This window comes from Telopea speciosissima, chromosome 11 (assembly GCF_018873765.1).
Source record: "Telopea speciosissima isolate NSW1024214 ecotype Mountain lineage chromosome 11, Tspe_v1, whole genome shotgun sequence".
NCBI lineage: Eukaryota > Viridiplantae > Streptophyta > Magnoliopsida > Proteales > Proteaceae > Telopea > Telopea speciosissima.
This window is the reverse complement of record NC_057926.1, coordinates 45297618-45369706: the sequence shown is the minus strand read 5'-3', so window position 1 is coordinate 45369706 and position 72089 is coordinate 45297618. Positions and strand designations below refer to the sequence as shown.

Genomic DNA, 72089 nt, shown 5'->3' with positions numbered 1-72089 from the left:
GGATTCCACGAAAGCAAGACAAGCTAGGAGAAGCTATGCAGAGAGGAGACGGAAAGAGACGGAACCGGGATGGATTTATTAAATAATTAAATAAATGAAACATACAAAGGAAACGAAGGAGAAAAGGTCAAAGACGTGATCGCAATAGATTCTCCTAAGTTTGCTCAGTCAACTTCCCTGGAGAACTCATATCCCCAAAACGTCTCTTTAACTTCTTCGCTTTTTATAGGGTGGGATATTCGAATTGACAAAAATACCCTTGTTGAGAAATTTAAATTTTAAAATGGTTTAAATGTGTTTTTTTTTTTTGGTAAATGTTTAAATGTATGTCAGTGGTCTTACTTAAACACCACCCCCCCAAAAAAAATGGTCTTATTGGTCTATGAATTGGGGGGAGGTTTGTGTAAATAATGGATATTGTGGTGAAGCAAAATGTATAACTCACTTGGAATGGATATGGGTTGACTCGGTTTGGATGGTTTTTTTTTTTGTTTTTTGGGTAAAAGACTCGGTTTGGATGGTTGTGATTTGTGAATCCGTTTAATTCTTTTTTTTTTTTTTGGTAACAGACTTCGTCTAATTCATAGTAAAATTGTTGCGAATCTTTCCTACATGGTCCAAACTTTTTAAGCCATATAGTTATCATATGATATGATAGACGGTATTACGATTTATCGAATTTGCTTGATCGCATGGCCCCTGTGCCAGCATGAGGGCCAATGAAAGTGCATGTTCATGCATTTAACATGGGGGGTGGAGCGATCATTTCACCACCCCTTGTGTCTGATCATTTTTCCTTAAATAAAATATCCTTCCTTATATTTGCATGCATCCTGTAAATATCCATGCATATGTACCAATAGTCTAGACATTACTGTACACTCTACACGTACTTTCCCTGAGGTAAAATCTAATTATAGATCTACCCGTAAGTTTTGGATATTTATATATACCTTCTTTATTTTCCAAAATAATTAATAAGTAAACCTACTATGTTAACTTGGGACTGAAAACGTTATTTGTTGACAAAATTGCCCTTCCTGCTAAAATAAACTTCTTTTTTCCAATATTTCTATTCTTGAAGAACCCTAACGGCAGAGAACCATCCATGGCTGCACTGTCTCTCCCATCTCCGGTATGCCTCATTCTACCTTCACTACGATTGAGCTCCTCTCCAGGGAGCCTAGCAGGCCCAGGGAGCATCCAGTTGTTGGGCTCTGCCGCACACATCCCTAGGTGTGCACCGAGATGTGTGCGGCACAGCTCAGCCCAGGGAGTGCCTAGACAACCCTTGGATGCACCCTGGGCACTCCCTGGGCACTGAGCTCCCTGGAGAAGAGCCGGATCCCCTTCACTACCTCTTCTTCTTCTTCTTCTAAAACTTAATTGAGATGATAAACAATAGGAAAGAAAGAGGGAGAAGAGATAACTAATGATAATAGGATAGGGTTTGCCTTACCTCATTTCTCAGCAAGGAAACATAAAACCAATTACATTCAAAGTCTACCTCCATTCCTTCAACCCATGTACAACACTACTAAAACTATCTCATTTAACTCCACAAAAAATAGATATCTTGCATGTTAGCTCCTCCCTTTTTCAATTTCTACTTCATCTACTCGGCAGATGATGGCAAAGGAAGGTTTTTCGGACGGCATAAGAAGAAGAGGAGCTTCAAATATGCTGGATTTGAAGTGTGGAACCAATTAATGGAATCTGAAATCGAAGACTATTACCAATTAATGTCTCCTCTCTCTGCCCCGCCCTAAATATCTTCTTCTCTGTTTCCGACTCACCCCCCTCTCTCCCTATCCTCTTCGACTCTCCGGCAAAGCAAAGCCAAAAACAAAAAAAAAAAACTGTAATGGGGTAACCTCTCTCCCCTGTTTTCCAGCAATTCAAGCAATTAAATTCTTTATAATTTGAACTAGTCCCACCAGGGTTTGCTTATCTCTCCCCCTGTCCCACTTTTGCCCTTCCCCTCTGTTGTGAATGTAACCATGAATTGGGATTGGGATTTATTACAAACCAGAATAAAAAGAAAGTAAAATAATATTAAACAAGAGAAGGGCTTTTCCAAAATTAAGTTGAAGTGGCGGCTGGACGAATCAAGATAACCGTGAGTCTTCTAATCAGCAGGCTCGAGCGAGAACCTCAATGGCCGAAGCAAGTAGACTTCGTCCATCTAGCTTGAGTTCAGAATCTTTTCATTCTCATCAAAGGCATCAAAAAGACTCAAGAGCAGTAGCTCAATCGAGTCAATAATATCAAATCGGAGAAGAAAGGGGTTGACGGCAGGATTGAGATAATGGGAGATGGAGGTGAGTCTCGGTGATAATAGGATGAGGGTTTTTCAATTGCAAGTTGGATGAAAGGGTACATTGGTCATAAATTGATTAAAACACTCTTATTGTTTGCAATTAACCAGACAACTAAAGGAGTGGGTTTACTTATTAATTATTTGAAAAACAGAGGAGGTATGCATAAATATCCAAATCTCTCGAGTGAATCTGTAATTAAGCCTTATCTTAGGAGAGATATGTATAAAATTTTCAAATGTTAAAATAGATGGCTCAGATTTGTGTTGTAGTTCTTGTTATGTGGATAACTATGTGAAAGATTTTTATGTTGTTATTTTCTACGATTGAACTGAAGTTGTCCTAGAACTTGCTAAAGTTGAATTTTCAACTAACTTTTGAACCTCCATGCATTGGTGTGGGGATATTATTTTGCGTCCTCTCATATTCTTATCATGTGGGTCTCCCTCCCATTGACACTCTCTCTCTTTTGTGGTCATGTGGTTTTTTATGAATGAAGTAATTTTCTGTCGCTGTTCGCAACAAAGAACTCTTTTTCAATTATTTATTAATATATATTTCTCAAGGGAGAAAGAATGCTACCTGGTTGCATATGACACAAGCCTTAGCTAGTGCCTAGATATAAGCTGCACGAAATGACCACTGACATGAAAAAAACGAAAATTCCTACAGACCTCAACGGTCATTTGGCACGATCCTATGCCTGGGCATAGGAGCCGCGGCCCACACACGGCCAAATAACGTTCTCTTTCCCATCTCTTAATGAGTATTCATTATTAAAAAGGGGGGGAGGGGGTAAGTGTAGCTTGTGGTTCACAAATTTCACGGTTAGGAACATGTAGTAGTTGGCTAATGATGCCACCTGATGACCTGCTTGACGTATTTCTTAAAGCATTCCTTGGACCATTACGAGTTGTACTAAGTCATTTAACATTGGATAGTAGATTTAGACCAGTTCCATGAATTAAACAGTTGATGAATCATTAATAGCATGTTCTCATGGAAGAATGGTTGAATCTTTGAATCATTACCACTTCTTCGTGGAAGAATGGTTTTCATCATAATGACTTTTGTTTCTACCCAAAAAAAAATCATAATGGCTTTAGTTTGTTTAAATAAGGTAATAATGAAGTTCCAGTTAGGTTTCCATTCACTCACACTTTCAACTTTTACAATTAATTACCATTTTGACAATCAAAGACACCAAAATAAGATATTAGCATAAGAAATTTCATTTTAAAAAAATAGCAAAGTGAATTTTTCATAATACTCCACCGAATTTTTCTTTAGTTTTACATAAGGTTAAAGTTTTCTTTCACCTATAGAGAACGGTTCACCCACTATTCTAGGATTTTAGTAGGTTACAAAATATCTTTCTAATATCCATTCTCGCCCTCTCCACCCCTCAGTGAATGAGATCCCATTCACCGTGGGTGGCGGGAAACTTGATCATTTATATAATATTGTTTGATGGGTAACCAATTTATCTCTTTGTTGGTCGTAATCTTGTCTAATGTTTAATACTTCTCAAAGTCGACTTCCCAGGGTTCTCTCTCTCTCTCTCCCTCTCTCCCTCTCCTGACACTAGAGATCTGAATAAATTCTTTAGCGGTTCTCATTGGTTTGATGGTAATGACCATACAGACCGGATGTATGAACATTAGTCATTACCATACATCCAATGAGAACCACTAAAGACCTCGAGATTGAACAATTGACAAGATAAGATTGTTTTGGACTCCTTGTGCTATAAAATATACATTAATAATTAAAAAAATTATAAACAAAATCAATTCTTTATTTTTTTATAAATTCATTTTTATTTTTTAAGGGGGTTGGCAGTTGGAACAGTCAATTTTATTTGAAGAACATTTATTGTTAGATGAAAACAAACAAGAAGCTTAAGCTTCTTACATGATGAATAACAAAGTTGAGATGGAGCCAAAAAACCTAAAAAACAAAAAATCAAAATGTGGCATAGTTTGCGGGTTTCCCACCTATTAAATGACCTAATGATTATGCCATCTTATATGGGGTTATTTTTTCTTTTTTTCTTTTTTTAATTCAAATAAAATGAAGGATATTTTCAAAGTTTTGTTTCTAACATAGGTAAATGTAATGTTAACAACTTAATTATCTATCATGTAGCAAGTTAAATGAGATTGTAAAACATTTACAAATATGGATGGATAGACTCCCTAGGTCCCATGTTTAAATGTCTTTTTTTGTTGTCGTAGGACCCATGTTTAAATGTCAAGTTTTAGTTCAAACGTAGTTGAGCAAGTGACATGAAACCATAAAATTTTAACAAAAAATAAAAAGTTCAAGAAAAACAAATACACAACTGAAATACAAAATGAAGAGTATATATAATTAAAGCGAATAAACTCACGATTCAACTCCATGTTCGATTGCATAGTGTATGTTACCACTTCCTTGTATCTATATCTCTTTCCTTTGGGTGCTGATATGTTTTTTCATAAGAGAGAGAAAATAGATAGACACAAGAAAATGCTAACGTATACTATGCAACCTGACAATGTTTTTTCCTCAAAATTAAATTTCAGTTTAAAATATTGCATGACTCCAATATTCCAAATCTGTTGGCATATTTACATTGTTCACATTGCCATATTAATTTTCCATATTAAACAATTGGCTAAAATGTCAAATAGATTCATTCCCTAATGGTTCTCTAAAAAAGAGAAGATAGGAAAACCTCCTGCTAAGTACAGAGTGATCAAATAAAATAGAGAAAAATCCCCACAAGGTGTGCGAACATCACAAACGTAAAGCACCATTCGCAAAAGGGGACAGAGGTTGTGGTTTTAATGAGTATCAATTATTGAATATTGACTAGTTTCATCCATATTTAAAAAACTGGACTGAAGACCGAAGTTTACAAATTTTTTTAAAAAAACTGGACTGGTTAGGTAGTCCAATTGGTCAAAAGACTCAAAATCGAAAAGACCAAAACAAGACCTTTTTGCCGTTTTGATCCGATCCCACTCATAACGAATTAATTCCAGAACCCGGATCAAAGTGCACGTTTTTCTAGAAAACTCTAGTGTTTTTATTTCGTTTCCTAGATATTATTAATTCTTAGATAGTTTTCTGTCTGACAGCATGGCCTCTGTGTTAATGCGAGATTTTTTTTTATTTAATGGATCAATTGTAATATAGCCAGCAATAATAGGGTGGGATTTTTTGCATTCACAAATCACAAGGTACGACGGTCATTCCAATTCCTTGTCTGGATCTTTATCACTTTCAGTAGTATCTTGTTCAGACCAGTCCCCCAGTTCCTTTAAAACGTGTCAGGATGCTTCCAGTTGTTGGATGCACACTACAGAGGATCCGGTCCTTTAAAAACTATAGTTTTATCCATCTCTATCCAACAAGAAAAGAGAGAAAGGACTTGGCAAGTTTAGACTTCTTCCGTCAATTTGGGCCAGAATTTCAAGAGTGTGTTTGGTAGAAATACATTAATAATTCAATCAAAGAAGAAGAGGTTTGTATAATTTGGTTTGGTCTTAGACGTTGGGAGACTTATGGGGTATGGACTGAGGACCTGGTTGGATAGAATCCACACGGCAGCTGACTTGGCATATTTCCCCATCTTTAGCGGAAGTGATAGCGACGAAGAATGCGTCGTATGTTTGGATTTTGGAAATGTTTGTAATTAAGAAAATTTTCCTACCTTTATTTATAATAATTAATTACGATAATATGAGAGGGCTTTTTGGTAAATTAATAACCCTATATAATTGCAGCCGACTCGGGCACTCAGTCTTCGTGTTCTTCCCTGATTTAACTCAATATCAAGCAAGGCTCAGGAATCGGGAGTCGGGAATTCGGGATAGTTATGTAGTCGTTTTATCGTTGGGGACTTTAAGGGCCACGCGGAAATCCTATATCATCACGAATTCACGATATGACGGTAGGTGGTTAACGGAATAACGGTCAACTTTCTGTTCCTTGTACACTACGTATTTTGACTTTTGATAAGAAAATATGGCGACAGTTTCTCAAGTCGGCATACTAGTATTTCGAAGTCAAAACCATGGTTTAAGTTCAGGGAATCGAAGACAGTACGACCCGATACCTATCTAGATTGGTATCAGTTGGGATCGGAGAATTTTCTCCTTGTTTCTCTAAAAGTTTTTTTTTTTTTTTTTTTATAATATGTTTTAACCATTGATTCGTACTGTTACATCGATACGAGATCAGCCTTTGCTGATACCATTGGGCAATCCGAACTTGATACTTCAAACCATGATCAAAAGACATAATTCCATTATGTGGAAGGATCAAAATAGTAAATTTGATCATTGGATATTAATAAATCATGTATCAAATCTTAAACCTAAATTCAACAATTTATCTTTATGTAATGCCATACCCTCCCATGCATATCCATGCTCTCCCTTGTCAAATAATATATTTCTTAATGATATAATTTGTCATATGGTCAATTTTGTTTGAATTGATATTTGTCATGAGTTGAGGAAATTGAGGTGTATCCCTCTACAAAATTTCAATCTAATTAATCCAATTTATCATATTGTGAAAGTGCACATCTAACCATGGTTTTAAAAATTGAAAAAGCGTTGGACTTCAAAGTATAAGAAAATGTTCTCTGGAGGCAGGCCACGCCCCAACACAATTGTGGGGGGGGGGGGGAGTTGGGTGGGATGACAGCCTGGTCCCTATAAAAAAGAGGAAATTTCACCCACAAGATGCCAGCACATGCACTCTAATTGGCTGTTGTACACGTATGGCCTCAGTGCTCCCCCATAGAAAACGCCCTCCCACAATATATTGGTTACTTTTTTTTATTTTTTTATTTTTTTCTGTAAAGCAAAATATTGTTTACTTTGATAGTTTGATCACTCGTGGGTTGGGAAGTTTGTGCAGATATAGAGATTGCTTACTCTTACCCAAAAAAAAAATAATTACGAAACATAGTAACAAATTAATGTTTTTAAGTTCTAGTTCGACTGCATGGACGGATGGATGTTAGCCGAATTCTATTTTATTATCATGTTCATAATAAATTAGAGAAGGTTTCTATACAAAAATAGATAAACAAATAAATTAATTAATTAAGGAAAAAAGATTTCTACTAAGTGGTGTTTCTTACGCCCTCTCACAGGCACTATGACATTGATGGCATCGCTAGTGCGATCGCAACAGAAGCGTAAATAGGATCACAGTATCGACGGAGAAGTCATTCAAAATAGAACGAAGCAGGGATCGATTATTACCTAAGCCTCACAAGTGCAAGACCTTCAACCGATGATAGCCCTTTCTCAATTGTTTCACGCACCACGCAAGCTTTGCGTTCCCACCACGGTCAAGCTTACTCCTCCACAGTTCCAAGAATACAATAGCTTGGACCACCTCTAGGATCAAACACCAAGAGAACAAGAGAGGGAGAAGATGATTTTTCTAGGAGGGAGAGAGAGCTCTGCGATTTTTGCTTTGGGTTTCCTTGTCTTGTGTGATTTTGTGATCTCATGAATATTTATATTTCTCTCACAAAATCCCTTTATTGCAAACTCACATGGGATAGATATATTGAGTTACTATAAGTGACTCAATTATCTCCCAAGCAATCTTTCTCTAAAATAGGAAAGACATGGATTGCTAGGAAAATCCAATCTTGAGTGAATATGAATATTCTCTCTATTGGGTTTCCTTTTCTAACAATCTCCTCCATCCTACTGTAAGATCCAATCTTACAAGAGGATCATGAAAAGGACATCATGATCAATCGTCACCGCGTAGATGAATGGAACTGAAAGAAAAGGGGTAGGATCGCAATGGGATACCACTTAGCTTCTAAGAAAAAGCCATCGAAGATGCTAAGCAGATGTAATAACCTACGCCCAAGGTAAGTAGTTAAAACACCATTAGTCCCCCACAAAATAATGTTGCATGGTTTAATATAAGGCATGTGTACAGGACTGTCAATCCTCAATGAACCGATACACCGATCGAGAGATTCAATTACCTTGATTGGACCAACATAAAATATTTCAAACAAAATGTTCAAAAAAATAGATAATGTTTTATATATATAACTAAAAACATTTCAAAAACATTTTGAAGATGCTACCGGATCTGGATTTGGGTCCAATCCTATATAGAATACTCTCCTCAACATATTCCCAACGTATGGGCTGTAGGTTCCGTGTTGGGCATCTCTTTCGAATACAGTCAGACACTGAGAATCCAACGCACCGATATATAGTCAGAGATAGACATCAACCGTTGGTACACCAAAACTCTCAACATATGAATGCATCGATAAGGACACCTCAGGTCAAGGGACCAATCGTGAACTACTTAAGAGAATCTCATTTTCTTTATACTGACAGTACACCACATGTGAAATTCTCAATGATCCAGTCCAATGCACACACCAAACGTGCACTCACATTTGTGTCTTGAAAAATAACCTCCCTAAGCACACACAATGTGACCACCATGCCGGATGGGATGTCCTGTTCCATCCCCAGTGGTGAATAGTTTTAGGTATGAATACCTAAGGACAATAATTGAGCTCAACAACTGATCATGCTAATCAAAACAAGAATTTATTATTCAAATAGAAGGAGTTTTGTACATCAGTGCCAGTCACCCATGGCCTTCACCCCCATATTCCCAACTTGTTTCTCAAAAATACTAGGAGGCAACGCCTTGGTCATGGGGTCAGATAGGTTATCTGCAGTGTCAACCTTAGCTATGGCTATATCGCCACGTAGAATAATCTCACGGATCAAGTGATATTTTCGCTCCACATGCTTGTTCCTCTGATGAGCTTTTGGTTCCTTCGCTTGTGCTATAGCTCCCCTGTTGTCACATAACAGTTGTATGGATCGCTCCACTAGCTCAGGCACCACCCCTAGGTCTGTCAAGAATTTCTTGAGCCAGACACCTTCCTTGGCTGCTTCACTAGCTGCCAAGTACTCAGCTTCTGTTGTGGAGTCGGCTGTTGACTTTTGTTTGGCACTCCTCCAAATTACTGCACCCCCACCAATCATAAAAACCATCCCAGAGGTAGACTTTCTGTCATCCTTGTCAGTTTGGAAATTCGAATCCGTATATCCAACCACTGACAACTGATCACAACCATAAACAAGGAAGTAATCTTTGGTCCTCCTTAAGTACTTGAGGATCCCTTTGACAGCTGTCCAATGTTCCTGTCCTGGATTGGATTGATATCGACTCACAATCCCTACGGCATGACAAATATCTGGCTTGGTACACAACATGGCATACATCAGACTTCCTATTGCCGAAGCATAAGGAACTCTCTTCATAGTCTCAATTTCCTCAAGAGTTTGAGGACTTTGTGACTTGGATAAATCGAATCCATGTCTGAGGGGCACAGTACCTCTCTTCGAATCCTGTATGTTGAACCTCTCAAACACTTTGTCAATGTAGGTGGATTGTGATAATCCCAACATCGTCTTCTTGCGATTTGTCACAAGCTTAATTCCTAGGATGTAGCTGGCTTCACCCAGATCCTTCATTGAGAATGTTTTGGACAACCACATCTTTACAGATGAAAGTAACTCCACATCATTCCCAATGAGCAATATATCATCCACATATAGGATTAGGAAACAGACGGCACTCCCACAGACTTTCTTAGACACACATGGCTCATCGATGTTTTGTTTAAACTCAAAATCCTTGATAGTTTGATCAAAACGGATGTTCTATGATCTGGAAGCTTGTTTTAGTCCATAAATAGACCTCAACAACCTGCATACCTTGTTTTCCTCTCGTAGAGAGACAAAACCCTCTGGCTGATTCATGTATATGACCTCATCAAGATAACCGTTAAGGAAAGCAGTCTGCACATTCATCTACCAGATCTCATAGTCATGGTATGCAGCAATCGACAATAGAATCCAAATGGATTTAATCATCGCTACAGGTGAGAAGGTTTCATCATAGTCAACACCCTCTTTCTGGGTGTATCTCTTCGCTACTAGCCTTGCCTTGAAACGTTCCACCTTTCCATCCACACCTCTCTTCCTCTTGTAGATCCATTTATACCCTATGGGTTTTACCCTAACTGGCAGATCTTCAAGAGTCCAGACATGGTTAGAATCCATGGAATCTATTTCACTGCGCATTGCTTCCTGCCATTTCACTGAGTCAACGTCCTTAAGAGCCTCAGCGTAAGTATAAGGATCTGTGTCTGAACAGTCAGACACCATGTGGAATTCTTCCACCTTTTGATCCTCCTTCGTGAGAAGGTTCAAACGAGTTGGTGGCCTGATGGACCTCCCACTCCTCTTAGGCTCTTGAGGCTGTTGCTCAACTGTGGGTACGTCAACTGGAACCTCTGTCGATGCTGAAGGTACTTGGTCATCAGTTATTTCTTTAATGACCACTGGATCTGATCTCAGTGAGATCGTGTCATCCTCAAGAAAAGTCGCATGCTTACTAACTATGACTTTCTGATTAACAGGGTCATAGAAATAGTAGCCTATTGTAGTCTGAGGGTATCCCAAGAAATAGCATCTATCTGTTCGGGATTCCAACTTATCCCTCTGTTGTTTCTTTACATGCGCTATGCAACCCCACACCTTGAGATGTTGAAGACTTGGCTTACGCCGATACCACAACTCAAAAGGTGTTCTGGTCGCAGACTTTGTTGGTACCCTGCTCAGTATATAGATGGCAGTTTCCAGTGCGAAACCCCAAAAACTCAATGGTAGTTCCGAATAACTCAACATGGACCGAACCATATCTAACAAGGTTCGATTCCTCCTTTCTGAAACTCCATTCTGTTGAGGTATTCCCGGGGCTGTCAACTGGGTTATGATCCCAGCTTCTTTCAGATAGTCCCTGAACTCATCTGATAAGTACTCTCCTCCTCGATCAGATCGAAGACACTTGATGCAATTTCCTAATTATTTTTCAACCTCCGCTCGGAATTCCTTGAATTTATCAAAGGTTTCCGACTTGCGATGCATCAAGTAAATATATCCATAACAAGAGTAGTCATCAGCGAAGGTCACGAAGTATTCGCAACCATTCCTCGCTTGAACATTGATGGGTCCACATACATCTGAGTGTATCAATTCTAACACTGCTTCGGCTCTTCTTCCCTTGTTAGAGAAGGGTTTCTTGGTCATTTTTCCATGTAGACACGACTCACAGGTTGGGTAAGGTTCTACCTTCAATGATTCCAAAGGCCCATCCTTCACCAACCTGTTTACCCTTTCTACTCCAATGTGACCTAACCTCAAGTGCCAAAGGCATATAGAATTATCTTGGGCTGATTTTTTTTTAAAAAAATTATTGAAAATCTCATTCACCTCTGGTACCGATTTTAAGAGATATAACCCATTATCCAGTAGGCCAGAAGCAATAAAAAAATTATTCAATCTAATAGTTAATTTATTACCAAAGAGGAAAGTATAACCATTCATAACAGGCTTACTAACAGAAACAATATTCCTCCTAAAATGTGGAACATAAAAACAATATCTCAAAACTAAAGTACTACAATAAAAAACTAAAGTAAAATCTCCAATGGCCTCAACAGCGGCCTCAGCACCCGTACCCGTTCGCAATCGAACTTCATCTTTACTCAGTCTTCTTGTCAGCTTGAACCCCTGCAACAAGTTACAAATATGGGCGATAGACCCCGAGTCCACCAACCATGTTTTTGTAGGTTCCTCTGACAAATTAGACTCATAAAGGACCAAGGTTTCAGAAATACCTTCTTCCTGTTTCTCCTACTTCTTTTTCTGAGCAGCACGACATTCCTTCTTCCAATGTCCGTCCTTCTTACAATAGAAACAAGTCCTCATACTCTTGTTCTTCTGAATTCCCTTATCGCCAACATTAGGGTTTTTGCCCTTGTTAGCCTTCTTCTTGCCCTTGGGCTTTGAGGAAGAAGACTTGTCCTCTGTAGTCAAGACCTCCACTTTCTGCTTCTTGGATGCAGCTTCCACCTCTTGCAACATGTTGCCCAACTTAGGGAGTTCCACGGAAAGTTTATTCATATTGTAATTGACAATAAACGATCCGTCGATGTCTTGAGGCAATGAGTGGAAGATGACATCCGTCTTATAATTCAGCTTGAATGAAGTCCCAAGGTTCTCCAGATCCAGGAACAAGTTCCTCAGTTTCATAACATGGTCAATAACCGGAGTACCTTGAGCCATCTTCGTGCCATGGAGGAGTGTCACCAGTTGATGATGGGCATGATGTTTTTCCCTCCCATACATCTCCTTCAACTCCTCCATCATGTCCTTGGTAAAGTACAGATCCTTGACCGAATTAGCGATGGTCTTCTCTAGAGAACTCAACACGAGGAGTTTTGCCTTAGAGTTTTTCTGTCGAAACAACTCATAGGCAGGCTTCGATTCAGGGTTCTCCTCATTAAAGAATTCAGGCTCATCTTCGTCCAGGACAGACATTAGACCTTTCGCAAACAGGAGTAACTTGATGTTCCTCCTCCAGTCAACATAGTTAGGGCCGGTCAAAACATGGTCTTTGATAAGGGCGGCATAGTTAATTTGGGTTGATATTTTTAAAATCTACATGATGTACAAAAATGACTAATTAACATGATCTACAACCATTGAAATAACTGGGGTAAGAACAATCAATGGTCAGTCACACCCCAAACTTCCCTCTAGCTTGTAGGGCATGAATTGGAAACGACCAACCCTCATGCTCCTGACTTAGCCTATCGGAGTTCATCATTTGCATCTTGGTTGGGTGGACTATTCTGCTCGTCACTTAGACTTTCAATGTATTTGGCCACCTGAGTGTCATGCCCATTCCTATCGACTGACACACACTCAAGTCAAGTGTTTACCCTTAATTTCGGAGGGAACTATGGTGTTTGTGGGTTAATGCCTATTATCATAGAACACATACCACTGACCATATTCTCTATCTATCACATGTGAGATGAGTGCAGACAATTTCACCAATTCACCCTAATATTATCCTATCGGCATCTACAAGGATGGATCAATGACATTTCTACACTCACCAACTAAGGGAGGCCATGAGAATCCCACCAACCAGGGCTTCCCATATCACACTTGTATTATAATGAGGGAAAATGAAAAGGCATATTAAACCACAAGCATACATCCAATGTATAAACAAAATAGCACATCCATCCAAGGAAAACTATAAACATATAAATACTAATGGTTATGGGACAACATCTTTAATCAATGTGAGTTCATAACCAAGACAAACTCACTTTGACTAAAAATGGATGGGAGTAATTATAGCCTCATATGTCACTCCCACTCACGGTAATTATAGTGTGATAATGCATATGCAACTATCTATTACAGGAAAATTCTAAAACTGTAATAATTAAGGACACTTCAAGTGAGCAAGTTCTTACTTCAGTCTTGTCTCCAACGAACCGGCAAGATCCCTGATTCATGATCCACGATCCATGATCCATAATCCATGATCCATGATCCTTGACTCAAGATCGATGATCCATGATCCATGATCCACAATTCACGAGGTTACAATGAATATTTTCAAACTAAGCTAAAAATATTACAACCCTTTCCAAATAAATAAAATTACATAACAAGAAATCAGTCCACCAAAATTGGACTGTCTGGAGAATAATAAAGGAAATTACATATAAAATCACAACCATGCCATGCCTAGCACACACATACATCTAATGCATGTAATTTTATTCATCCCATAACCATGGTCCACATTATTTACATGATGCTCAAAAATAATATTCCAACATTTATGTGAAAATTATCCAAAAACACATAAAACATCATTACCATGACAATTCAAACCATTATGATCAAGTGCATCCAATGCATCCATCATGCAATCATTACCATGACAACTTATGTCATAATGGTTATGTGCATTACATAATCATTACCATGACAATCCAATGTCACTATGATCATGCACATCACATAGCCATTACCATGGCAACTTATTTCATAATGGTCATGATACATATCCCACAAAGCCGTCACATACATGCTTAAAATAAAACTAACAATTATAGTAAGCCATTATGCCAAATTGGGGAAGGTGGGTGAAGGGTAGAATCTCTCCACCCATCTTCTCCAATGAAAATCCCTTTCATTAATGAAATCAGAATTTTTTTTAAAATGTAAACAGAATAAAAATTATGAGCATCATAAAATAATGAACAAATAAAATTGAAAACAACCCCATCGATAAAGAGGCTCTGATGCCACTGATGGCATCGCTAGTGCGATCGCAACGGAAGCGTAAATAGGATCACAGTATCGATGGAGAAGTCATTCAAAATAGAACGAAGCAGAGATCGATTATTACCTAAGCCTCACAAGTGCAAGACCTCTAACCGATGATAGCCATTTCTCAATCGTTCCACGCACCACGCAAGCTTTGCGTTCCCACCACGGTCAAGCTTACTCCTCCACAGTTCCAAGAACACAATAGCTTGGACCACCTCTAGGATCAAACACCAAGAGAACAAGAGATGGAGAAGACGATTTTTCTAGGAGGGAGAGAGAGCTTTGCGATTTTTGCCTTGGGTTTCCTTGTCTTGTGTGATTTTGTGATCTCATGAATATTTATATTTCTCTCACAAAATCCCCTTATTGCAAGCTCACATGGGATAAATATATTGAGTTACTATAAGTGACTCAATTATCTCCCAAGCAATCTTTCTTTAAATTAGGAAAGACATGGATTGCTAGGAAAATCCAATCTTGAGTGAATATGAATATTCTCTCCATTGGGTTTCCTTTTCTAACAGACATGATTCCTCTAAGACCATGCAACCAAGTAAAGATCTCTTGCCCATTAATTAATTAGAGAAAGTAGGATCCATGCATGCATAATTGTATAACCATTTACCAAAATGTAAAGATATCAAACCAACCAATCCATCACGATAGATAAATGGAAATGGATTAGAAAGCTTATATAACACCATTGGTTGGTTACATCTAGATTGTCTTATAACTATTTGTCCTTTAAGAATGAGACAAATGGATAGATGCACATAATTTGTTTTTGGGTAATTGATCCACATGATTTCATGCATATATATATATATATATATATATATATATATATATATATATATATATATATATATATTTTAAAAGGATATTATTCTTCATGCAACCAAAACGTGATTAGAATATATCATCATCTTATGTAGATCATATAATACGTAAGTAATAATATCATATGGTTTTAGATTTCTATATTATTATTTTTTTTTTCTCTCTTACAATATAAAAAGAAACACCTCTATTGTACTAAGAAGGATAAATTCGATGTGACAACAGTCTCATGCATGAGAAAAATATGTTTCTTCAAAGGCCTTTCGTTGCTACAATCGCAACAAAGCCAACTTTCTTCAAATAAGATGGTGGCTGAACCGTCCTCTATAGGTGGGGAGGGAAACTTAATCCAAAATATAATGATTTATAGAGATGATTTTAACACATAATGATGATGTGGACAATATGTTTGCTGAATTTGGATATTAACTGGCAGCCACACACTAAGCACATAGGAACCAGCGATACCGATCTGGATTGACTCTGTTTTCATTAAAAAGTTAGTTTTTTTACCCCATTTTTACCCTTATCCGTAATGATCCATCGATATGAGATCGGTTAGGGATTGATATCGGTCTCCACTCTCCACTTATACCAATACAAATCAGCCGGATCAACCGATAACAATTCCTCAAACCATGTTAGGAACACCTCCTCTTCATTATTTATTCTTCACACTTTATTCATAGTTTAATAGCTAGTTCATGTTCTTTCTTTAGTTAGTATTGATCACTACTTGGCACTTCTTCATATTCTAATAGCTGTATTGTTCATAGTCAAGTTTCAATGGGGTTCATGGTGAAGAATTCAATTGAATACTTGCTTCATTTGGTTATTAAATGTCAAATTAAAAAAAAAACTCTCGTAATCCTTAGGGAAAGAGAACGCACCCGCTCACACAATGCAAGTCACCCTTGTGCCCTGAGACAGCTGTAGGGGCACGTGAAGAAAAGGCTGTTGCATCCCTTGGAAACCCAAAAATGATTAGGAGTGCGGTGATCATTTTGCGTGCCCCTGTGTTAGGGTGTAGGGGCAGCGTGTCTAGTGCAACCAAGTGGCGGTCTTTCTCCCTAAAAAGTACATATAAAATGTATCATTACTAAATATGGTAAGTTATTTACATAATTTATATAATCACTTGGGATAACGATTACAAAAATTTCTTTTTTAGGTTTCAAAATTTTCACTTCTCATCATTTTGATTTCCCTTGCAACCAAACGTAGTCATAAGAAGACTCACGTATGAAATACAACTTTTCTCCTAACCCAACAGGCCCCACTGGTCCAATCCAGCACGGCCCATAATTTCCTTCATACTGGGCCTGTATTTCTCTCCAGAAGTTTGGGGTTGGGCCGTACCTTGTTAAGCTCCCAATTATGTTAAGCTCGGCCCAGCCAATCAAACCAATTACTGTATTCCCAAAGAGAAGGCAAATGTAGATTCCGTTTGGTTGCAAAGCAAATGTAAATGTTTTCTTAGTAAATAAAATATATTTATAAGAAAAATCATTTTTCGTGTTTTATCGTAAGGGAAAATACAAATATTTTGTAGAAAGTGAAATATATTTTACAAGAAATGAAAATACTTCCCTTTCCTTTTTCCGTCTTCCTTGCAACCAAATGGAGCCATAGGTTTCAGTATAAGGGATTCTAGCACTGGGAATTGCTAGCTTGTCACTCTTTGAAGAAGCGTCTGCCGAGGTACCGTGTCCCCACTGAATCAGTAGGACCCACCCATGTATGGATGTGGGCTCCACTGTGGACCCACCCGTTTTGAAGGAACTCTCTTGCAACTTTTTATATGGTTAGATTTGAATATGGGCCAAGTCCATGTTATTTCTGATTAATTTACATAAGATTATCATATAGAAATCCATCTAGATTTTCTTACCTTGTATAGGAACACAAATACCCGATAGAAGCGTAACAATCGATTTCAAGAAAGGGTTCAACTTGGGCTGGGCTGGGCTGGTCAATTTCTGACTTAGCCCGAGGCCCGACCTGATTAATTCAAATATGAGCTTTGATTTACTCTTGAGCTGGCCCAAGTTGCAATCCTCAAATCCGGGACCCATCCCCCCTTGAACAATTAGAATTAATGTTCAACACTCATTGGGGTTTGTCATATAAGTTGACACTATAGAACATTAACTGGTGCTGTGCCTTGGCGTGTACCTGTGCCTAGGAATAACTGTGCGTGAAATAACCAGTGTGCCCCCTAGAAAGGCAGAAAGGACTAGGGTGCACTGGTTATTTCACATGCGGTTGTGCCTAGGCGTAGGTATATGTCGATGTTCTCTGTGGGGGAGTGTGGCCCTTGCGTGAGCACAGGGGCAATGAGAATATGCACAGTGGCATCATGGGGGTGGCATTTCTGGGGGTGGGGGGTCATTTTCTTATATATATATATATATGGGGAAATTAAAGAACACTATTTTGGTTACGTGCCCCTACGCCTAGACACATGTGGGTGAATGACTACCCTGCCCTCATAGAGAGGCGGAATCTTGCAGCCAGTGATACTTGTACACATATTTCCATTGACCCACGCTGGTACAGAGGCCACGCAACCGTGTTTTGTTGCCACTGTCGTATGGTTTTTTGTTTATGGAAACTTTGTCATATGGTGTGACACTATAGATAACTCTCACCATCTTTTTTGAATGTTTTTTGTTTTTTTAGGGGTCTCTGAGGTTAATTTGAAGTCCAGATTTCAGCCATATGACTTTCAATCAATGGCGTTTGAGGAAAAAATTTGAATTGGGAGCAAAAGAGTGCGCTTTCATAGAAGAAAATTTATTAATAAATATCCATAATCCATAGCGGCCAAAGCCCATTCATCAAGTGGCAACTTCTTTTTCTAAAGCTAAACTCAATAACCAACTCTTGATAGCCAGCTATGGTGAACTTAATTATAAATACGACCCTCAGGATTGTTCTTTCCTTTTCTTATCTTTTCTGCTTTTCTCTCTTTTTCTCTGGAGGGTACCAAGGTAGGATCAAAACTGCTGCTTTCTCAACATGGTTGCTGTCCAATGCGTCAAACACGATAGTGACACAACGCGTTATCCATTACATTTGGGTTATTTGGGATTAGGGGGGAGGAATTCTACATGGTATTACAGCCACCATCAACAATACTTTTTTATTTATTTATTTATTTTTTGTAGTAAACCCACATTGGAGTCAGAGAGGGAACCACGAGGGGTCAGATAAGGGACCCGCTAAGGGTTAGTAAGGGGATGAGTTTCTAGTTCAATGGCCGGCCTCCACCAATGGAAATGGTATAAGTCTAGGGAGTCGGGGTACACCCAATAGCAAATGTATATTCAGAACATTATTTATGTGTTCATAGGCTAATTGAGACTTTCTATCTAATAACTTAAGCTTTTGGGTGGATTGATTTGAAATGGACTCCGCATGATATCATGCAATTAAGATATTGTTTGATTGTATCAATAACTATTCTTTTTCTTTGTTTTTGAGATTCAAATAATAAAAAGACAAAAATTTATGAAGAGATGGTCCATCATGATAGTTTCCTAGGACGGATCGTGATCCTACTTTCACATAATTAATTGTTGGATTAGTTGTACATCTTATGAATTAACATATCTTGTTTCATCAATCAGTCCACCATCTCGTGAGAATCTGTTCAATTCTCTAGGTGCTCTTAGTGCTTGCTTCCCACCTGCAATGCTCTGTCAAAACAAAATGATTTTTAAGAGAAATAACAACCGCTCAGCCCACCTTATTTGTTTGAGGATCAAAATTGACATAAGTGATAAGAAGTGGAAAATGAATAGTTCATAGCGTACCATAAGAAATAAAAAAATAACAGAAACCAGAAAGTTGAAAAGAGATTTTTTTTTAATGATTTTAAATGGATTTGAAAATATGCAATAAATGAAACAATGACTAAGTTTTTTGTGCATAGCCTTAATGTCCCATCAGTTCAAATATGTTTAAAGAACTGACAAGATAGAAACAGATGCCAATCTGATTCAATTTCCTCCTAATAGATGTGTATCGATCAATTATATTGATAGACCACCAATTAAGCCTCCAAATTAACAGTTGGAGTTTTAGATGGACTTCAATTACCACAAAGTTTTCCAAACTTGAGCCTCCAGGTGTGTTAGGAGAAGCTATAAGATTGGAGAGATAATAAATTAATGACTTTATGGACAACACCCTAGTTTCCTCCTATCTACCTTGTTTGTCCATTTCTCTTTGTTATTATTTATTTATTTTTGACTATCTACATCATGGAATGAGGTATTGGTATTGGATTGGCAAGATTGTTCGGTCGATCTCTGGTCAATCCTGGATCGGTTTATATTGATCCGGATTGGTTGATTTTATCCCTAATTTTCATTAAAAATCAGGTTTTTATTTTACGAATTTTCGAATCCAAAGTGGAAGTGAATTATTCCATTTCTTTGGTTATTAACCTTGTAACACGAACATTCCTGCTACAAGTGTAGCAGCAAAATTTTTTCCGTTTTGAACGAGGTGTGGAATATGTTACTATAGAGAAGACCCATCTTAAGTGGAAAGTTAAACATATTACTAATAGAAAAATACAGTTATGGCCTTTGTTCTTAAACCTTGGTTGACAATTCAAATGAATATAAAAGGGGATTTGAATGTAATGTGCCTTCTAATGACAAACATTTTTTAAGATTACTAAATTTACATTACAATTTATGATTGTCTTAGTGTGGAGATCAGAAAACAAACTATTACATAAACAATCATTCATTTTATTCTTGGGAGAGGGATCTACACGTTGCCCGCTTATATTGCCATCTTATATGACAAACCATTTATTTTATCTTCTCACAATGTCTCTCCACCCTGACAATCTCTCTCCTACCTGACCATGTGGAAGATCCTTCTCGAACATGAATCGTGAGGCACTCCCGTTAGTGGGCTCATTGGCTTGAGTGGGAGATGTCAAAATACATGGGCGGCGTGTTGATCCCTCCCCCTAATAAGAACAATAATAATTTTTAAGAATGAAAGTTGAAGATTATAAACCCACCAAATGCCAATTATCTCCACTAAAGTACTTGGAAAATTGATTATCCAAGCCAATCTCACAGAAGAAAAACTCCAATTCTACATCCCACTTCAGATTTTAAGCCTTTGGTTACAAGGGAGGCCTACCACATTATAATCTTATCCCGTTAGCTAACCCAATCCTCTCTATCTGCAAAAATTTTTTTTTTGTTTTTTTGGAATTTTCGAAAATATAACAAGATCCCCGGATTTGACATTCTTAATGATGTGGCATTGAATTGCTGACCAAGACACACCAGTGGTTCAAATCAAGTCACCCAATTGGAAGGCATTAATCAATGGTGGGTGACATTTAGATTTTCAATTATGGGTTTATTGTACTTAGTGCTTCACCATTAGAGGGCAAAAAGGTGCCTATAAAGTAAAGTGATTACATAATCCAAGCAACATTTGATGGCCACTACTGATTTTCCCTTAGCCTATGAGTGTAAATTGTTTCTCCACCAAGTGCTACAAGTGGATGGTCCATTAATGTGGAGTAACATATTATGGTCCAAGTGGATCCAATAAGAAAAAAAAGTCGCACATAATCATAGAATACAATGATGATGACCAGTCTGGGCCACCAGAGAAAAACTTTACACTTGGCGTGTAGATGGAAAATGATGGGCCCACACATGGGTGATTCATCCAATATCAATGTCACTAGTGGAGAAAAGGTTCACAAGCCGTTCTTGAGTAATTATGATTGAGATGGGTCAATGAATCACATGCAATATGGTGGAGTTATTCATTGATTTTTAAGATTCTTACGTAAAAAGTAATATATATCTAGCACCAAGTGTCCCCCACTCATAAAAATCAGTTCACCACCATATTAGGGTTTTCGTATGTTTTAAAATATCGTCTTGATACTTTTTTCCATTTTCTCTTACGAGTCCATTCATCGTGGGTGAAGAAAAACTCGATCCATATATATGTGTGTGGGGGTGGGGGCGAATGCTATCTAGTCTCATGGCTCTTGTGCCTAGACATAGGAGTATGTGAAAGTACTGTCTCGTCTCCCCATAAAATAAAAAAATCACATCCATATTGATGCCCCAGTGTATGGTCTCATTGGACCTCACGCTTGTGCAAGCTCTACACGACTAGACATCGATCTCTTGCCCATTTATATCCCTACAAACCCTATAGGGATTTGTGACCTACGATGGTGTGGTAAAGGAAAACTTTTTCCCAAAAACCATGATCAATGATCTTTTTAGGAAAACCATTTTTTTTCATGCATATTACAAGTTGCATGGATAATTGGATATAAAGTAATCCTTACCTAAAATGGAAAAATTAAGAAGTCAAACCTTTCTTAATCTGACCAACTTTGTCACCTTTATTACGGCGTTAATTGAGCAGGTCAAAGTCAAACATGAGATCTGTTAAAAACAAAAAAAAACAAAAACTGTTTTAGTTTCTTCGAGTTCAGGTCCATTCCAAGTTAGATAAGGGTCTCCAAATCCCGGTTGGTAACCTTAATGTTTTATGGACTAAGCATGGGAGAGGGTAGAATGGAGGGTCATGAATCTCTCTCCTTTTTATCTTATTATAGAAGTTCAACACTACCCTTTGAGTCTCATTCAAATTCAATAAAATTAGGGATTTGTTGGTTGATGTGGTCCAATTGCTACATTAGTAGAAGAATGATTGTACTTTGTACATGGTGAGCGGCAGTTTCATATTAGGATATGTAACACTCTTGATGGAAAATGAGGCATGCTTACAGTGATTTAATGGTGGTTCCAAAAAAATAAAAAAAATGCAGAACCCACACGCAAGATACATGCTATAGTGAATTGCAGTCTTAGCCCACAGGCAGGTTGTGATAAACTATGGTTTATTACTGAAATCAAGAATCATCAAGTGTTGATTTAAGTCTAAGGTTTTATAAACATGTCATTCATTTGGTGTTTCATTGTAATAATGCTTGACAACCAATTCAGACTCCCCCTTTTGATTTGGATAACTATACTAATAGGAAAGAGAAGCTCTCCTTACGTACCCTTGGGTGCATGGATCTGGATTTGGTGTTCTCTAAGGATGAATTTATTTATCTTAAGGCTTCTAGTACTCCAACAAAGAGGGTTAATTTTGAGAAGTGGGAGTGATCTATTCGCCTTAGCATGACGCTCCTTAAGGCTAATGTTAGCAAGAACATCAGTGAGTCGGTTCCTGAGGGTACTAAGGTCAAAGATTACAAATGATGACTAGTTTGTGTGCTCCAAGAAAGTTTATAACAACACTAGGGTAGGGAAGTCTAGCTCCCTTAAGTACAATGATAGTAGTTGTATATGTGAACATATCATGAAAATGAGGGATATAATTACCCAACTTAATTCCTTGGATGTAGTAAAAGTATACGTCCTTTCTTGTGTACTACACCTCAGTACACTCCCTAAGGAATATGGACCCTTCAAGGTCTCCTATAACACACAATAGCAGAAATGATCAATAAATGAACTTATAATCATGTGTGTTTAGGAGGAGGGGAGGTTGAAGAATGAATAAGGAGAAAGTGCACATTTGACCACTCGTGAGAAAGGATAATTTAGCAAATCATTGCTGAAGAAGAAGGAGAAAAAATCATTGAAGAGAGAAGGCACTAAGGAACTCAAATGTTTCTTCTTCAGAAAGAAGAGACACTTCAAGAAGGATTGCATGCAATTCAAGTGATGATTAGAAAAGAGAAGGTACATCCTACACTTGTTTTGAGTTGCATTTATATTTCCTCTTTTTTCCTAGACCCTTGTCTCTATTTCAAGATTATACCTACGAGTTTTATATTTAATTTTGATAATAAAATTTTTAATTTGTGTAGAAATATTAATGTAGGCGGTTCTGATGCTTTAGTTGAAATGGATTATGTATTTTACATTTGGATAAGTATGTGAAAGCAATTTACTTACTTCATCTAGTAATATCGGCATTAATAGAACAATTGTGGATGAAAAATCTTTCAAACTATGGCACCAGAGATTATGTTTATTTCTGTAAATAGGCTCATAAGGTAAGTGAATGATGGAGTCCTTGAGACTATAGACTTTACTGACTTTGGTACTTGTTGGACTGCATTAAGATAAAACAGACCAACAAGACCACAAAGGGTACTAGAAAAAGCATAGAGATACTTTAAGATTATACATACAGACATATAGAGATCATTTACCACACCCTAACTGATATTTTATCTCATTCATTGATGACCATATTAGATATATGTATCTCCACAATATAGTTAATAAGGACGAGACACTTGATGTCTCCAAGATCTATGAAGTAGAAGGAGAAAAACAAATTTGTAAGGTTATTAAGATAGTAAAGTTATGAAATGAGGGAAGTGAGGGTCTCCTTTTATAGGAGATCCTTGGAGTCTCCAAGAGGACCTTGGATACTCAAAAATGGCGAGTTGGCGGCACTGCTAGCTCTCCCGTTGGAGACTCTAAGGGCAGCTACCTATTGGTTCAAAAAGTAGGCCCTTGTGCCCAAAGAATGGTTTTTGCAAATTAAACTTCGGACAACGATTTTAGAGGTCAGACTATTGGATTTGAAATCCCTAAACCATTGGAAAGGTATTTCAGATTACTATCTAATGATGCAAAGATCCACATCAAATTTTTTGGGAAGTTTTCTAAGATGACAGATATTTTTATAAGAATTTTTTTTTTTTTTTTTTAATTTGAAATTTTCAGTTTCTTTCCTTTTAAATTTCCTTACAATCAAATGGAACTAAGAAAATTAAAAGATTCTCACACCAATATAGTTTGAGAATGATTTTCTACATCCTAGTCATGTGGTTTTTGTAATAAAATCCTCTTTTTTTTCTCTAACCATGTGAACCCCATACTAAATGAAAATGTTTTCATATCATGACTGACGCTGAAACTAGATAAGAGATTCCCTTTAAACGATCGGCATCTAAAATCCCTTTCCCAAAAATTAATCGAAGTCTCTAAAAAAACCCTCTTCATTTTTCCATAAAGAAGGGGCAACCCATTGAATTTGATAGAGATGTGCACTGCCTAAGTTATGTCAGCTTTACAATTTTCTTGGAAGCCACCCACTTGGTTGAGAATGGAGTATGAGATTTCGATCATATGCTCAGTTTTTTCTAAAAATAAACTTTATAGGAAGTGTTTATCACGAATAATTCAAAAAATGAAATTTTATAAAAACAAAATAGTCAAAATATAAATATGTAATTAAAAAAAGGGTTGACATGTGCCGTTAACTTTCGATAAGTCAACTACACGCACCAATCACAAGGTTGGTTACAACATGACATGGACCCTTTTTTTTAGAAGAAGAAGGGAGGCTGACATACGCTGGACACCCTCACGGTATGCCAAATCTTTTTCCCAATAAAAAATATGACTTTTTTCTTGAAGTCAGCCACTTGGTAGCCACAGGAGGGGTGGATAATTTGGTTACCATGTGGAACCCTTTTGAGCCACCACCTAAGCAGTTACTTGTATAATATGATCCTCGTGATTCTATCACTTTTTGATTTGGTTTTGCACACAAGAGTGGGGGTAAAAGGGTGGGCAACCATCATGATCAGATGGTTGAGAATGGAGCGAGATTTGATATGCTCAATTAATGAGTCTCCTTGGTCAACATCACGATTAGTACATCTGTGAATAATTCATATAAAAATTAGACAAATGGATAATTGATCATAAGAAATTTGAATATTCTCAAATAATTAGACAAATGGATAATTGATCATAAGAAATGATTGTCACGATTGACAAAATCTAAATATAAAATAAGGGAAAAGATTCTCTAGATCATCGAGCGCTAGTACCACTCTGTCTATTTCTCTCCTCTTCTCACATGAAATAACCTCACTCTCATCCAATATAGGATACTATTTTGCCACACTTCATTGGTGCACTCTTCTATATATGTTACTTGCATAGAAAACCATCTCTTATAAAATAAAAAAAGAAATAACTTTCTGATCCCCTATGTTTTAAATGTAAATATTAAATACTTTTAATCTTTTTTTCTTTCCTGATTAATAATTAATATATCAAATTATAACACAAATATTAACATTATGATTTATATTCAAATTTAACTCTAATAACTATGGTCAATAGTCAATACCAGTAAAATGGCTTTGTTTCCACTCCAACTGTTTCATTCAAATTTTTTTTAAAAAAATATTTCACTCCAATTTGGTTAATTCGTTTCAATGGTCTAGGCTGAAAAACAAGAAATAGTGGCAAACGGTCAAACAAATCCATGATTGTCAGTGGTTAAGGTTCAACAACTCATGTTGGCTCCTCTCTGACCCACAAGATCCTGTTTAGTCCAACTTGTATAATTCATTTTTTTTTCCCTATCATTTCATATGGATTTTATTATTGACAACCCTTCCCCTAAAAATAAATTTTGGTTCAACGGGAACAAACCAAAGAAATCAACAAGCAATATATGGTTAAATTGGTATTGGTTTTTACCATTTTCATGAAAACCTAAAGATCTTTTCTATTTAGGCTCCATTGGGTTGCAAGTAAAAGAAAATGAAGGAAAGGGGAGGAAAATCAGTTTTAAGAAGAAAAAAGAAAGTTTTGTAACCGTGATTGTATTGCTTATCTGAAACTCTAACTATTTTTCTAGAGAACCAGACCACATAAACCGAATGATATATCTCCCTCTATTTTGCGAATAGTCAATGGTACACCACTTCCTTTTGGTTTCTCTTCCTATATTACCCTTAAAAGCGCATGGTCCACCGACCAATGAAATTCTTCCCATTTAATAATTATACATTTTTAAAATGTATATCTTTATTTTACTTTTCAAATCAAAGAGATTCCATTGCAAAGAAAAGTAAAATTTAATAACCCTATTTTAGAGTTAATTACATAATCATGTAGAGAAATGAATACAAAAGTTTTTACCTTAGTATTGATTTGATTTCACTTAATCATGAGACTTTAATTCGTTATAAATCTCACTTGGAGGGTCTCAAGAAGTGGAGAGTAAGATAATCTTGTTGTCCCATAATCTTTTCAATATGACCATTCTTAGACTCAAATTCTATACACTGTTTGCCTAAGCTTTAACAATTACATCCAACACCTTGAGTGTAATATTTTATCTCTTTTTTTTTTCTCTGAGTGATTAGCTCATGTAAGGAAACAGCTTCTCTGCGAAGCAAGGGTAAAACTACGTACATATGCCCTTCCTAATCCCTATACCCTCATGCATTGGGACACTCTTTAATGATTAGCTGATGTGATAAGATACTGAACTCAAGTTGGAACTTATCAGAACAATTTTTTAATGAACCAGTATGGTCTTATCCAAATTCAATATAAGGGCAAGAGAACTTTAATCGGACATGCAGCAGCCCCTGCACTAGCACATGCCTATGAGAGTGTGCATAGAAGCATTGATTTGATTTGGATTTTCGATTTCACTAGGGACTGAATCCTTTTTTTGCATACGACTAGACTGTATCTAGACGCAGGAACCATGCAACTGGTTAGTTTTATTTTTGCATTCCCTGCTTGACTTCTAGCTAGCTTGGGAAATGTGATTTTGAAATGTGATTTTTGTCACTTATTCATTGTTAGAAATTTAGAAACTAGAGGGTTCATCAAAACACTAATCCACCTACACCAACTTCCCTATTAAGGGAGTGCGCAGGATAATTCACTTACGCTATATGCGCCCGTTTTATATTGGTGTTTCAGGTGAATAATGAACCACGGCGGCCCGGAGTAGATTTCGTCAACAATTCGACAGTAGACATTGCATTAGTACCGGCTACATCCGGTTAGGACCGGTTAGACCGGTCACATAGTGACCGTTTTAACTTTTAACAAAGTTCACAAGCTCACCATGGCTCACTGGTCAAAAGGCGCACACACACTCTCTCTCTTCATGCAGACAAATGCGAAGTGGAGAAGCCTTAATCAAAGTTTCAGGGTCCCAAAAAACGGTTAGAAGTCAAAAGACAATGCCTTTTCTGTATTTGTCTCTAATTTTTTTATCAATCTTTTCGAGCGATTTGTCTTTCCTTTGATTTTCCATTTTACTTTTCTTCTTGTTTAGGTTGTTTGTTCTTCTAATCTCTGATGAACATATAAAAAATCATAAAACCCAGACCAGAAATCCAAAGAGCTGAAATGGGTTTTACAGGAATGAGTTCTAATTCTGAAAAAGGTGCCCGTTAATGTATTACTCTTAAAAGGGTTTCTTAAGGGACTGTTTTTCGAGATGGGTGTTGGTGACTTCTGGTTTGTTATCGTCTTCATTGGTTTCTGCTTCCAAGTTCTGGTCTTGAATTCTCAGAACGTGACTTGCAACTCTAAAGACCTCAGAGCGTTGGAGGATTTCTTGAAAGGCTTGGAATCAGGGATTAGTGGGTGGGGAAGTGATGTTTCTTCTGATTGCTGTAATTGGACTGGCGTCAATTGCTCTTCTTCAGCTGTGGGAGTAGAGAATTCTACTGATTCGGGCAAAAGGGTAGTTGGATTGGAGCTTGGGGAGAAAAAATTGAAAGGGAATTTGTCTGAATCCTTGGTTGGTCTGGATCAGCTGAGATTCCTGAATCTCTCTCACAATATCTTCAAAGGTACTGTTCCTTCCAATCTGTTTCATTTACAGAACTTGCAAGTCCTTGACTTAAGCTATAATTATTTCTCCGGCTTGCTTCCTCTTGAAAGTGATCTACCCGCACTTGAGTATCTTGACATTTCAGAGAATCTATTTGAGGGTGCCATTGATACTGGCATCTGTAATAACTCAACCCAAATTCGAGTTCTTAATCTCTCCATGAACTATTTCGTTGGAAAATTTCCTCTTCGTTTTGGTAATTGTAGTTCGTTACAACATCTTTGTCTCAATTCGAATTATCTCTACGGAAGTTTGCCTGAGGATTTATTTTTGCTATCAAAGTTGAGGAAGTTGTATCTTCAGGATAACAGGATTTCTGGGTCTCTGAGTGATATGATCGGTAATTTGACAAACCTCATCGAATTGGATATCTCCTTCAATAACTTCTCTGGACCAATCCCAGATGTTTTCAGTCGCCTTCCAAAACTCAAACGCTTTTTAGCCTATTCAAATGAATTTGTTGGTGGTTTACCCATTTCCTTGTCAAATTCTTCAACCCTCGTCTTGCTTAATCTGAGGAACAATTCGTTAGGTGGTTTATTCAATCTTAATTGCTCAGCCATGACTTCTCTCACCTCCCTGGATGTTGGTTCTAACCAGTTCCATGGCCCCATTCTTGACATTCTCTCCTCCTGTAAAGAACTAAGAACTATAAATCTTGCCCGGAACTATATTAACAACCAAATCCCCGAGAGCTTCAAGAACCTCCATGTACTATCTTCCCTTTCACTCTCGAATACTAGTCTCCAGAATCTTTCAGCTGCTTTTGGGATTCTACAACAATTCAGGAATCTTACAACTCTGGTTCTTACGTTGAATTTCCATAAGGAAGAAATGCCTTCAGATACAAGCTTCCACTTCCCCCACCTGAACACCCTAATTATTCCAAACTGTGGTCTCAGAGGTTCAATTCCGACATGGTTGAGTAACTGCACCAAGTTGCAGCTTTTGGATCTCTCTTGGAATCAGTTGAATGGAACCATTCCGAACTGGTTGGGTGAGCTGAAGTTTCTCTTTTATTTGGATTTGTCAAATAACTCTCTTTCTGGAGTAATCCCTAAAAGCTTGACTTCACTGGAGAGCCTCATCAGCCGCAAAATCTTGTTTGAAGAGCCCTCACCCAACTTTCCATTTTTCATGAAACGGAACCAAACAGGAACGGCATTGCAGTATAATCAGATTGGTAGCTTCCCTCCTTCCTTGGACCTGAGCAATAACATGCTCACTGGACCAATTTGGCTGGACTTTGGAAACCTGAAGAAACTCCTTGTTTTGGATCTGAAAGGGAACTTTCTGTCTGGAGATATTCCCAGTGAGTTATCAATGATGAAAAACTTGGAGACTTTGGATTTGTCACATAATACTCTGTCAGGAACCATACCTGATTCCTTGGTCAATCTCAGCTTTCTTTCAAAGTTCAGTGTTGCTTACAATCAACTATCTGGGAGGATACCGTCAGGAGGTCAGTTCCTGACCTTCCCAAATTCAAGCTTTGAAGGGAACAAAGATCTATGTGAACGCTCTGCCCCTTGTACTGCTGATCAGAATCCTTCTGAAAAACCCCCCAAACAAGCGATGAACAAAAGGATTATTGTTGGAATGGCTGTTGGGATTTTCTTGGGTTCAATTTTCCTTATTGTTCTTGTGGTTTTGATAATTTCAAGGCCACGCCGTAAGACAAGGAATGACCCCGAAAAAGAATGCATTGATGCCACTAGTAAAGACTTGGAGCAATTGGGATCAAGACTGCTTGTTCTGTTCCACAAGGAGAGTATTAAAGAGCTCTCTGTTGATGACCTGTTAAAATCCACCAATAACTTTGACCAAGCAAACATTATTGGATGTGGCGGCTTTGGTCTTGTCTATGAAGCTACTCTTCCAGATGGGAAGAAGGTTGCAATCAAACGGCTCTCTGATGACGACTGTGGTCAGATGGAAAGGGAATTCCAAGCTGAAGTTGAAGCACTCTCAAGAGCTCAGCATGAAAACCTTGTCCTCCTTCAAGGTTATTGCATGTATGGAAATGATAGACTATTAATCTACTCATACATGAAAAATGGGAGCCTGGACTACTGGTTGCATGAGAAGCTTGATGGAGCTTCCTCACTAGATTGGGAGACTAGGCTTCGAATAGCACAAGGGGCAGCAAGGGGATTGGCCTACTTACACCAATCATGTCAGCCCCATATCCTACACCGGGATATCAAGTCAAGTAACATCCTGCTAGATGAAAACTTTGAAGCCCATTTGGCCGATTTTGGACTTGCTAGACTTATTCTTCCTTATGACACTCATGTGACCACTGACCTAGTTGGAACATTGGGCTACATCCCTCCGGAGTATGGTCAAGCTTCTGTGGCCACATATAAGGGCGATGTATATAGTTTTGGAGTTGTTCTCTTGGAGCTACTTACAGGGAAGAGACCTGTGGATATGTGCAAACCAGAAGGGTGCCGGGATTTGATCTCATGGGTGCTTCAGATGAAGAAGGAGAAGAGGGAAAGTGAAGTGTTTGATCCATTCATCCATGACAAGCAAAATGATAAGGAAATGTTACGGGTTCTTGAGATAGCCTGCCTTAGCTTGGATGAATCGCCTAAACTGAGGCCTTCCACCCAGCAGCTAGTTTTGTGGCTGGATGATGTTGATTTCAATGGCTGACTGGCTTGTCTAAGGGAGAAAGGATTATATAATATGGCACGTTGGAGCAGTGTAGTCATTCCGGTCGTCTTTGACAATGAGGCAAGAAGTTCCATCTTCCCACTTTCAAGTAGGCTTCCTTATTCATGGAGATTGTACATACTTTTCTATGTTCTTAAATTTTCAGAAGTTTATGTTCTTTTCCTAACATGAGGGAGAGCCGTGTAACAAAAGCAACACATCCAGCTTCTCAGAATATGTAAGTTTTAATCAATAAATATTTTTACTTGTATAGAAGAGTAACTGGCAGCTGTCAGGTATGTATGTAATAAGGTTTTTGAATATTTCCTACTGATAATGGTCAATATTTGCTACAGAGGTAGAAACTTTGATTTTGTTAATATGTTTGTCTTTCCTTATAAATTAGCTCGCCATATCATGCTCCAACTCCACAATGTTTAAATTTTCTTCCCCTTCTTCCATATAATAGGTTAAGAATCGAGTATTTGACGTTCTTTGATTTGGGGTTATTTCTGGCTGTCGATACATAGCATTTATTTTTGAAGCTATTCCATTCTTGTTCAATGGTCCAAGAAAAAACTTACAGGATGCTTACATCGGTGAATGGATTTCCATACTTGACCAAAGATAATCTCCTTCATGGAATGCATGAATGGCGTTGGTTCAGAACCATATTGCATCGACATCATTGTCATCATTAGTCTTCTTGCTGGCTGTTCTAGGTGGACTGCAATAAAGGAGCTCTGCACTCTTTTCTTTCCCCTGTAACCACTCTGCAACACTTGATAATTATTTGATGAACATGGCCTCATAAAATGTGTGATTAACTCATGTTGTTGGTTGAAATCTACCATATGGTTATCAGTTTTATTGCAGAGTGAGGACATGTAAAAAGGAGGACAAACTGCACTGAGGTGGACAGGTATGTAGAAAACAAGAATTTGTTCATGCGGAGAATCAAATCACCTGATAACCTGTTTTGTTGAAAAAAATAATTTCACATCCTCAAACTGCGGACAGTGTGAGGATGATTTTGTACAAACTGAGAATTTTCAATGTTAAACTGCATTCAGAGCTTCTCAGTCTAAGGAGGTATGGTTTCCCTTGGCAAAGAGAATTTTCAACACCAAGGGCATCATAGTTCATATGGTCAACTAGTATCCATCAAGTCTCTTTGTTCAGTAAAGCAGAATATGCACAGGACAGATGCTGTTCCACCTCAATTAGCTGCACTGTTAGTGATTATATTTGATTAGAACATGGAAACCTCTATAGCTTTGGAGAAGGGGAGAATTCTGATACAATGAAATGTGTATTGGGCCAGGCTCTTGCCGTTCAATTAGTTAACAGAATCACAAAAAGATCCTTATTTTCAAACCCAAAAGAGATGGTGGTGCCATAGCCTGGTTGGTATGTAAAATTTTGTTTTCAATTTAATGTCAAATGGCAACACCAAAATAGTTAAGTTCTCATATGGCTTACACCGCATCTTAGTTCCATTGTCATGAGTTCTCCTCGGTCGGGAATTTCCATGCCTCGACTCTATATCACTTTTTAAGGACTTTACAGGGCAGAACACATCCTTAAAATGAGCCGTCAAGGAGAGGGTACCCAAGTCCTTATACAACCCCACATTACCTATATATCCGATGTGAGACTATTATTTTGTTTTATGCGTCGTCATCCCAACAATTTCTATGATCACCAAGGCTAAAACAGATAACCATTTAGTGGTGTTTGTGAATGTGATTCATATTTGCTATCTAGTCATGGATAACTATCACATTCTATGGTGAAAGGAGGTTGTTTTCCTCATTGTGGAGTGATTAGGATATTGGAATTGCATTTCCAAATTCATTGGGGCAAGACTTTAGGAAGGATTATGTTGAGAAGCCTATGAGATCAGACAAAGTGGACAGAGACAAGTCATGCCTCACAATAGGCCTAAATGAGAAACCATAATTAGCCTCAAAATGGTACCCCAAAAAAGAAAAGGTCCAGTCACATTCACATTAATCATATTTTCACCAATAACCATAACCATATTGTTGGAATTTTTCAAAATATTGATGTGGACTTTTAGTCTCACATCGGCTATGAAAGGAAAGCTCATTGGGTTTATATGTATTAGTAGTTAGTAGTTATTATTATCACATGTAATGCTAGAAAAGATTGTACGGTACACTAGCGAGCGAGGACGGTAACAGTCCGAGCGCGTACGCGTGTGCATGCGCGTGCGTGAGGCGCAATGTGGCGCTTTGATCAAAAGGTGCTTAGGATCGATCCGACCGTTGGATCGATGGCTGATCAAAGAGGGAGTGCAACCCTTGGTTTAACATTGACCCCAAGAGTTGCAGCCCAGAAAAGAAAAGGTCCAGTCACCTTCACTTTAATCATGTTTTCACCAATAACCATAACCATATAGATACAACTCCTCATTCCAACTTCGCTGGAGTAGGAAGCCTTGGAAAGAATAAGTAAATGAATGTTGGTTCATCTATTGTGAAACTCATTTACCAGAATGAATCAAAGCATATTAAGTTCCTTTTAATTCTACTTGATATATCTTTCTTTTTGCGAAATAAGTAAAAGGTTTTGATTTTTTCTGTGCTGTTTTCTAATGATTTTCATAAATCCCAATGTTCTGAATTGATCACAAATTATATTTGACCTTTGAATGTGTTAAACCAGGAAGGAAGGTTGAGAGAATCCAGGTAGACGGTTCACAATGACCTCTAAAGTTGTGGATGAGGTGGGATCGGAGGAGATTAGAAAAGAAAGACTGTATTAAACGCATGAATGAGCTAAGGAAGCAATAATCAATCAAATAATTGAAAGAGAACATTTTTTTTTTTTTTTGTTAATTTGCTAGTGATGCTGTGAACAGGGCAAATGTGGAAAGATATAAAAGGAGGGTGAGTGAGCATATCCAATATCCACCCTGATCTATCCCCTCCAATTCCCTGTCCCGTCTAGTTCCCAGTATACCTTTAACAAGAGAGGGCACAATGACCACACTACCAATTCAGACACAGACAGAAAATGGGTTGGGGTGAGTAGGTGACCCCTCTCTGTTTTTCTCTTATTTTTTTTGGATAATTGTTCGTGTTCGTCTCTTCATTGAAAGTCACAAAGGTTGAAGGGTCCATTAATAATGACTCCATTCAGCAATCAACAGACACAACAACACAGACGCGCAGCACTTCTACCAACAGTCGTAAGAAATTTTTTATTTTTATTTTTTTTTTGTTTTTTTGTTTTGTTCTTTATTCTGTAAATCTAGATTCTCTGCTCTGTGTTAGAATTTAGGATTCTGAAATGGAGGAGGAATCTGAAGCCATGGAGGTGAGAGAGGTTCCAGCTCACGGTGGGAGTTACATGCAATACAACCTAGTGAGTGTACATGTCATGGGACAGTCTATACCCATGGCATTGAATGGTGCGTTATTTGAAAAGTAGAGGGTATTTTAATCATTTGTATTTCACACAGTTAACCCTGTTAGATATTGGGTTCAGTTTGATATTTGGATACTCAGGGGGTGGCGATGATAATTCATAACGTTATTACTTATTTGAAATAATTGATTTTTTCAATTAAGATTTTCTTTATTTGTATTCATCAAGCTGCTAGAACATATCAATGATCACAAAGTTATGCCGTCCCAAAGTTGCTGATGAATTTGCTATGTTTAATATAATAGAATTAAAATAAATTCAAATGTTCTGCAACTGAGTTTCATTCTCGGTACTTTAGGTTCACAAGTTACGGATCAAGAAAGTTTTGTTGTTGATAGTCTTCTTTTTGTACAGTCATTTTAATTTCTTCCACAATGAATGGGCCGATGTCTCTAGGGTTATGTGACGAAAAATGATATCATTCAAAAATTGATTGATAAACCCAATGGCTTTCAGATCCATGGTTTTCCATTCGACATCAGTCATCTTTTTTAGGTTTCTCCGTATTACTCTCTACGGCTACGCACACCATTCTTATCTTTTTTAAATATATAATAAGAGGAAAAAAATGCTACCTGGTTATGTGCAGCTCACAGTTCCTACATCAAGACATAGGGTTGCACAAAGTGACCGTAGTGCCCTCATAAAAACTCCATATAAGATAATATAGGGAAAATTTCTAAGATCTATTAGATAAGAACGAAAATTACAAGATAAGTAGGTTTCAAATTTCTTTTACATCCACTACTTTCTATTTTAAAAAGATTTACTCATCCCCAAAGTTGGTTAATACTCATGCCAGGCAAAAATAAAATAAAAGCTAACTCCCAAAATTGCCCCAACCTCATTTAATTATTTTAAAAACCGTGAAATCCGATGAAAGTGCATCTTAATTGTAGGAGTAGAAATCAAAACTCCTATTACTCCTCCAAAACATATGAAAACAAAACTATAGCATTGAGTCCAAAGGAAAGTACACCTTAATTGCTAGAATAGAAAACAATAGAAATGTATTACAAAATCAAAAAAAAAAGAAAAAGAAAAGGATAATTCACCTACCATCCTAGGGTTTTGATATGTTCCAAAATACCCTCCGCTGATCTATTTTCGCCCTCTACCGTCCTGTGTTGAATAGGATCCCATTCACCATGGATGGAAAGAAACTCGATAAACAAAAGAGTGAGAGAAACAATAAAGATATGCCCGATCAAGACTCTCAAGACCAAAATTGAGAGTTAGGTAGAGTCAAACAAACCGAGTTGAATGACGTTGACCGAGTGAGATTAAGTTCATAAAGATCAACGTCTTTAACATACCAAGATTTGAGTCTTATATATATTTATATATTTATATCGTGGGGTTGACATTGCAGAATGAACCCCTGCAGTAAAAGCACAACTTCTTCAACTCTCCTATCTTGTTATTTTCAGCTTGGCTCACAACATAATGAGGTAAGGCTTTGAGACAAGTTAATCTCCCAATTCCTGCTGATCTATGGCTATTCCATAATTCATCATCAATTACTAGGTATTAAAGGTTAATTAGGTTCTCCGACCATGTTAGAAAAACAACGCCCAGAATGGCGATATTGCAAATCGTGCATGACTTCGTGAATCACAAATACTGATTCTACTGTAATTGAGAAGTCTCTTTCACTAAAGATATTTTTTTGTTATACGGCTATATGAATGGCGCGGCTGGCGGCAAGAAGATTCCTTTTAAGTGGCCCATGTCATCCCCACTCAACGCTGACGGACTAACATAGATCCAACATACCTAAATCCACGTACGATTTAGATTAAGATCTGACGATTGTCAGCCATGCCGACCCGTAGACCCCGTAGTCTCCTACTACGGTGTTGCTCTGGTACATCGAAGAAAACCCACAAATTCCATTTTATTGTACCAGAATTTATGAACCCGTTTTCGGTGACACAAAAGATACTCATCTGAGCATCCAACAGCCACGCACCATTTTGCATTTTATTCGGACGACTTATATCTAAGCCACCCAACTTGTTACACGGGGAATGTTATGAGAGATCAATTTCACGTTGGAAAATGACCGAAATATCTCAGGAACTTCTTTTTTGTTTTTTTGGTAAAGGGGAAATTTATTGAGCTAGGGGGTGCGGTGCGTACAAGTAGTGGCTTCCTGAGCACATAGGTCATGAAGCCACCGAGTGGAAAGTGGCCAATCTGTCATACACACAACAAACAGGGCCTTTCTTGCCAGGGCATCAGCTACAACACTGAATGCTCGTGGGATATAAAAAAAGGAGATAGAAGAGGAGAAGCAGTTGGCAAGTCTTCTGATATCAGCCAGCACCACAGCAGAATAGGTAGGGGGGGGGTCGATCCTGATCATGAATGAAGTCCACTGCCTCCTTGCAATCAGATTCTAGTTGGATTTGTGTGAAGCCTGATTCCAAAGCCAATTTAAGAGCGAAACGGATTGCCAATAGTTCGCCCTGCGATGCTGTTCCAAAACTGTCGGGGATAGAAACACATCTACCTTGCATGCCATTATGGTCTCTGAAAACCACTCCAAGCCCACCTTTTGAACTGTTAACTGGGAGGGCTGCATCGCAGTTCACTTTTAAATGTCCCAGGAACTTCAAATGGGCATAACTTGTTCCTTTTAAGTTTGATATGTCCACACACCTTTTTTTTTTTGTAATTTGAATATTATTTGGGACCCAGGTGAGTCCCTAAATTATTATTAAAAAATGATTGAAACAGATAATACATTGGTGGGACTTAACCCGCCTTACCTCAAACCCAAAATGAGAAACCTTTCTAACACACATCAAATATTAAAATCTAAAATTTGGGAGACCAACTCTATCCTTCCGAATAAGTTCCCTATGAATACTTTGACCTGTAAGAAAGAAAATATTACTAGTAGACTCACAGATCAAATTAGAAAGTTAGTCCACCGCAAGGTTACTTTCCCAAAATGCGAAAGAGATATTATTCTTGAAGCCTTCAAGATCGTGTAAATGCTAAAATTGTGATCGAGGAGTGTGAGGATTGATTGTGCAAAGTTGGGGAAGAAAAGAGAGGGAAGAAGAAAAGGAGAAGGAGGAAGCATTCCTGATTGGAGACCTCCCATCATATGACTTACTCCCGTAGTTGTCATTTTTGTTAGCATTAAATGACTTTATTTTAGCATTTCCCACAAATTGTATTTCGTAGACTAGGTGACTCTATGTGAATGGTTGTAATATAATTGGGGGAATTTGCATGTCTTATTATGCTTAAATTGTAGAGCATTGATATAAGCCCACTTTTATTGTATTAGGGGTGTTCAGTTGCAACTGGACACCGAGGTAGATTCTTAAATTCATAAAGAATCTATGGGTTGTTTCCTTCTATCTGGTTTTGAGAAAATGGTCGGGATTACATAACCTACCATCACAAATGTAAATGGAAGATGGTTGGTTTAGATTCAAAAAAGGGATAGCATGGTTCAAATTGTAGAGAAATTACAAGTGTTAAGGAGAAAATTAAAATTCTTGAATAAGAAGATTGTTATTGATTTTGGAACCGCGATTCGTATCTCGTGATTGTCGGGGCGTGCTGATGTGGCTCCGTGATCCCAGGTGAGCCGTGGTTACTGTTTCTGGAGAGGCCACGGCCTCGGACGATCGTGCCTTTGGCACTCGGCTTTGTGCTCAGCATAGGTGACAAGTGAGCTGCACCACAAGCGTTTTGCTCAGCTTGGTTGGCCCCTAACCACGTAAGTGCTCGGCCCAGCGCTCGCCCTCGACGATGATTGACCGTATGGCCGATCAGAGCGGGCTCGGATCGGTGTTCGATGAACTTAATGCTCGGTCATAGTGCTCGGCCTTGTCGATAATTAGGGTAACCATCCTTCTCCCTCGGTGAGCGGTTTGGTGCCGCACCCTTTGGTTCGGCTCGGCCCTCGGTCCATCCACGTGTCACGCTCTGAATGGTGTGTGATTCTATGACGCATCACGTAGGATGCACATTCTTGGACAGAAAACACTATCCCTATTTGTTTATCACCTAAAAAAGAGAGAGGAATCTAGGTAGTGCAGAAGAATGTCCAACCCAAACCCGACGTGCGTTTTGTTAAAATCCAATTGCTTGGCCGGATTGTTCCTTGTTCAGGATTTTTTTTAAAATTTTTGTGTGTTTTTTAATAAATTGAATGGAGTGGAATCCTAAAAGATGGAGGAAACGAGGATCCAAATAGTCCAAACTCACTGGTATCGAAATCTACCGGTGACTGTCACTCTCCGTAAGCACCAGAAGATCTGAAGATACAGTGGGTAGTGGCTCACTCCGGCCACGAGATGAGGGAACAAGAGAGATAGAGAGTGGCGGATGAGGGTGAGAGATTGAGAGAAGTAAGTGATGGAAGCAGGGGTTTTATAAAATAAAATAATTTTATTATTTTAGCCCCGAAATTGCAATTTTAGAACACGGGCTACTTAAAGTCAGTGAAAAAATGACACAAAAACGTTTTTGCCCATAATACAGACTCTTGAGTTTATTATAATTTTTAGTTTTTTTTATTTATTTTAAATTAAAATAAGTTTCAAAATAATACCAAACACATAAAAAAATGAAAATGATAAATGATACAAAAAAGACCTTTAAAAGAATTCAACCGTCCACCCAACACTTAAAAGATAAAAAGATGTCATTGCCCATATTTTTACAGTTGAATTCTTAAGTGTCGTGCCGCACTTGAGAGGATGACAATCCCACTTTCGCTTCATTGGCTCAATTTTTTAAGCACTCTCTGTTTTAACCCATAATTTATAGTTATTTGTGCTTGATTGATATGACTGACTAACTGATTGTGAGGTTGAACTGGGATTTTAATCTTCTCCAATTCCTAAAAGTGTGCAGTGCGATAGTGCTAGGTGGAGTTGTTGACACCTGACAGTTCGGACATCCAACGGTTTGAGCTCATTGACATCCACCATTAGATGTTCGAAGTCCGAACTGCCAGGTGTCGATATCTCCATCTAGCACTGCCGCACTGCACACATTTAGAAATTAGAGAGGATTATTTTCCGTTGAATTGTTGAAGTATGAAATGGGTACCGTTAATTCCGATGCAACATTGACATGAATTAATGGAGTCAGTCAAAAAATGTCTATTTGTAATAAAAAAATGTCTATTTGTAATCAAGAAATAATTAGTGGGTCTTTCTTTTCTCTTTGCCTTTTATTATAAATATCTATAACCACGGATTTTTATTGTCTCAAGTGCACAATCCACAAGTGTAGGTCAGGGTGCCAACAAGCAGGTTTTAATCAAACGGTAAAGGTTGAGTCCAGTAGATTCACCCACTCACCCCTAACCTAAACCCCACCCAACCCGATTGATTCTCACTCTTTCTCTCAGTGCGGCGACCCTCTTCTCTCCTATAACCGACCTCACAGTTAGCAAGAAAAGAAATAACCATCAAAACAAGAAATTAATATTCATATTTAATTACTTAAGTTTCCTTAATTATACACGTGGAGCTGTAGTTTCTTGGTCATATGTCATCCCCCAATGAGTGGATATTCTAAGAGTAATGGAAGAAAATTTATTGAAAACTCTTCCATCAAAATTAAAAAAATAGGATATAAGTCATGTGTATAGAAAACTGCTTCCCAAAAACTTTTTATGTATCCCATCCCACAAAAAACACCCTTACCTTGCTCATAGTCAAGTGTCTCCGGCCCACAATATTCTGCATGTTAATTTTCCCTCTTTATTATTATTTTTGAAGGGCTGTTATTCAGGTTAATGATTCCGTAAGAAATTAGAGGGAGATTTCTACACTTGCACGAGAGCCAATCAATACCCCTATTTGGTTCAATTTCTAAGGGGTAGAATGGTCATTTTACGGGGAGGAGGAGGAGAGAGATAGAGTGTTAGTGCGGGAGCTATACTCCTGGACAGACAGACAACTTTCTTCCACATGAGAATAATGATTTAATTAAGTAGGTTTATCAAAATCCAAAGTCTGGTTAGGATTGGGATTTGAATTGGAATTCAAAGGTTATTAATTTACATCACTAATGCATTCAAAGAGAAGCAACCATGTGGAACCAAATATAACAGTTTGGAATTTCATTCCACAGTGCCTGAATGTCCCCTTTAATGCTTTATTAGGGTCTCATAAATGCATGAATGAACTAAGAAGCAATAATCAATCAAATAAATAAAAGAGAACAATTCGTTTTTCTTTTTTTTTTTTTTATATTAATTTGGCGGTGATGCTGTGAAAAGGGCAAATGTGGAATGATAAAAGGAGGGTGAATGGGTCTTTCTTATTATAAATATCCCTAACCACCCCTTTCATTTGCTCACAACCACACAACAATAGAAACTGTTGCATTGCTTGACTTACTGCTCTTCTCCCGTTGCCTTTATCATGAGAACCCTTTCTTTCTCCCTCTCACTCATCTTTTTTGTTTTCTTCTTACTTGTCTCGTTGCTCCCTATTTCATCCCTTCTGAGGATTACATATGCCTTTGCTTCTTCTACCATCAGTAGTACTACTACTGTTGAACAACAAGCAGATGCTCTATTGAAGTGGAAAGCCAGCCTAAGCCTCCTCCACAACCAAACCTCCCACTCTGCTGATCATCTTCTAATTCTGCCTTCTTGGGCACTCACCAATTCCTCTTCTTCTTCTTCTTCTAACCATTCCCATTCCCACGGACCTTGCATTAATTGGGTTGGTATTGTTTGCAATCAGCTCGGCAGTATCTCCCACATACAGCTACTGGATATGGGTTTGCAAGGTACACTCAAAAGCTTCAACTTCACTTCTTTCCCCGACCTTGTTCATCTTCGATTCACCAACTTTACTATCTTTGGGACCATTCCATCTCAGATAAGTAGCCTTTCCAAACTTAGATTCCTAGCTTTGTCTTACAATCAACTCAACGGTGAAATTCCATCAGAGATCACTATGGTAACAAGTCTTCAATTCTTGTATCTTGGTGTTAATCATCTCAGTGGCTCCACACCATCGGGTATAGGAAAGATAAGTTATCTTATAGAACTAGATGTGAGTTACAACAACCTCAGTGGTTCAATCCCTGCATCTTTGGGTGATTTGTACAATCTTACCTATTTAGGACTCCAAGTTAATGCACTTTCTGGTTCTATTCCTTTAGAAATAGGAGGTTTGAAAAATCTGAGTGTGCTATATATGTACAAAAATTCTCTAACAGGATCCATCCCCTTCACGTTTGGGAATTTAACAAAGCTGACAACCTCATATCTGTATAAGAATAATCTTTCCGGTCCTATTCCTTTAGAAATAGGAAACTTGGCATCCCTTGTAGAGTTAGATATGTCTGAAAATCTCCTGACAGGATCCATCCGCTCCACTTTTGGGAACTTAACCAAGCTGACATACTTATCTCTGTATAAGAATAGTCTTTCTGGTCCTATTCCTTTAGAGATGGTGGGAAACTTGGCACCCCTAGTAGATTGGGAAAATCTTCTGACAGGATCCATCCCCTCCATGATTGGCAACTTAACCAAGCTGACAACCTTATATCTGTATAAGAATAGTCTTTCCGGTGCTATTCCTTTAGAGAGAGGAAACTTGGCATCCCTTATAGAGTTAGATATGTCTGAAAATCTCCTGACAGGATCCATCCCCTCCACTTTTGGGAACTTTACCAAATTAACCAAATTAGATCTGTCTATAAATCTTCTGATAGGTTCGATTCCACATAGTTTTGGAAACTTTTCCAAGTTGAAGCAATTGTACTTGTTTGATAATCAACTATCTGGCATCATCCCTGCATTTATAGGAAATCTGAAATCTTTAGTTACCCTACAATTTAGTGGCAACAATTTAATCGGCAATTTACCGCAACAATTATGTGTTGGTGGATCACTTTCCTATTTCTCTGCATCTGACAATAGTTTAACGGGTCCCATCTCGAAAGGCTTGATAAATTGCACAAGCTTACTGAGAGTCTGACTAGACAACAATCAACTGCAGGAAAATATATCAGAAGTTTTTGGTTCCTGTCCACAATATTTGTATTACATCGATCTGAGCAAAAACAAGTTCTATGGTGAGATTTCATCAAATTGGGGAAAATGCCCAAATCTTACAATCCTACAGATGTCGAACAATGAGATTACCGGTAGGATACCTCCTGAGCTTGCATGGAAGTCATCTATACTACAACGACTTGACTTTTCTTCCAACCGTTTAATTGGAGAAATTCCAAAGGAATTATGGAAAATGAAGGCTTTGTCAAGCCTGAATTTGAGCCATAACCAGCTTTCAGGTATGTTGCCATCAGAAATTGGAAAGTTGTCGAACTTAGGAGTTCTTGACCTGTCGGCCAACAATCTAACTGGACCTATTCCGGATCAGCTAGGGGATTGCTTCAAAATGATCTACCTAAACTTGGGTAAGAACAGATTTAATGGAAGCATTCCAAAACAAATGGGTAACCTGATTTCACTACAACTTCTAATGGATCTTAGTCATAATCAACTCTTGGGAGAGATACCATCAGAGATTGGGCAATTGCATGTTCTGGAAACTTTAAATCTCTCACATAATATGCTCTCTGGTTTCATTCCCTCGTCATTGGAAGAAATGTTGAGTTTGACACTCATTGACATATCATACAATGAGTTAGAAGGGCCGATTCCAAAAATTAAAGCCTTCGAAGATGCTCCTCGAGAGGCTTTCACAAAAAATAAAGCATTGTGTGGCAATGCTTCAAAAGGTTTGCCCTCTTGCAATTCCTCAACGATAGAAAAGAGGAATGCTAAAAAGAGACACACGCTCATCATTTATATCGTACTTCCTATTTTGAGTGCAATGCTTCTACTATTCATAGTTATAGGAATTGCTTTTATTTTTTCAGGAAAGGCAACGAAAAAGATAGAAATGGGACAGGCGGAAAGAACTAGTCAGAGAGATCTATTCGCCGTATGTAGCTATGATGGTAGAGTTGTGCATGAAAATATCATTGAAGCCACTGAAAACTTTGATGAAAAGCATTGCATTGGGAAGGGAGGATATGGAAGTGTTTACAAAGCAACTTTATCAACTGGTCAAGTGGTAGCTGTGAAGAAGCTTCATCCATTACAAGAAGATGCTGAAATGGCCAACAAAACACATTTTACAAATGAGATCCGTGCATTGACTGAAATACGACACCGAAACATTGTGAAATTTTATGGTTTCTGTTCACATGCGCAACACTCATTTTTGGTTTATGAGTATTTGGTGAGGGGAAGTTTGGCGAAAATCCTAGGAGATGTGGAGAGGGCAACAGAGTTGGATTGGATCAAGAGAATAAGTGTAATTAAAGGTGTGGCCAATGCGCTATCTTACATGCACCATGATTGTTCACCACCAATTATTCATAGAGATATATCAGGTAGCAATATTTTGTTGGATTTAGAGTATGAGGCTCGTGTGTCAGACTTTGGCATTGCAAGGCTTCTAATGCCGGATTCAAGTAATTGGACTTCTCTTGCAGGCACTTATGGCTATCTTGCTCCAGGTAATGCATTTCTTTCTTTTAGTTACAATACAAAATATTGTATATCTCAGTAATATCAACTTAATTAATAGTGTTATAGTTGTATTCCTTGGTTCTCTTTAGTAAGGTTATCATAATTTAATCGATTATGCAAAAATAAGACTTTTATTTTAATTTTTTTCTTTGTGCATTATTTTTATAGAGAAATTTAACATTGATATGTTATAATACATTTTTTTTAAACAAATTTTTATTATTTATCTGAATTTTTTTTGTACAAATATTTCTATAGAGAAATTTTAGCATTGATATATTGTCATACTTTTTTTCCCCGTACACATTCTTTTATTGAAAAAATTTCGCAATGATTTATGATAATACAACTTCTGAATTTTATAATCTCATAATTTCTGCACCTTAATTTCAATGGGTTCACCGATGTATTACAAATCTAACAAATGTGACTATAGTTCAATAATTTTTTCCAAGTAATCAACATCTAATTTACTCTCCGAAAATTTATTTTACAATTCAAATATAGTGTTTAAGAAACATCCACAAGATTTACTAACTTCATTTTTTTGCAGAATTTGCTTATACAATGAGGGTGACAGAAAAGTGTGATGTGTATAGCTTTGGTGTGGTAACAATAGAAATATTAATGGGAAGGCACCCAGGTGAGCTCCTTTCATCTTTGTCACTAGCATCATCGTCATCGGCATCATCATCATCATCAGTTGTGCAGACCATGATGTTGAAAGATGTTTTAGACCAACGGCTTCCTCCTCCGGCAACTGAAGTTTATGGAGCGTTGGTTTCAGTTGTAAAAATGGCATTTATATGCTTGAATGTTAATCCCCAATCTCGGCCAACCATGAAACATGTTTCTCAGGAGTTATCATCTCACAAGCCATTTTCTATTGATGAATTTCATACAGTCACATTAGGAGAATTCTTGCATGAAGGAAGAGTACTCGGGTAGATGCAAGCTCATTTGCTTTGGTAGAGAAATCCAATATGTGATTAATATATCAAATATAATACCAATTATGTTTCTTTCTTTCTTGCATGGAGGAAGAGTACTCGGTGGATGAAATGAGAGCCCTTTTAGATGGGTTGCGACTTTGTGCCAGTTTGGGTTTTCACGGTTTTTCATTAGCTCGGATTCGGTTTCTTTCTTTCTTTTTTTATCTAATAATCTTTACATTTTTTTTTCAAGATGAAGTTATGTTCTATACGTTCTAATTGGATTTAAGTTCTTGTTGTTTTCATTGTAATTTTACATACTATAGATAAGACAGTTGCAATCTCTTTCCAATATGTCCTTTATATCCATTCATTTTTTTCTTAATTTATTTTCTTCATGTAATGTTTATTCATATCATTGAAGTCTTTTTGTTTCTCCATTTGGTATTGGACTTTGGGTATTGCCAATTTGTAGGGAGGGCAAATCTTCTTTACTATCTCCTCAATTTGGATTGAGTGAAAGTGGAAAATACAATGACTGATTTTCTTTTTCCCTCTTACCTAAAGTCTTTATTATTCTCATACCGTTAGTCACATTATCATTGGTATGGTGTGCCGATTTCTCCCCACACTAGCATCGTAGGGAATAGTACTCTCCCTTAAACTATATACCAGCTGCTTCAAAAAGAACTAGTCATCAAATTTGCTTATAATAATTAATGGAATCGATCACTTGTATTAACCTTATTTAACTTAAGAAATCGGAATCGGTCTCTACCAATACCAATACAAGTTAACGGATTCGATCGATCCGATATCATGGTTAAATATGTATGAGAAGCGGATCTATATCACCCCCAGTACTGGGGGTGCTGCTGTGCGCATCGTGCGTCGCAGCAGCGCCCATGTATGCATGGTGGGGCCCACTATGCACACATGGGTGCTGCTACGCCGTACGATGCACACAGCAGTGCCCCCAATACTGGGGGCGATAATTTTCCATGAGAAGCATATGGGGGCTGACCACCGTTCACCAAGAGCATAAAAGGGATATAAATCTATGGGTTATGTTTCCCTCAATCTGGTTTTGATAAAATGAGATTACATAACCTACCATCACAAATGTAAATGGAAGATGGTTGGCTGAGATTCAAAAAAGGGATTGAAAAATTCAAAATGTAGAGAAATTACAAGTGATCAGGAGAAAATAAAAATTCTTGAATAAGAAGATTGTTACTGATTTCGGAATATCAAATAAAATTGAATAAGAAAAATTGTTATTGATTTTGGAATATCAAATAAAATTAATAAAACCATGAATGCACAATAATCTGAGATAGAGGAGAGAATTTTAATATTATAATGGGGGAGCACAGGGAACACGCATACAGAGCAGCCAATGAGAGTGCACTGGCATCTAGGGGGCCGGATTTCCGCCTTTCATGGGGGCTGGGCGGGGCGATCATTTCACCCTACCGTGGCCTCCCCCCCCCCCCCACCCACTCACCCACCCACCCACCCGTTCCTTATGGTTCCATTTGTTTCAGTGTTAAATTTTACATGGAAAATTTTATGCAACTATCGACCATATCTATATGCAATCAAGGAAAGCACTGACTTGATCGACTTTGACCACTACGCTTGCCCAGAAGCGAAAGCGAATCCAAACTATTTACTTGAAAAAAAGCCTCTGTTGTTGTAGTTGTTTCTCTTTCTCCAAAGCACAGCTGAGGGAAGGATGGGGAGTAACGTAGGAACAACTAACTGAACCAGAACGATAAAACCGGGGCTCGCGCCCGCATGTAGAGAGCCTCTCCCTCCTCCCGGGAATTCTCTGAACTGCTTAACATGCTTAACACTCCATCAAAAAACAAATATTGGAACACTTTTAAACATTTAAAATTTTTTGAAGTGAAAAATTTTTCATGTAAAATTTTACGCCAAAACAAACGGAGCCTATAGGGAAAAGGCTGGCATACCAATGGTGTACATTAAGCTATCACCCACTGTCTTTCTCTCTCTTGTCTCCTTTGAAATGACCTCTTCCCCTCTTGTATGATGCCCCATCCCCCACCGCTGTTGGTGCCGCCCACTAGTTTACTGCATGTGGGCGGTGTGCCTATCCCTCTCCCTAATTTACATTACACTTGCTCTCTGTTTTGGCCCATTATTAAGTGTTTGTATGAGTATGGGCTAATGAGTAATTTCTGTGGGCTTACTATATGGGCCCTAAATTAAGACTTAATCTGGATTTATAGTTTGTGCTTTAAAGCACTAATATGGGCTTAAATAAATTCTGATTATGTCATATATTTGGGTTCAAAGATGTATAACATGCTTCTATATTATTGTTAGGGGATGTATATTAGTGAAATTTTACATAAGATTAAGGCATGTGTAATGGGTTGATTGTGTATGGTTGGATAATGAATGCATATGGCAAACATTAATTTCAAGGAATCTAATGATCAAAGTACCCTTGTGACAAAAACCCATCAAAATTAAAGAGTAAAGTAATCAAATTGCCCTCATCTTCCCCAAATCGTTTAGGGTTTGAACCTGAAAATGAAACCCTAAACCATTTGGAAAAGATGAACCCTAAAATCAATTAATCTATCCTAACTCTTGCCATGTTAGATAAAAAATCCACTCTTACATATCAACATGGCAAGAACCATTCTACAATCAGCCTTTAATGTTACGGACAAGCATTTCAATTGGGATTTGTCCCAAATCGTCCGGAAATGCAGGGTTCTTGTTTGATCAGGTTATTATCCCAAATCAGAGGTGGCAGTGGAAACCGCACAATGAGATGATCTTACCTGGTCCCTGCGATCAATCGGAATCAGGAATGGCCTCAGTCGATTCCAATCAGGCCGATCCGATCTGATTTTTAAATCATTGGGTATGGTGCCCTGCTCCATTGCAACACTTGGATTTGGTGGAGCTGAATACACATCATCAAGATTCTTATTAGGAAACCAAACCCTTTTGTGTTTAATGACTTAAGTGAGTGAGTAAGAGAGAGAGGACATCTTGTTCGTCCTCTTCTAAATAAGTTCTAATGTGCCCAACTTAATGGGTTCCTTCCCTAAAACCACTGGATGAATCTCACATACTTCTATAATCTTCTGAAGTCTTTTTCTTTTGTTTTTTTAGGAATTAAGAGTGAGAGAGAAGGGTTTGGGTTTGCTAATTGAGCGTAACTGGGGAATTTTTTACTTATTTGATTAATGAGGAATGAGGAGGTTTCTCTCTTCATCGGTTATATTGCACCATAAATGTACCTGTTGAAATCCAGATATACATTTTAGCCCTGATTTTAGTATGAACCCTAAAATAAAAAATCCCCTCTTACAGATTAACATGGCAAGAGTCAGGACAGATTCATTGATTTTAGGGTTCATCTTCATCTTCCCAAGATGATTTAGGGTTTGATTTTCAGTTTTGGGGAAGATGAGGAGATGAGGCAAGATGAGGCAATTTGATCATTTTATTCTTTAATTTTGGTGGGTTTTTGTCATAAGGGCATTTTGATCATTTGATTCTCTGAAACTAATGTGTAACCTCCTAAACTAACGGAATGGACCAAAGTACTACATTGTTTTGAATGTAAGGGGTATATGTAAATTATAAAATTGTAAGGGTGCATTTAGATAAATGAGCATTTTGAAAGGGGCATTTGTAAAAAACCAAAAAAATAAAAAAAGATTCCATCTGTTGGAGAAAAAACACCCTTACGTTGCTCATAGTCAAGTGTCTCTGGCCCACAATATTTTGCACCTTAATTTTCTCCAATTATTATTCTTTGTGTGGGACTGTTACTCAGGACAATATTTCCATTAGAAATTAGACTGTGATTTCTACACCTGCACGAGAGCCACGAGAGCCAATCAATATTCAATATCCCCATTTGGTTTAATTTCTAGTGGTAGAATGATCATTTTATGGGGAGGGGAGAGGAGAGAGAGAGTGTGTTAGTGTGGGACCTATACTCCCAAACAAACAACTTTCTTTCTCGAGAATAGTGAATTAAGCAGGTTTATCGAAATCCTAAGTCTAATTAGGATTAGGATTGGGATTGGGATTCAATGAGTGTATTGATTTACATCAATAATGCATTCAGAGCGAGGTTCTAAAACTCGGGTTTCGACCAGTTAGAAATTGAGTTCGTCTCTGTTTCAATCATAGCTCGATCGTAACCAAAGATTTTTTTCCCATTGATGGGGAAACCATGATTTTTGACCCTCCAAAATAGCTTTTTTAGGTTTGATTTTTTGCAAGCCACCTATTTTTGATAATTTAAACACAATCCAAGCTTCAATTTCACCAAAACATCATTCAAAATAGTACTTGTGGTTATTTATCCAAGTTTACTAATGTACGTGCTGATACAAACACTAAAGTGATATAATAAATACTTAGTACTTGAACCCTAAATAATACATATTATCCAAATAAAATATTAAGCTGTCCCTTTTCAATTCCATGCAAAGTTTCTTGGTGGGTCTAATCCACGAGCAACTTACCACTGAAGATTGCGAAGCCGTTCCTCAGACTGGACAATGTACGTATCCCATGATATGTTATGGGATTAATTGGTAACACCCCTTCTCTTCCCTAAAAGTTAAATCTTTCCATTGTCATTCGAAAGAGAAAGAGAGCTTGTACTAATCCTATAGCCAAGTTTGTTTCCTATGATGCTATTTCTCCTACAGGTATTGCTTTTTAATGCAGACCCAGGTTAGAATAACCTTTATTGGGTTGCTTGTGGATCCACCAAAGCAAAGAAACACTCAAATCCAAGTTCTAGTGGTAGAATAGTAAATAATTCAATGTCTAAAGGAGGATGGTAAATTTGTAAATAACTTTAAGTTCATAAGTGAATGGTAGATTCGTAATTTGTTGGCACTCTGAAAAAAAAAAAAAAAAAAAAAAAAAGTTTATAACGTACCTAGTGAAAAGGGTAAACTTGAAATGGAAAAAATCTTAATGGCAAGATGTAATTATTTGGAAAAGGAGGGATAGTTAAATTGAAAGCATAAAAAAAATCGTAGAATAGGGAAGGCACTTTGTCTTTAACCTTGGAAAAAATGTAGAGGGTAGAACCAGCAGGGAGAAGATTGTTCGAGCACCAAAGCTCCCTCATGCAAGATCGATTTGAACTCAAACTTCAGGGGAGGATTCCTTACCTGCTAACCTGTTAAACCCACTCAACAGTCACCTGAATCTGCCACCAGAACCAAGTAATGAATTTCTGAAACATGGCCTAACGGTAGTCTCTGATCTGGGTTTAGTTGTAGGTCCGAGACTTGAATGCACTCTCAAAATAAAAGAGGGTTTTAGATCAGGGTCTTGGATATTGAATCGCATATGGAAGGTTGATCGAAACCTCAAATCTCAGCAAATTTGAGGATTTTAAACCCCAAATGGCATTACCAAAACCATTGTTTCAATTGAAACCCGGCCAAAACTAGCGAAACCCGATCAAATTTGAGGATTTTTAAAATTCTAACATGATTTTGTCTCGGAACCTATTGAAATCGAGACAACTCGACGATTTCAACAGGTTTCGATCAAGTTTTCGATCCATGATTCAGAGAGAATCATGTGGAACCAAGTATAACAGTTTGGAATTCCTTACCAAAACAAAAAGCAGTTTGGAATTCCATTCCACAATGCCTGCGTGTCGTCTTTAATGCTTTATTAGGGTCTCATAAACGCGTGAATGAACTAGAGAACCAATTTTTACCCCAAAAAAAAAAAACTAAAGAAGCAATAATCAATCAAATACTTGAAAGAGAAATTATTATTTTTTTTGTTAATTTGGTGATGATGCTGTGAACAGGACAAATGTAGAATGATATAAAAAGGAGGGTGAGTGAGCATACCTAATACCCACCCTGATCTTTATCCCCTCTAATTTCCTACTCCGCCCAGTTTTCAAATATGCCTCTAACAAGAGAGGGTGCAGTGACCATTCTACCCCTCTCTGTTCTTCTCTTATTTTTTTTGGGTAATCGTTGGTCTCTTCATTGGAAGTCACAAAAGTTGAAGGGTCCATTAATAATGACTCCATTCACCAATCAATAGACACAATGTGTTGTTGCAGAATTTTTATCTCATACAATTCTGACACCCTCCAATCCCCCTACAATTCCTCACATGGGAGTTGAAATGACCACTTACCCACTGTTTGGACATGTTTCCCAAGGTAGTGGGTAAGTGATCATTTTACTCCGATGTGAGGGATTGTAAGGAATTGGAGGGTGTCAGAATTGTAGGTGCAACACATACACGCAGCACTCTATAGCACTTAACGATACCGGACCGCCTTGGCGACCTTGACCTCTTTTTCTCTTCTTTAATTAAAATCTCAAACGGCCAAACCCAAACCATGTTTTTCACTCAATTGACTCCATAGCGCAAAAGGAAACAGATAAAAAAGTCACTTTCAGATTTGATTTTTTTTTCTCTGCTCTGTGTTAGAATTTAGGATTCTGAAATGGAGGAGGAATCCGGAGCCATGGAGGTGAGAGGGGTTCTACTCTGCCATTGAATGGTGCGTTATTTGAAAACGAGGGTGATAGTTGTCAATTTAATGTTTTATTATAAAGGGTATTTTAGTCATTTGCATTTTACACAGTTAACTCTATTAGATTTTAGGTTCAGTTTGATATTTGGATACTTAGTGGGGTTGCATTAATATATGTGCATATCTCAAGGGGTGGGGATGATAATTCATAACGTTATTGCTTATTTGAAATATTTAATTTTCTCAATTAAGATTTTCCTAATTTCTACTCATCGGGGTTGCGCGAATGGATCAACGTTCACAAAGTTATGCCGTTCCAAAGTTGCTGATAAATTTACTATGTTGAAAATAATAGGATGAAAATAAGTTCAAATGTTCTGCAACTGAGTTTCATTCTCTGTACTTTGAGTTCACAAGTTTACGGATCAAGAAAGTTTGTTGTCGTGCGATAGTCTTCTTTTCGTATAGTGATTTTAATTTCTTCCACAATGAATGAGCCGATGTCTCTAGGATTATGTGATGAAAAACGGTATCATTAAAAAATTGACTGATAAATCCAATGGCTTTCTGATCCATGGTCTTTCATTCGACATCAGTCATTTTTATAAGGTTTCTCTGTATTTTTTTTTTTTTTTGATGAAAGTGTAATCACACAAACCACACACCAATCCCAGTTTCTCCGTATTACTCTCTATGGCTACGCACACCATTCTTATCTTTTTTAAATATATAATAAGAGAAAAAAAATGCTATCTGGTTATGTGCAGCTCACGGTTCGTACACCAAGACATAGGGTTGCACAAAGTGACCGTAGTGCCCTTCATAAAAACTTCATATAAGATAATATAAGGAAAATTTCTTAGATCTATTAGATAAGAACGGAAATGACAAGTACGTTTCAAATTTTTTTTACATCCACTACTTTCTATTTTTAAAACATTTACTTACTCCCCAAAGTTGGTTAATACCCATGTCAGGCAATAATAAAATAAATGCAAACTTCCAAAATTTTCCAACCTCATTTAACCATTTTAAAAACCGTGAAATCCAATGAAAGTGCACCTTAATTGTAGGAGTAGAAATCAAAACTCTTATTACCCCCTCCAAATAAAAACAATGAAAATGAAACTATGGCATTGAGTCCAAAGGGAAGTACATCTTAATTGTTAGAATAGAAAACAATAGAAACGTATTTACAAAAAAAGAAGATGGTTCACCCATCATCCTAGGGTTCACAAACCCCTCCTAGGATTTTAGTATGTTCCAAAATACCCACTGCATTCCTATTACCGCCCTCTATCGTCTTGTGATGAATGGGATCCCATTCACCGTGGGTGGAAGGAAACTCGGTCAAAACAAGAGTGAGAGAAACAATAAAAATATGCCTGGTCAAGACTCTCAAGACCAAAATTGAGAGAGAGGGAGAGTCATACAAACCGAGTTGACTGACTTTGACTGACTCAGGTTGAAGTTCATAAAGATCAACATCTTTAACACATCATGTATATTACGTTGCTGGCAAAGTATGTCTGGTCAAGACGTTCAAAACCAAAATTGCCCCAACCTCATTTAACTGTTTTAAAAATGGTGAAATCCAATGAAAGTGCACCTTAATTGTAGGAGTAGAAATCAAAGCTCCCATTACCCCCTAAAAAAAAAAATTTGAAAACAAAACTATAGCATTGGGTCCAAAGGGAAACATATTAGAAAAACAAAAGGGGATGATTCACCCACCATCCTAGGGTTTTTGTTGGAAAACCAGGTTTTCTGACTTGACTCGTCTTTTAGAAAAACCTAGTGACTTGGCCTTGTCAAACCCGGTCAAGATGAGTCACATTTTTTAATTTTATAATGCAATAAATATTTATAAATTAGTAAAAATCATAAAAATACAGAAAAATATAGAAAAAAAAAATCAAGTAATCACATATCAATGTATTTTGAGTTTATACCATTGAACAAGAGAAGGGAGTCGAGGAGTTGAGGCTTTCTTATTGTTTTAGATTATAGATTTATTATTTAGTTAACTCCGTTTCTAAGTGAACTAGTTTTATAATTTTTTTAAAAATGATTGAACTCGTCGATTTTGTCATGACTCGGGTAAAAAATACCAAGTCTTATTTGACTCGGACTATTTATGACCCAGTCTCATCATTTTTTACCTTAGCCTAGTCTACACAACTCTTGGGCAGGTCTTCCAAATTTTGACTCGACTCGAGCGACTCGCCCTAGTCAAAACCCGATTTTTCAACTATGGACATGAGAGAGCAGTGTCAATTTGTTAAACCAACTTTTTGTAAGTACACCGCATGGGTCCTCCTCGGTAAAGAAGAAAAATGAAGTAAGAGAACATTCTACCAAGAAAAAAAATTAAAAGACGTGAAAGACCAGTCACACAAACCAACTTGACCGGTCACACAAATTTACATCAATGATGCAATTAGAGAGAACCATGTTGAACCAAGTATAACAGTTTGGTATTCCATACGCAATATTATTTACCACAAAAAATATATATAGTGGAAAAATCTATTTGCTCTCTTCAAAGAAATGCTTTGATTTAAGTCGTTCTTATAGTCTTTGACAATGATGGGTGCATGAGGTCTGAATGTCCTCTTTAATGTAGAATGATAAGAGGAGGGTGAGTACGAGGAGTATACTTAGTGGGCCTGTCTCTACCCTCTGCTGACTTTTATTATAAATATCCTTAACAACCCCCTTTCTTTTGCTCACAACAACCCAACAATAGAATACAAACCATTGCATGACTTGCTGCTCTTCTCCCGTTGCCTTCATCATGAGAATCCTTTCCTTCTCCCTCTCGCTCATCTTTGCTTTCTTCTTACTTGTCTCTTTGCTCCCAGTTTTTTCCCTTTCGAGGACTTCTACTACTATTACTACTGCATATGCCTTTGCATCTGAACAACAAGCAGATGCTCTGTTGAAGTGGAAAGCCAGCCTAAGCCTCCTCCGCCTCCACAACCAAACCTCCCACTTTGATGATCATCTTCTAATTCTGCCTTCTTGGACACTCACCAATTCCTCTTCTTCTTCTTCTTCTAACCATTCCCATTCCCACGGACCTTGCATTAATTGGGTTGGTATTGTTTGCAATCAGCTCGGCAGTGTCTCCCACATACAGTTATCGGATATGGGTTTGCAAGGTACGCTCAAAAGCTTCAACTTCACTTCTTTCCCTGACCTTGTTCATCTTCGACTCATCAACTTTACTCTCGTTGGCACCATTCCATTTCAGATAAGTAGCCTTTCCAAACTTAGATTCCTAGATCTGTCTTACAACAATCTTAGTGGTTCAATCCCTGCATCTTTGGGTGATTTGTACAATCTTACTCTTTTAGACCTCAATGATAATGCACTTTCTGGTTCTATTCCTTTAGAAATAGGAAACTTGAAAAATCTGACTGGGATGTATATGTACCGTAATTCTCTAACAGGATCCATCCCCTCCATGTTTGGGAACTTAACCAAGCTGACCATGTTGTATCTGTATCGGAATAATCTTTCTGGTCCAATTCCTTTAGAAATAGGAAACTTGGCATCCTTGGTAGATTTAAAACTGTCTAACAATCACCTGACAGGATCCATCCCCTCCACGATTGGGAACTTATCCAAACTATATAAATTGTATCTGTTTCAGAATAAACTTTCTGGTCCTCTTCCACTAGAAATAGGAAACTTGGCATCCCTTGTAAAATTAAAACTATCTAATAATCTTCTCACAGGATCCATCCCCTCCACGTTTGGGAACCTAACCAAACTGACCACATTGTATCTGTTTCGGAATAATCTTTCTGGTCCTATTCCTTCAGAGATGGGAAACTTGGCATCCTTGGTAGATTTAAAACTGTCTAACAATCACCTGACAGGATCCATCCCCTCCACGATTGGGAGCTTATCCAAACTATATAAATTGTATCTGTTTCAGAATAAACTTTCTGGTCCTCTTCCACTAGAAATAGGAAACTTGGCATCCCTTGTAAAATTAAAACTATCTAATAATCTTCTCACAGGATCCATCCCCTCCACGTTTGGGAACCTAACCAAACTGACCACATTGTATCTGTTTCGGAATAATCTTTCTGGTCCTATTCCTTCAGAGATGGGAAACTTGGCATCCCTTGTAGTCTTAGGACTGGCTACTAATCTCCTGACAGGTTCGATTCCACTCACTTTTGGAAACTTGTCCAAGTTGGAGATATTGTCCTTGTATGACAACAATTTATCTGGAAATTTAGCACAGCAATTATGCGTTGGTGGATCACTTTCATATTTCTCTGTAGATCACAATAGTTTCACGGGTCTCATCTCAAAAGGCTTGAGAAATTGCACAAGCTTATTGAGAGTCCGACTAGACAACAACCAACTGAAGGGAAATATATCAGAAGTTTTTGGTTCATATGCTCATTTGAATTACATCGATATGAGCAATAACAAATTATTTGGTGAGATTTCATCAAATTGGGGAAATTGCCCAAATCTCACAAGCCTACGGATGTCAAACAATGAGATTACTGGTAGGATACCTCCAGAGCTTGCAGGGAATTCATCTCGACTACAACGACTTGACCTTTCTTCCAACCATTTAATTGGAGAGATTCCCAAGGAATTAGGGAAAATGAAGGCTTTGTCAAGCCTGAATTTGAGCCATAATCAGCTTTCAGGTAGGTTGCCATCGGAAATTGGAAAGTTTTCTAACTTAAGAGAACTTGACCTATCAGTCAACAATCTAACTGGACCTATTCCAGAGCAGCTAGGGGATTGCTTCAAAATGATTTACCTACACTTGGGTAAGAACAGATTTAATGGAAGCATTCCAAAACGAATGGGTAACCTGATTTCACTTCAACTTCTAATGGATCTTAGTCATAATCAACTCATGGGTAAGATACCATCAGAGATTGGGCAATTGCATAGTTTGGAAATTTTAAATCTCTCACACAATGTGCTCTCTGGTTTCATTCCCTCATCATTGGAAAAAATGTTGAGTTTGACATCCATTGACATATCATACAATGAGTTGGAAGGTCCGATTCCCAAAATCAAAGCCTTCGAAGATGCTCCTAGAGAGGCTTTCACACACAATAAAGCATTGTGTGGCAGTGCTGCAAAAGGTTTGCCCTCTTGCAATTCCTCAATGATAGAAAAGAGGAATACTGGAAAGAAACACATGCTCATCATTTATATCTTACTTCCTATTTTGAGTGCAATGTTTCTACTATCCATAGTTATAGGAATTGCTTTTGTTTTTCAAAGAAAAGCAAAGAAGAAGAAGATAGAAATGGGACAAACGGAAAGAATTGATCAAGGAGATCTATTCGCCATATGTAGGTATGATGGTAGAATTGTGCATGAAAATATCATTGAGGCCACTGAAAACTTTGATGACAAGCATTGCATTGGGAAGGGAGCATATGGAAGTGTTTACAAAGCAACTTTATCAACTGGTCAAGTGGTAGCTGTGAAGAAGCTTCATCCATTACAAGAAGATGCTGAAATGGTCAATAAAAAACATTTTACAAATGAGATCCATGCATTGACTGAAATACGACATCGAAACATTGTGAAATTTTATGGTTTTTGCTCACATGTGTGGCACTCATTTCTGGTTTATGAGTATTTGGAAAGGGGAAGTTTGGCGAAAATCCTAGGAGATGTAGAGAGGGCAACAGATTTGGATTGGATCAGGAGAATAAGTGTAATTAAAGGTGTGGCCAATGCGCTATCTTACATGCACCATGATTGTTCACCACCACTTATTCACAGAGATATATCAGGTAACAATATTTTGTTGGATTCAGAGTATGAGGCTCATGTGTCAGACTTTGGCGTTGCAAGGCTTCTAATGCCTGATACAAGTAATTGGACTTCTCTTGCAGGCACTTATGGCTATCTTGCTCCAGGTAATGCATTTCTTTCTTTTACTTACGACACAAAATATTGTCTGTCTCAATAATGACAAGTTGATTAATACTATTATAGTTTTATTCATTGGTTTTCTTTATGAAGGTTATCATAATTACTTATATTTTAATATTTTTGTGTGCATTACTTTTAGAGAGAAATTTAACATTGATATGTTTTAATACATTTTATAAAAACAAATTTTTATTATTTATCTGAATTTTGTTTTGTACAAATATTTCTATAGAGAAATTTTAGCATTGCTATATTTTATATGTTTTTTTTTGTACACATTCTTCTATAGAAAAAATTTAGCATTGATATATTATAATACAATTTTTATAAATTTTTGAGTGTTATAATCTCATAATTTCTATAGCTTAACTTCGAAAGGTTCACCAATGTATTACAAGTCTAACAAATGTGATCACAGTTCAATAATTTTGTCCAAGTAATCAACAACTAATTTTACTCTACAAAATGTATTTTACAATTCAAATATAGTGTTTAAGAAACATCCACAAGATTTAATAACTTTATTTTTTTGCAGAATTTGCTTATACAATGAGGGTGACAGAAAAGTGTGATGTGTATAGCTTTGGTGTGGTAACAATAGAAACATTAATGGGAAGGCACCCTGGTGAGCTCCTTTCATCTTTATCACTACCATCGTCGTCATCGTTAGCATCATCATCATCAGTTGTGCAGACCATGATGTTGAAAGATATTTTAGACCAACGACTCCCTCCTCCCACAACTGAAGTTTATGGAGCATTGGTTTCAATTGTAAAAATTGCATTTACATGCATGAATGTTAATCCCCAATCTCGGCCAACCATGGAACATGTTTCTCAGGACTTATCATCTCACAAGCCGTTTTCTATTGATGAATTCCATACAGTCACATTAGGAGAATTCTTGCATTGAGGAAGAGTACTCGGGTAGATGCAAGGTCGTCTGTTTTGGTAGAGAAATCCAATACGTGATTAATATATCAAATATAATCCCAACTATGTTTCTTTCTTTTTTTATCTAATAATGTTAACATTTTTTTTTTGAAGATGCAGTTACATGCTAAGTGGATTTAAGTTCTTGTTGTTTTCGTTGTAATTTTACATACTATTGATAAGACAATTGCAATCTCTTTCCAATGTGTCCTTTATATGTATCCATTCATTTCTTTCTTTTTCTCTCTTCATGTAATATTTATTCATACCATTGAAGTCTTTTTGTTTCTCCATTTGGTATTGGACTTTGGGAGTTGCCAATTGGCAGGGAGAGCAAATCTTCTTTACCATTTCCTCAATTTGGATTGAGAGAAAGTGGAAAATGCAATGACTAATTTTGCTTTTGCCGTCTTACCTAATGCCTTTATTATTTTCTCTCTCTACTTTGACCATGTGGGTTCCATATGGATTATACCGTTATTCACATTACCATTGTTATGGTGTGCAGATTCCTCCCCACACTAGCATAGTAGGAAACACTCTCCCTTAAACTATATACCAGCCACCCCAAGCTTCAAAAAGAACTGCTCATCAAACTTGCTTATAATAATTAATATTTCCCTCTTAACTTTCAGAAGAAGATTTTAGTATAGCAGAAGACTCAATTCTTCGAATTCAGGTGTTCATATGATGACATGTGAAGCACACCCAGTGGGAATTGTTGTGGCCAACTCAAAGTAAATTAATGGAGGAGTCCCCTTTGGTAGCCATGTCTAAGGCCATGTCTGAAGTCTAGTAATTTTAGAGTTTTAGTTTTCCTAAACTGTGACTCATTTCGCATAGCTTGCTAATGGGATATCTTCAACGAGAGATGGATCCACAGCTAGGGTCAAGGACCGGTGGGTAAGGCACAAGATTTGAGTCTTATATATATTTCTATATTTATATCGTGGGGTTGCAGAAGAAAATCGAAGAGAAAGAGAAGCATAAGCATACAAGACAAGATTTAGTAGTTCACCCCAAGAAGGAAGACAACATCAACGATCGAGCTATAGAATGATTACACTACTTCTGGGAAGCAAAATACAAACCCTCACTCTCTCATTTCTCTAAGAGATAACAACATTATATAGGAAAACCCTAACCCAGAAAGGACAAAATTGCTCTTAGCGATCCATCCGATCTGGTTTGGACTTGAACCAACATACGTCAAAATACATATCAAATCGACGAGCTCTACGGGACTTAGTCCTTACGGCACTGAGGTATGCACTTTTTAACTATTCTGACACGTTTCAAAAGCGAAACGACCCACCAAAAAATCATCACAACACTTTCTAGAGTGAGATCAGGCTTCACCAATAAAAGCCCATTCCTTTTGGTAAACCATAAAGTTCGGAATAATCTTTAAGCATCAGTGTTTGCAATAAGTAAAGCTCACAGATTGATTTGGGTAACAGGCTAGTGCATGTGCAACAGAGATTAAGGCACCTCAGATGCTTCAAAAAGGAAAATGGAATCTAGCAAACATCTACTGATATAATTGCTAAATCGTGCATGACTTCGTGAATCACAAATACTGAATGCCGCGTAGAAGATTCCTTTTAGTGGGCCATGTCATCCCCACTCCGCGCTGACGGATGAATATAGATCCAACGTACCTAAATCCACGTACGATTTAGATTAAAATCTGACAATTGTCAGCCGTGCCGGCCAGTAGACCCCGTAGTTCCCTACTACGGTGTTGCCCTGGTACATCGAAGAAAACCCACAAATTCCATTTTATTGTACCAGGATTTATGAACCCGTTTTCGGTGACACAAAAGATGCTCATCTGAGCATCCAGAACCCACGCACCATTTTGCATCTTGATCTGACGACTTATATCTAAGGTACCTAGTTTGTTACATGGGGAATGTCATGAGAGATCAATTCCATCCCTGTTAAAATAACCAAAATGTCCCAGAAACTTCAAATGGGAAGTGGGAGGTTGCCACATGACACCAATCCACTTAGCCTAAAAATATCTGAAGATTGAGAAACCGACTTCAAAAGATAAGAGCAAAGCAATAAAAAGAAAAATAAAAGAGGAGAAAAAAAAAATCTTTGAGAGTCGGTTTTCCAATTAGGTTAAATAAAAAAGGGCAAGGTTAATTTTATCAAGTATTCAACAACTAATTTACTCTCCAAAAATGTATTTTACAATTCAAGTATAGTATATAAGCAACATCCACAAGATTTACTAATTTTATTTTTTCGTAGAATTTGCTTACACGATGAGGGCGACAGAAAAGTGTGATTTGTATAGCTTTGGTGTAGTAACAATAGAAACATTGATGAGAAGGTACTCTGGTGAGCTCCTTTCATCTTTATCACTTTCATCATCGTCATCGTTGGCATCATCATCATCAGTTGTGCAGACCATGATGTTGAAAGATGTTTTAGACCAATGACTCTCTCCTCCCACAATTGAAGTTTAAGGAGCATTGGTTTCAGTTGTAAAAATGGCATTTACATGCTTGAATGTTAATCCCCAATCTCGGCCAACCATGAAACATGTTTCTCAGGAGTTATCATCTCATAAGCCATTTTCTATTGATGAATTCCATACGGTCACATTGGGAGAATTCTTGCATGGTAGAAGAGTACTCGGGTAGATGCAACCTTGTCTGTTTTAGTAGAGAAATCCAATATTTGATTAATATATCAAATATAATCCCAATTATGTTTCTTTCTTTTTTTTATCTAATAATGTTAACATTTTCTTTTCCAAGATGAAGTTACGTATGTGCTAAGTGGATTTAAGTTCTTGTTGTTTGCATTGTAATTTTACATACTATTGTTAAGACAGTTGCAATCTCTTTCCAATGTGTCCTTTATATATATCCATTCATTTCTTTCTTTTTCTCTTTTTCCATGTAATATTTATTCATATCATGGAAGTATTTTTGTTTCTCCATTTGGTATTGGACTTTGGGAGTTGCCAATTGGCAGGGAGAACAAATCTTCTTTACCATCTCCTCAATTTGGATTGAGAGAAAGTGGAAATGGAATGACTAATTTTCCTTTTCCCTCTTAACTAAAGTCTTTATTATTTTCTCTCTCTTGCTTTGACCATGTGGGCTCCATATGGGTTATACCATTATTCTTATTACCATTGGAATGTGCAGATTCCTCCCCACACTAGCATCGTAGGGAACACTCTCCCTTAAACTATATACCAGCCACCCCGAGCTTCAAAGATAATTGCTCATCAAACTTGCTTATAATTGTTAATATTTGAATCTTAACTTTTAGAAGAGGATTTTGTATAGTAGAAGACTCAATTCTTCGAATTCAGGTGTCCATATGATAGTTTCAAGGAAAGTTCAATCCCTCCGTTGAAAATAAAAGACCGAGTTTTCCTCAACTGTGATAAAAGAGAACCTCTTAAGCCACCGCATTTGAACTTTGATTGAAAATCACTACAAACTGAGAGTGGCATAGTAAAATTGACACCCAACTCACATTTTCTAAAGAGAACTCAAAAACTACCATCACAGATCAAAAGATTTTACAACATGGTGTTTACTAGGAAAAAGAGGGTAAGGATTTTTGGGATGGTACCTTAGAAAATTAAAGCTAATCTTATGGCCCTAATCTGTAATGTAGAAATTCCATTGGGACCCAAAATTCCAAAATATGTAGAGGTGATGGTCGTATTAGTGCAACTTTAATATATTGGGGGGTTTTTTTTTTTTGGTAAAAACTTTAATATATTAGCAATTGAAAGTAAAATGGTAAATGACCTGATATAGTGGCTCATGTAGTAGAGATTGGACCTTCATACTTCACAAGTGGGTAATTCAAGTTAAAACAAAATGGACGATGAGAAAAATCTTTATTAGCAAGACCTGCAGTAATGGAGACCCTTTCTTTCCCTCTTCTCTCCCTCACTTCTAAAATAATAATAATAATAATAATGATGGAAAGATATTCGTACACAGGAGATTCTCCTATCAACTCCAACGAATAAGAGGTGCAGAAGTTTTTATGTAATTTTAGATTGACATAAATCCTACTGCATTTAATGTAGATTGTGCACATACACAGCTATGACTCATTTCACATAGCTTGGCACACAACATACATATAATGGTAACTCAAGTTAAGCGCTGGCAGTTCTACACGATAAATAATATCATCTACTCTTTCTACCAAAAAAAAAAAAAAAAGTTAAGCGCTGGCATAATGAAATCAGGGAAGGCTTCAGGGTAATTGACTCCATAATTGTATTTGTTAACCTTTCAACCGTGAATTCAATAGGAATACAAACCCATACTCTTAATTCAAAATGCCATTTCACATCGATTCTCTAATCTATAGACATAAAGTGTAAATCAATGTTGGTGAAGCATTAACATACAAGGATGAAAATAAGGCAAGCAAGAGATGTCATCTACTAAGATAAACTCTAGATTGGAAATGAACAACCCAATCTAGAGTTTATCTCATAGAAGCAAAATGACTCGCAAACGATTTTTGATAAAAATCCTTTTTATTATTTAGTAGCTCACCTCTTTGCAAGGATTAATTTTCCATCATCATTAGTACTTATTAACTCAATTTAAGAGCATAGGATTCCCTCATTGCCATGGGTAAATCAGTCGTTGTAGGTACCTCATGGGTGAAAACTCTTCTAATCCTCTCTGGGGTTCCTCTGACACCAGGGGGAATTCTTCGGAGAGAGATGCAATAGGGTTCTCTTTTTATTTTTTAAGGAGTCAGCGAGTCGCCACCTAGATAAGGGTTAGGACCCATAAATGTCTCCTCCTTTCGGGAGAGGGAAAATTGAGTCGAATGGATATGTCAAAGGTTTGCCCAGATTCTCTCCTCCTTGTAATTATTATCTATAAAAAAAAGCCTGCATAGATCTCTGGGTAAGTTCAAAATTACGTGTTGAGAATGTTTTAAGCACCCCCAATCGGTCCGGCCAGAGACAGATAAATTAATGTAAAAATGGTTGGCACAAGCCCAATTAAACTCACCCCCAGAACCCACCCTCTTAAGGAATAGTCATTTAGGCCCAAGTTCCCAAGCCCAAATGCATCCAACTGACCACGGGAAACGCTCCACATGGCAGGGCCTATAGCATATGCGTGTATTGTTTGAAAATCATAAAAAGTAAAACATCAAATATTAATTAAGGAAAAAGACTCCGCATGCCACTGGGCTGCCCAGTCATGTGTCTGACTCTCTCCCCTCCTAGTTAAAAAAATCTCTTCCCAAAGGCTGTCCCCCCTCCCATGTATCTGCCGCATGCTAGCTTACCTAGAGCGAGCAACGTTCTCAACCCTCTCCCATTAATTAAACATGAACTGCTCCACACTTCCATGACAAGATACAGGATCAATCTAATTTAATACGGGCTCTGCTGTAATTACATTGGGAAAATTATCAAGTAGAAGAAAAAAAATTGAAAATGAAATAAAAGTTACCATTCAAGAACAAGGGGAGAATGTTTGGTAAATGAAGACTGGTAGAATAGGAGAAAATCCAAACCAGTGTATTTCCTCAACCATCTATCTCCCCCCTACCCCGTCTCCCTTCCCCTCTCCCCCCCCATCTATCTCTGTTAAGCCGGTTCTTTCTCTGACTTGATTTGATTGGAAAACCACAAAGATCAGTGAATCAGAGAGACCCTTTCTGTAAGGCAGGTCTCACAGAAGATATTTCTTGATACCCTTAATTGCATCTCCATTTTAGAGGACAGATGAGCTTTTCCAAGACCAAGCCATCCATTAGTCCCTGCTTCGCAGGTTCTCCCATGCATCAAATAACCTCTTCAATCATGTCAGCTTGGGGGGGAAGCTTACTCAAAATGAAAAGCACCAGAGAAAAGGGTAGAATCTCCACCAACTGTAAACAGAATTTGAAAACCGCAAAATTCAAGGGCCATCAGTACAATGCAGGACAATGTAAATAGAAAATTTAAACACAAATTAGCAGGAATCAAGTCAGATAGGGGAGGCAATTCTCAGCTTGGCCAGGCTAATAAAAAGGCAGTACGTTATTGGGTGTGGCCTACCTGCCAGCTCCATTATTAAATAGTCTCATTCACTGTACTAGACATGTTAAAGGTTAATCAAATTGAAGGACCATTCACCATTCACCATTCATTCTTCAAATGTACCATGCACAATGGTTTCTGGCCTTTGCATGAACAAGCTGAGCTAGTGGTTGAAAGAAGGTGAATCCGTATCTGCTCTATCGAATGCTACTACAAAAGATTTGATCAGCATGGTGGAGGAATGATGAGGCATTTCTGATCATTGGATCAATAGGGTTCCTTTGGAATGGCCACATATCAAAATTCCATAATCAAACTGAACTCTCTCTCAGATTTCACCTTGTTCCTAGTAATTTCAGCTATCAAAATATTACTTTTTTGGATAGTTATCTATGTAACAATGGACAATGATTTTTCCGAAAAGCACAAGATAAATATGACCATCAATTTTTAGGGTTTTTTTTTTTTTTTTTTTAAAATCTAAATCATCTATTGCCACTTAGACTTGGGAGAGTACACAGTAACATCTAGAGTACCGGTACACATGCATGGACACACACGGAATGTCTGCCAATACAAAAGGGGATATTGATCGAATTAGAGTCTGAAATTTGATATGTGGGTAATCTAGACAATGTCCTCTCTATCCAACGGTTGGAATGGACATATCATCTCATCCACGTGACAAAATAGATGTCTTGTGGCATTTGGAAAAATAACAGACCTCTGTGAAAATAATAATAATAATTCACATTTTTTTTAAAGGTCAAACTGACTCAAAACAGTGTACCTTGTGACATTTGCAAATCCGCCCCGCATCACCACCTCCACCGTCAGCCACCCACTTCCTCCTTCTCTCGCTCTCCCCATTGCACCCTCCCTCCCCTGCAAATCCGTCCCACCATGGGATTTCTTTCTCTCTCATCTTTAGATTGTCAGTGCCTTGTTTCCCACCCAAGAATTTTTCTCTTTATTTCTGATTTTGTTTCTTAATTTTAACAATAGATCAAATCGTTGTGGTAAAGAAAATATTAAGCTCAACAGCTATTCAGTTTCAACCCACTCACTTTTCTGGGCAATTGCATCTCTATTTGTGATAGGTGTTATCGTCAACTATGGTAAAAATCCTTGATTTAATTAGGGGGGAATTGCCAAGATCTACTAAATAACAAAATGATTTACAAAATTGGTATGCACTAATTATGTTTTACATTCACAACTTATTAAGTTAAAAAGATTTACGAAAACTCCATGTGAGTAAAATAAGCTTAATAAACAACCAAAAATACCCCCAACATCCTTCACTCTCTCTCTCTCTCTCTCTCTCTTGCTTCTTCTCCGGAACGAACACCGCCCAAATCACTCCCTCCTCCCTCTTAACTCCCCACTCCCCTATAACCCCGCCTCCAACCCGTCCTTGCAAACCCACCGCACACCATCAATGATGCCATTTTTGAAATGTACTGTCCTCTCGCTCACCTCTTGTAAACCCCTTTGAAGCCAAGACCAAAAACTAGTAAACATGAGACATCAAATCTAGCAAATCCATTCCATCCATTCCAGTAGAAACTTTTTCGAGAAACTTTGTTGCCCGAACCTTGTCAATAAATGAAAAATCACGAAGAAGAGAAACAATCTTGACCAGCATTCTTTGACCAGTTCGATTAGAGAATGCATTTAGCTTATATTAATAGCAACTGTTTCTGTGAACTACAGAATCCTATACAAGGTGTAAATTATTTCTCTAATTAAAGGGAAAATTTCTTATATCCACTAGATATGAACGGAAATTACAAGATAAGTAGGTTTCAAATTTGTTTTACATCCACTACTTTCTATTTTCACTTAATCCCAAAGTTGGTTAGTACTCATGCCATGCAAGAATAAAATAAAAGCAAACTCCCAAAATTGCCCCAAAACTGTGAAGTCCGACGAAAGTGCACCTTAATTATAGGACTGGAAATCAAAACTCCTATAACCCCCTACAAAAAAAAAATGAAAACAAAACTATTGCATGAGTCCATAGGGAAGTACACTTTAATTGTTGGAATAGAAAACAATAGAAACATTTTAAGAAAAAACAAAATAAAAAAAAAAAAAATGATGGTTCACCCACCATCCTAGGATTCACAAACCCCTCCTAGGGTTTTAGTATGTTCCAAAATACCCTCCCCATACCTATTCTTGCCCTCTTCCATCTTGTGTTGAATGGGATCCCATTCACCGTGAGTGGAAGGAAACTCGCTCAAAAAAAAGTGAGAGAAACAATGAAAAAAAAAAGCAAGTAGAGGAAGTTTCGCAACCCTTCCCTCCTATTTTCCCCATCATGGTTTAAAACAGATTTTGGGGGTAATTTTGGCAGTTTGCTTTCATTTTATTCTTGGGTGACATGAGTACTAACCAACTTTGGAGATTGAGTAAAAAACTTTTCAAAATGGAAAGTAGTGGAGTAAAACAAATTTGAAACCTACTTATCTGTTAATTTCGGTTCTTATCAAGTAGATCTAAGAAATTGTCCCACTAATATAACAGTAAAAAGACATAAAAGGATCGTGATGTGAGAGTAAACCAACTTGACACAAGTAACCATGTGGTCCTCCTCCATAAAGAAGGAATGTGACATGAGAGAGCAACGTCATCAATTTGACTTAAGTAACCGTGTGCTCCTCCTCCGTAAAGAAGGAAAGTGACCTGCGATAACATTCTACTAAGAAAAAATAAAAGACGTGAAAGAGCAGAGTCACACAAACCGACTTGAGGTAAGTAACCGTGTGGTCCTCCTCCATGAAGAAGGAACATGACATGAGAGAGGAACGCCAACTTGACGTAAGCGACCGTGTGGGTTCTCCTCGTAAAGAAGGAAAGTGACCTGCGAGAACATTCTACCAAGATAAAATAAAAGGCGTGAAAGAGCAGAGTCACACAAACCGACTTGAGGTAAGTAAGCGTGTGGTCCTCCTCCATAAAGAAGGAATGTGACGTGAGAGAGCAACATAACCAACTTGATGTAAGTAACCGTGTGGGTCCTCCTCCGTAAAAAAGGAAATTAAATGACTTGTGAGAACATTCTACCAAGAAAAAATAAAAGACGTGAAAGAGCAGAGTCACACAAACCAAGTTGAGGTAAGTAACCGTGTGCCCCCCCCCCCCCCAACCAAAGTGAAAGATCCTAGCAGTATGCGTAGTATCATTGCATAATTTTCTCCCTTTATTATTGCTCAGGTTAACGATTTTGTAAGAAGTTAGAGCGCAGTTTCTACACCTACATGAGAACCAATCAATAACCCCATTTGGTTCAAATCGTGGGGTTAGGGAGGAGGAGAGAGAAACACATGGGGGGCTGGTGCAGGAACTACATTCTCAGACAGACAACTTTCTTCCTTGAGAATAATGAATTAGACATGTTTATCAAAATCCTAAAACTAATTGGACTGGATTGAATTGGGATTCAAAGGGCATTAATTACATCAATAATGCATTTAGAGAGAACCATGTGGAACCAAGTATAGTGGAAAAATGTATTTGCTTTCTTGGAAGAAATGCTTGGTTTAAGTCGTTCTTATAGTCTTTGAAAATGATGGGTGAGGCCTGCCTGAATGTCCTCTTTAATGCTGGTCTCATAAACGCGTGGATGAGCTACGGAAGAAATATTATCAATCAAATAATTTTTTTTTTTTAGGAAAATTATCAATCAAATAATTGAAAGAGAACAAATTTTTTTTTTAATTTGGTGTGATGCTGTGAATAGGGCAAATGTGGAATGATAAGAGGAGAGTGAGTGAGGATAATACCCACTCACTCAAAACTCGTAATCGTTAGTGGGCCTTTCTCTACCCATTCCTACATTTTGTTATAAGTATCCTTAACATTTTTAATGGGTTTTGTCAGGATCTTTATCACCTCCAGTTTGCTGATCGGCCCAGTTCCCCAGTTCCTCTAACAAACGGGGACTGAAATGACCTCTCTACCCATGCCCAAACACCCTGCCCAGGTGGGGTCCACCATCCCCCTATTAGAGGAATTGGGGAACTGGGCCGGTCAGCAAACTGGAGGTGATAATTTTCCGTCTTGTCACATTGGTCCAATCTTTTTTTTTCTTTTTTTATTTTGCAATTGGGAGTTTTTATATATATATATATCATACTTTTTTAAGGGTGGGGGGGGAATAGTGAGGGGGAAGGTGGATTTGGGTCCTTTGTAGCACGACACAGTGCGTATTGCACCATCCGATAGTCTGTAGTGCATGGACACGTAGGACAACACACAAGTGGGTTGTTGGATTGTGTGCCCATGCACTGCAAACCATCGGATGTGCACTACACGCTGTGTTGTGCTGCACAAGAGCCCTACACAGGAAAAGGTATTAACCAGGAGATTCAGAACTCACATTGGCCCAATTTAGTTGCCTCCACTTGACTGGACTTGAGTTTGACTTACTAGGTTGAACTTTTGAAGAATGGAAAGGAAAGGAGTCCAGCACTTCAGTTTTATGTAAGGCGGGTGTTACCGTGTAGGTTGGATCATAAGATCAACAGCTTTAACATACTAAGTTTATTACGTTGCAGGCAAAGTATGCTCTCTCCCCGTCAAGACTCTTAAGACAAATTGACGTAATAAAAATTATAAAAAAAGAAAAAGATTCTGTTTGTCGGACAAAAAACCAAAACACCTTTTCGAATTTTCAACCTTGAGAATAATGAATGACAAACGCAGGGTTTGTACCTACGCTAAGACACAACTTTGACACGAAAAGATCGGCGTTGGCCCTGGTTTTTTTCGCTTTTTTACCGGGCAATGCCAATCTTTTTGTGTCAGGTTGTATTTGAGTACAGGTATCGATCCAAGCATAGCACTGATAAGCGTTCTTTTTCCCATATATGTATATATATATATATATATATATATATATATATATATATATATATATATATATATATATATATATATATATATATATATATATGATTGTGTGTTCTTTTTTATATATATCATATCATATCATATCATATTATATTATAAGTGTAGAAATTCAAGAGTCATGGTAAATCATTTTCATATTAAAAATACCCTTCAACAATATCAATAAACCAGAAAAATTATCTTCATTAATTATTAATTATTAATTTTATTATTATATAATTAAATAAGTTTACATTGAAACTTGCACAACTTAAAATAAGTTTATATTAAAATTTTTTTTTTTTTAGGTAAGTGGATTTAAATTATTTAAAAAATTAAGAATGAGTAGTAATAGTGATACGACTATTCAAAAAAAAAAATTTTAATTATTAGTTATTACTTTTATTATTATAATTAAATAAATTTACATTGAAATTTGCACAACTTGAAATAATTTTACATTGAAATTTCTTTTTTTTTAGATAAATAGATTTAAATTATTTGAGAAGTTAAGAATGAGTAGTAATAGTGATACGACTATCAAAAAAAATAAATTTAATTATTAATTATTATTTTTATTATTATAATTAAATAAATTTAGATTGAAATTTGCACAACTTGAAATACGTTTACATTGAAATTTCCCTTTTTTTAGATAAGTGGATTTAAATTAGCTTGGGTCTGTTTGTTACCATACTTTTGTTGTCCCTACAAAATTACATGTTGGTTTTTTTAAAAGGTCTAAAAACGTTAATTCGCTGAGTTCCCTCATTCCTACTCAAACCACAACTCAGAGGGTAGTTTGGAAAATATAACTAAATAATTCAGAATTCTGCAATCTCTCGTCTTGCAAAACCTTGCGGTCAGCAATGGAACACCACTCCGGCAACAATGTAGCGGCGGCGGCGGCGGCGACGGCAACGCCCTCCAGCGGCTTATACTTTCCTATTTCTTCTTCAATCTCCCTTCGTTTTTTATCTCTCCTTCAACCTTCCTCTTCTCTTTGGAAACCAAGGTTTGTTCGGCAATCAGAGATTAAGATCAGAGATGGCACTAGTTTCAATGGACTATACGTAGAGTAGATATAGAGCTAAACATAATTGAAAACAAGAAACGGTTAAAGGTTGGCCCACATGTTGTGAATCACCTCCCAATTGATACATGGATCGAAGACTTTCACCACCATTTACTTGGGTTCAGTTCAACTACAATGGAGGGTGTTGGCTGCTAGTGTTGTAGGAACAATGGGTTTATGTGGGGGAGTGAAGAAGAGAAAGGGGGAATGGAAATGGGAAAGCCAGATTTAAAAGTTCAACTAGAGTCCTTGGCTCATAGGGGGAGTGGAGTTAGAGTGGGACACGGGCGGGGGAGGAGAGGGCAGGGTGGGGGCGGATTCGGTAGCAGGGGCGGTGAAGAACCGGTTATTGAATCAAGCCCGGTAACAGGAGTTGCAAAGTTACAGTGTCGTGGTCACTCCTACGTTGCCATAGGAGAAAGAGAGAGAGAGTTTTACAAAACCATCTACATTTTAAACTTTTTAGTAGGCAAGGTATGAAAAAGACTTTGTAAGTACCTCGGTGACAAACAATTTTACTTTTTAAATTATTTAAAAAACTGAGAATGAGTAGTAATAAGAATACGACTATAAAAAACATATCATCCCCCTCCTCTTTAAGTTTGCTTTATATCAATCTAGTACCAAAGTTTTGAAAAATATCTTCTCCCTCCCTTACTTTATAAAGTTACTATCAACCGTACCCTAACCGTTAAAAACTATCATTAATTGATGATATGGATAGGTCCACTTTATCTAAAACCCCAAATTACCCTTAATTTATTTTAATTCTATTTTTACCCCTTCAATCCCAAAATCCCCTTTTTGCTGGATTGTGACACATGTAAAACAATTAATCCAACGGTTAATTTTGAAAAACTAGAAAAGTTTGAGTTAAAAGTTGTCAAAGTCTTGCAAACCAAACGGACCGATCGCTCAAACCAAAACCGGTCATGGTCCAACTCGGTTTTAACTAAAACTAGAGCCATCGTCCTCTTTACTTTCTGAAACACAGTATTCTGAATTCCAGCGATTTTTCAAAGAAGAAGAAGAGGGATGGAGGAAGATCGAAGAAGAAGAAGATGAGTTCGAATTGAGGTTGTAGCAGTGGGGAATACTTTCGTCCATGTGAAGCTCCTTGTTTCCTTTTTCTTAATTTTCTCTTATGCTCAAATTGCACAAGACAGGAGAAGCAGAGGCAGCACCGGGGAATACTTTCGTCCAAACTATGAAGAACCAAAGAGGTTCTTTCTTTTGTTCTTGGACACCCCATGCTGTTGAGCATGCCGGGGTTAGACATCTGGGGTTGGATTCCAGACTTGACTACATAAATAACGTACTCCCCCCATCAACTCGAAAGATTTTGAAATGCTTCTTGAATTGGTGTTGAACAAACTCCTTAACAATGATAACTGTTGTAAAACCCAGATCAGATGTGGAGGAAACAACCAAGTAGGTGCAAAGGACTATTAAATTTCTGAAACAAATGATGGCCAAGACTTTAAAGGTCTATCAATGTATCTTCCATCTGTTAGAATCTTTGATCATAAACAGATCCCCACATAGATTCATGGAAATTCATTTAACAAGAAACATAAAAGACATACCTGTCAATGACGGCTACAGTCGATTGACGTAGCTTTCTCCTTCCCAAAAGCCTTCCACAGCCTTTCACTTTTGCTCTCCCGTGAGTAGGAATAATAGAATAATCAAGTGACGGCTGTGGAGACCTTAGGGTTGAATATATAATATTCTCCCTAATCCTAATCACACTCCCACAATGTGTAAGGTCAGTTATGCCCCTCACTTAACCTGGAGTGAAATAAAACACCTTATGGACCCAATAAAGCCAACCCATATTAATTAAGCCTAATAAACCCAACAATCTCCCACTTAGGTAAAATTAATACAGGTGTCTTTATTGGAATTGGCCAAAATCCCACTTTCAC

The 72089-nt window shown here is 37.5% G+C and overlaps 3 protein-coding genes and 1 long non-coding RNA gene across 5 annotated transcripts; 3 read left to right on the top strand and 1 right to left on the bottom strand.

The window, feature by feature from the left end:
- The first annotated feature begins 27400 nt into the window (after positions 1 to 27400).
- On the top strand, positions 27401 to 31084 carry LOC122646028 (phytosulfokine receptor 1-like). Of its 2 annotated transcripts, none has more exons than XM_043839485.1 (2): positions 27401 to 30817; positions 30881 to 31084. In XM_043839485.1, the coding sequence occupies exon 1, from the start codon at positions 27743 to 27745 to the stop codon at positions 30800 to 30802; it is 3060 nt and encodes a 1019-aa protein (XP_043695420.1). In that variant the 5' UTR covers positions 27401 to 27742; the 3' UTR covers positions 30803 to 30817; positions 30881 to 31084. The 2 variants fall into 2 exon arrangements, with proteins under 2 accessions (XP_043695420.1, XP_043695421.1); XM_043839486.1 differs by having other exon boundaries at positions 27401 to 30820; positions 30884 to 31084.
- A 9941-nt stretch (positions 31085 to 41025) lies between these two features.
- LOC122645203 (probable leucine-rich repeat receptor-like protein kinase At1g35710) lies at positions 41026 to 42237 on the top strand. Its single transcript, XM_043838534.1, has one exon. It carries the CDS (start codon positions 41026 to 41028, stop codon positions 42235 to 42237), a length of 1212 nt encoding a protein of 403 aa, XP_043694469.1.
- Positions 42238 to 42301: 64 nt separating this feature from the next.
- Positions 42302 to 58118, top strand: LOC122645202 (MDIS1-interacting receptor like kinase 2-like). Its single transcript, XM_043838533.1, has 3 exons — positions 42302 to 43003; positions 56402 to 57190; positions 57742 to 58118. Exons 1-3 carry the CDS (start codon positions 42385 to 42387, stop codon positions 58116 to 58118), a joined length of 1785 nt encoding a protein of 594 aa, XP_043694468.1. The 5' UTR covers positions 42302 to 42384.
- Positions 43243 to 55146, bottom strand: LOC122646029. The gene is made up of 3 exons (XR_006330552.1): positions 55136 to 55146; positions 53671 to 53673; positions 43243 to 43378 (listed from the first exon to the last, which is right to left on the bottom strand). It is a non-coding gene; the product is annotated as an uncharacterized LOC122646029 (long non-coding RNA).
- Positions 58119 to 72089: the final 13971 nt, after the last annotated feature.

Excerpts from the sequence above, each read along its gene's own strand:
- LOC122646028 (XM_043839485.1), top strand. The coding sequence starts at position 27,743 with ATGGGTGTTGGTGACTTCTGGTTTGTTATCGTCTTCATTGGTTTCTGC.
- LOC122645203 (XM_043838534.1), top strand. The coding sequence starts at position 41,026 with ATGGGTTTGCAAGGTACACTCAAAAGCTTCAACTTCACTTCTTTCCCC.
- LOC122645202 (XM_043838533.1), top strand. The coding sequence starts at position 42,385 with ATGTCGAACAATGAGATTACCGGTAGGATACCTCCTGAGCTTGCATGG. Across the intron at positions 43,004-56,401 it reads GTGTGGCAATGCTTCAAAAG|GTTTGCCCTCTTGCAATTCC; the intron begins GTTTGCCCTCTT and ends GTGCTGCAAAAG. Across the intron at positions 57,191-57,741 it reads TTATGGCTATCTTGCTCCAG|AATTTGCTTATACAATGAGG; the intron begins GTAATGCATTTC and ends ATTTTTTTGCAG.